This window comes from Choristoneura fumiferana, chromosome 20 (assembly GCF_025370935.1).
Source record: "Choristoneura fumiferana chromosome 20, NRCan_CFum_1, whole genome shotgun sequence".
In the NCBI taxonomy this organism is placed as follows: Eukaryota; Metazoa; Arthropoda; class Insecta; order Lepidoptera; family Tortricidae; genus Choristoneura; species Choristoneura fumiferana.
Window position 1 is genome coordinate 2,387,602 of NC_133491.1, and position 72,089 is coordinate 2,459,690.

The following is a 72,089-nucleotide window of genomic DNA, read 5'->3' on the forward strand; positions in this document are numbered from 1 at the left end:
ATGCCGTCTCATATTATCGCGCGTTGCTCCGAAGACGAAGGGCTACGGATTAGCCCGAACATGTCGAGCTAAACTCGATTTAAGACGTGAGTTATCCGGGTCATTATATTTAATATGAGTGAGTCTCACGGTAGTTTCATGATGCCGTCTCTATTAATATATTTTAAATACTTATTAAAAAGAGTTGGCATCAAAGATCAGACTAATATCATACTTAATTAAAAACGAAAGTGCGTGCGTTTGCGTGTGTACTTCTTCTTAACACATAGGCTATTTTTATCTCGAATAACCTAACCTAACCAACAAAAAGTTGGAAAAGCCCCGACTTAAGTCACTTCAAAGTTCAATATCTCAAAAATGGCTGAACCGATTTTGATGAACATTATGTCTAAGAACCATTCGCTAGAAACCCTTTTTCAAAGAAGAAAACCGCATTTAAATCGGTCTACCCATTTAAAAGCTACGGTGGCACAGACAGATAGACACACACACACATAGCGGTCAAACTTATAACACCCCTCTTTTTTCGTCGTTTAAAAAAGGTTCCCGTAAGGTTGTGTATGTTTAGGCTTTATGTAGTGTTACGGCGGTGGGTTAGGTGGAAACTTTGATCGTGCTTTTCGACACATTGGAGGCGTTTTCAGTAGGCTGGAATACTGTTTCAGGCCGTTTCAGAGGATGCTCTATCACATATTAGTTTATCAAAATTTCACCCAAGTTGCCGTCGTTTTCAGGCGCCTGAAACATGTTTTCAGTCCGTTTCAGGCCACCCTCTATCCGATGACGCCATAACCTGAAAACCCGTTTTCAGGCGTTTTCAGGACCCCTTATGGGCCTCTGAAGTACATTTCAGTATATGGCGAAATTTTCCATAGGAGTGAAAGAGATAGCACGATTAGAAAGAGACAGCTATACTGAGAACATTCGAGAAGGTGTGTGACAAGGATAGCCTATATGTGTGAGAGAAACAGACTGATGATCCTGTTTCCGGAATATTCTAGTAACTGTGTGAGAGAGATAGCACATGAAAGAGACAGACACTCTACTCGTTTCCGGAACATTCGAGATGTAGGTATGACGTCCTAGCTGGACTGTTCTCGAACTTTGTGGACCGATTCACCGGGGTATATAAGCCGGGTGAGGTTGCGGCGGAGGACAGTTTCGAATGCGATACCGAGAGATAAACATCGAAGAGAATCAAAGCGACTTGTAAGTGAGTTTTAGAGTGCGAAATTACTGTGAAGTGTTTTTAAGTGTTTTGTAAAGTTAAGTAACAGTGTGAAAATAAATCCTACTCTTATTCATCGGTGTTAAAAGTGCTTTTCAATCACGAACCCACCCCACGAACGTAACATTTGGTGTCAGAAGTGGGATTGAAAATGCCGCTTACTCCGCGAGAACAAGAGAAGGGGATGGCTGAGGTCCAGGATAAAATTGTGGCAGTTGACATTAAAGTCAAAAATTACGAAACGCGCCTCAATGGGTTTTACGAAAAGGTAGAAGGCCTCGAGAATCGCCTCCAGAAGTTGGAGAATAAAGTGGCCAACGGCGCTACCATTTTTCGGGCACACTAGCCACAGGAGGGGAAAAGTTAAAGTTACCACCATTTGATGGGACCTCTTCATGGGCCGTATACAAGCTCCAATTCGAGATGGTTGCTGAAACGAACGGCTGGACTGACAAACAAGCTCTAGCTGCCCTCGTGTTGGGACTGTGTGGTAAAGCCTTGATTGTATTAGACATCATGGCGATGGCGGGAACTGAGGTGACTTTGGAGCGACTTATGGATTTCCTAGAGTCGCGTTATGGTGACTCCCATCTGGAACCTGTTTATAGAGCTCAGTTGAAAGACAGGGTGCAGCTAGATGGCGAGAGCCTGCAGCAATGGAGCCTGGAAATTGAGAGGCTGGTCAGAAAGGCTTACTTGTCATTACCATCTGTAGTAGAGATTATGCTAGTGCAATCATTCATAGATGGGATTCGAGACTTTGAAGTGAGGGCTGCTGTACGACTGGGTCATCACAGGACCTTAAAGGATGCTCTAGCGCACGCATTGGAAGTAGAGGCCGTACGCAGCGATGCTAGTTCTTACCGCATTCCAACGGCGACGGATAAAGTGAAACTTCGAAGCGGGCCTACGTGTTATGCGTGTGGGGAAATAGGGCACAGGAGGTTGTGGTGTCCTAAGCGAGAGCCTCGGAGTGTTGAAGCTGGGCGCAATGGATCGAGATCAGCAGAGATCCAAGTGGAGACAGATAAAGTGAAACTCCGACGGGGACTTATGTGTTATGCATGTGGAGAGAGAGGGCATATGAGATTTGCGTGCCCTAAGAGAGATGCTCGGAGTAATATGGAAAGTTGGCGCAAAGAATCTAGAGCAGCGGATGTAGTAACGAGCGCCGCGGCAAGACAGCGGCAGGAAAACGCAGATGTTTTATCCAGAAGGCCATGTAATTCTGACATGAGGCACGAGAGAAAAGAACACGCTTATGTGAAGCTGCTAAGAACAGACACCATTAGTCCGAAATGGTGCGGGAAAGCGATTAAAGAAGTACATCACCGTAGCGATATCAAGCCCATTCTGAGTTGGAAGAAATCTAAAACAAAAACTCAATGCGACAGGAAAATGGATCACGTAGAGTTTGAAGAAGGCTCACTCGTCTGGCTTTGTAACCCAGTAAGACGTAAAGGGAAGTCTCCGAAATTATCACCGAGTTGGGCAGGACCGTACAAAGTAGTCACTAGGATCAACGATGTCACATACCGGATACAGCGTAACGCGCGTAGCCCCTGTAAGATTGTTCATGTTGATCGGTTGGCCAAATACCATGGATCTAATGATGCTCGGGACGAGCATGTCTTAGGAGGGGGCAGTGTTACGGCGGTGGGTTAGGTGGAAACTTTGATCGTGCTTTTCGACACATTGGAGGCGTTTTCAGTAGGCTGGAATACTGTTTCAGGCCGTTTCAGAGGATGCTCTATCACATATTAGTTTATCAAAATTTCACCCAAGTTGCCGTCGTTTTCAGGCGCCTGAAACATGTTTTCAGTCCGTTTCAGGCCACCCTCTATCCGATGACGCCATAACCTGAAAACCCGTTTTCAGGCGTTTTCAGGACCCCTTATGGGCCTCTGAAGTACATTTCAGTATATGGCGAAATTTTCCATAGGAGTGAAAGAGATAGCACGATTAGAAAGAGACAGCTATACTGAGAACATTCGAGAAGGTGTGTGACAAGGATAGCCTATATGTGTGAGAGAAACAGACTGATGATCCTGTTTCCGGAATATTCTAGTAACTGTGTGAGAGAGATAGCACATGAAAGAGACAGACACTCTACTCGTTTCCGGAACATTCGAGATGTAGGTATGACGTCCTAGCTGGACTGTTCTCGAACTTTGTGGACCGATTCACCGGGGGTATATAAGCCGGGTGAGGTTGCGGCGGAGGACAGTTTCGAATGCGATACCGAGCGATAAACATCGAAGAGAATCAAAGCGACTTGTAAGTGAGTTTTAGAGTGCGAAATTACTGTGAACTGTTTTTAAGTGTTTTGTAAAGTTAAGTAACAGTGTGAAAATAAATCCTACTCTTATTCATCGGTGTTAAAAGTGCTTTTCAATCACGAACCCACCCCACGAACGTAACAGTATGTTTTGCAGCCGTTATGAAAGTCCAATGTAAGGTTGTCCATTTCTTAAACGTTATGTGAGGCCCGAGACTACTTGACCCTCTTTTTTAAACCCCGTCGCGAAAAGAGGGGTGTTATAAGTTTGATGCCTATGTCCGTCTGTCTCTGTAGGGACCCACCTCTTTTAATTATTTTTAAACAGTGGCACAAACTGTTCTAGATATACAAAGGGCAATACTTGCCAATGCCAATATGGTAGCAATAAGATACTTTTTTATATATAAGAGGGGAAAACGAGCATGCGGGTGACCTGATGGGAAGCAATCACTGCCGCCCATAGACACCTGTCACAACGAGGGGTATCACAGGTGCGTTGCCGGCCCTTATTTAGTTTAGCTTTATGCTCTTAGGCAACAATATTCTATCAAGTCAGGGTTGACCTTCCGCCTTCATAATAAAAACAACGTTCATTAGTTATTTTTCTGTAATAATTAAATAAACAACAAAAATATACATTGTTAGTGAGCTTCATAAATAAATTAAAGTACATTATATGCAGTTTTCTTACTTTAAGTATATAGAAAATTTTAAAAACCTAGACTATTACTTACATAATAAAATCATAACTTATATTAAAAACTTTGCTAAAATAAAATAACGTATGCAATGTGGTCGAAACGTCAAGGTAATTTTATCAAGAAATGGGCCGAAAATGGGTTTCAGTGAATACAAATATTCGGCCGAATGTTCGGTAAAATTTTTACCGAACCGAATATTCGGCATATTGATCCCTAAGTAGAAACTAGAAATATGATTAATTTTTGTTGAAATGTTGGCATTTAATCATGCAAATCTTGATTAAAACAAAAAAACTTGCTTAAATGCTCACAATGGATTACTAATGCATGGGCAAAAAACTTTTCCCAAAGTACCATATCCCAAAATATTATACTCGAATTATCATTTGGCAAATAATCATTTGCTAAAACAACTTATCGCAATTTTACAGTTAGTATTTTTGTTTGGCAAATTATTATTTAGTTAAATGTATCGTTTGGCTGTGCTTTACTCTTCCCAAAGTATTGCATGCCATAATAATCTACTTTTCTGGCAGCAGTTCGTTTCTGTGGAGGACGCAGTTCTTACCTAAACCTGGATTTTTAATCCCACGGAAAAAGGTAAACAAAATTTTGTCATTGTCTGTCAAAGTGATTTTTCAGGGGATTTCAAGGTCCATACCCGCTAGAAATATTTGAGCCAGGGAAGAACTCAAGGCGGTCGAGGAAGCGTTGACGAGTTGGGGAGAGGCGTAGAGGAGGCGACAAAGATTAGAGCGAACACAACCGGAGGGCTCGCAGAGCTGCGCGACGAGGGCATAGCTCTAACCGCCTTCCGGCCGGCCATGCTGAGCCTCCAAGACGAGTTCAATTAGACGGAACAGCTGCAGCGCGATCAGCGCTTAGGGAATGATCAATCTCAGCAGGAGGATGGGGAATGGAGAAAGGTGGAATCCAGGGCCGAGGCCAGAAGGCGGAAACGTTCAATCAAAAATGACCCGGTACCGCAGCCTCCTACCACATCGTGCCCGCTACTCGTGGAGTCGATAGGCCCCCGACACACCAGCGCCACGCTCATCGACTTAGTCAAGAGCAAAATCAACGTGGCAGAGATGGGATTAGGAGTCCGATTCGTGCGGGGCCTACGGAACCAGAAGGCCTCGTTCGGGCTACTAACGGAAGGGGAAACGGACGCCATGAGGGAGGCGATAAGGGATAGATGCCCGAACATTACCGTGACCACTCCAACAATGAGAAGGCCGCACATCCACCTCTCGGGGTGGCTGGAGATCTCACGGATGCGCAGATCCCCGAGGCTATTTTTAAACAAAATAGCAACCTGCTGGAGGGGGCGTCGGTTGCCCCTAACCAGGTTCGAGTTTTGAGAAGGCTGAAGGGTAGAACGAGGGAAGTCCACAACATTGTCCTGGAGGTTCCCCCGGAGATGTGGTCCCGCCTGAAGGACAAGAAAATTAGGCTGGGGTACCAGATGGTGTACGTCACTGACCAGTCACCGGTTAAGTAGTGTTACCGGTGCTTGGGATTTGGGCACTTCGCAAGAGAGTGTTCTGCGGCTTGGGCTTGTAGCCATTGCGCCGGAGAGCACGACACAAAACATCACACAAATCACACAAACATCCCATCATCCCAGCCTATATACGTCCCACTGCTGGGCACAGGCCTCCTTTCAGAATGAGAGGGCTTGGGCCGTAGTTCCCACGCGGGCCCAGTGCGGATTGGAAACTTCACACACACCATTGAATTGCTTCGCAGGTTTGTGCAGGTTCCCTCAAGATGTTTTCGCACATGAATTTCGAAAACTCAGAGGTGAGAGCCGGGGTTTGATTGAACCCACGATCCTCTGCTTGAGTATATATGATACATATGATTTACATCTAAACGCAGCATATTCAACCTGCAAGATTTGACAAGTACCATCAATTTACAACAAGAGTTAGGTTTGTTCTGCCCTTCCGGGGCGGGCGGTGCCCTGGTGATCTGTCTGTGATACAGTACAGGTCTTCCTAGTATGGACAGCAAGCTCTCACACCGGCCAGTTCAATGAGGGCGTTCGCGTATGAATTCGCCACTAGAGGCGCTAGTGTAGCGTGAGGTCTCCGAACCGAAATGTCAAATCTCATAGTTTTTGGGTGAGCTACGCGGGTTTATTTATAATTAGAATAATTTTGTGAATATTTTGCAATATCTGAAATTAATTATGGCAAATATGCGTTCCGGGGCAATGAATGTCTGTATTTTGAGACAGTTTTGTCTTTCGTAAACCTTTGTCCTCCCTTTTTTCCGAACAAAACGGGAACTATGCAACACTGTGGCATGCTCGATATTTTTATGGTACGGTTTTAAGGTGTATTATATATGATTTTAATCTAAACTTTGTATTCACGCCCGTAATAACAGACTTTGAAAGCCATACTTGAAAACCTCACGCAACAGTGCGCCATCTGGTGAGACAAAAAACGATAGCCCTCACTCCACCTAGATTGCCAAACCGTATAAGGGGCCATCTATAAAGTACGTCACTCTAATTTTGACCATTATTAACCCCCCCCCCCCCCCAAATGTAATGTCATTTATGGATGACCCCTAATAGATTATAACTAATTATAAGTCTGTGTGAAAGTAAGTAAAGATTTTTATAGACTGTATCTTTTAATTCCTATATACACAAACGCTTAAGATTATGCAATACAATAACTCTTTATTGAACACCTTATAGTAAGCAGTACAGAAAATAGAGGTACGTACCTACAGTCAAAGACTGGATCGCATCGTGTAAATTTGATCAAAAAAATCTGAACACGACTCTATTGTTGTAAGAATCGGACCGCAATTTAGTTATATTTTTTACCGCGCTGTCAGTGGCGCCTCTGTCCTCCCTTCTCTGTAATCGCTTCGCGCGCAACCAAATGCCTGTTAAGTATTTAATAAAACAAGTGCAAGTCTTTATTTCACGCAATCCAACGCCACTTTCCTTTAATTGTTAACGACGTAGAAGCGTGTTCAGATATTTTTAAACAAATTTTTGCTCAAAAGTTTATGAACTCGACTGTACCAGGGTGGAACCTGTGTGCTACTGATGCCATGTTAACATTCAATACATCTGCCAAAGAAATCATAGCGAAATTGTGCTGAAAAGTTCTCACCCTGGTATGCGATCCAGTTTCCTAGATTGTTTTTTCCCTTAAATGTTTAAATACTAAAAGCGAATATTGTCGCGCACGCCATGTAAATGACCTTCTCTGTAAGAGAATAGAACCGTCTTTTGTGAAGAACACGTTACAATATACTGGTCCCATGAACGAGAAAGGAAAATAAAAAATGCGTTGTTAAAACTTAACAATCGTTTGTATTTGGGGCCATCCATAAGCCGTCACACCAATTAAGACTATTTTTAGAGCCCATTTTGTTTCTGTGTCACAAACTGCCTTACCCATCCCCCCTAAACGTGTGACGTAAATTTATGGAACACCCCTTTGTCACTTTGATATTTGCCTTGGTTAGATAAGACTAAGACAAAACATGCATTTTGTAAACGGGCTTGTCTTTATGAAGAACTCCTTTTGTTATTATTCTTTGGAAAATAAATAGTTTAAGGCAAAAATAATGCCTTTTTTTACGCTTTCGAACAGAAATGTGCGTTCTCATAATGTCTCCTATCATCCAGCAGCAGAGGTGTTAATATACCTTCTAGTTGTCCTCATTCTACCCGCTGCTACGCTGTCAAAAACCCACTTCGAGCTAACTTCACCGTCGCCATTTCCAACGCAAACGTCAAAATCAGCTGTTCGATGTCCGCCATCTCGTGCGTCGCCGCCATTTTGAACAACGCCGCCGCAAAGTGACAGGAGTTGAATGGCTGCGTCCCGCTGTTCGGTTTGGGGTGAGATTTGTACTCGCATGCCGTTGAAAACGTCGTAGGCGTATTCGGAACATGTTCGCCCTAGAGCTGAGCGTTCCACTCGAGCTTTCTGTAAAGAAAAGATTGGTTTCGTTAAAGGTTTCGACCTTCTCCATCGAAGGTTAAAATATGGCACAAGCAATGTAGTAACCTCGCTCTGGTATCCATAAAAATCTGTCAGGCAAGCAGCAACGTAAAGCTAGGTCATTCACATTCGTACGAACACGTGACAAATATTGAAAATGTTTACAAAGACAACTAGTAGAAAAAAAAAATCTTGGTTCGTTTTTTTATAGTCGGGTAATTTTTTTGCTATAAAATTGTTTTATCACGCTTTTTAGTGTTCATATTCTAAGATACAATAGTTAAATGTCATCTGCTCGTCACCTTTTACAAAAGATTGCTTTTTCCGATGCAGAGACCTTCATTATTGAGGAGTCCTGGTGCTTCGCCACCCGTTCCATTTCACCATATTTACGAGCATTAAATTGCTTAGCAACTGTGTTAAGTAATTTTTATTCAACCCGTAAAGTACTTGTTATTGAATAGCTCCGGTGGTCAAATGTAGTCTTCATTATCAGTTCCACTTCACTAAATGATGATTTTCAAGAGCAAATGCATGAGTTACTACTAATCCAAATTAATTACCATAGGTGTCCCTACAATGTTTAAAGAGTACCCGATTTCCTTAGGATCCAATCATCAGATCCTGATTTAGTGCTTATGGGACCTAATTGGAGGTATTCCTATATGAACGAAAAAAAAAATTTTTTCAAGTCGTTTCACAAATGACGGAGTTCTGAGGTAACAAACAAAAAAAAATACAACCGAATTGATAAGAGGAACGAGTTTTTTTGTCTACTCATGAACATGACCACTGTCATGTGGCTGAATCGTCGAAGTAACTCGCTTTGTAAGCGTAATAAATCCCGGGTGCTGTATTATGTATGAGTGAAAATCACGTACGTTTACAACACGATCACTTTGTCAAGTGTAGCAGTGTAGCAACTTAGAGGAAAGAGACAATAACCACTTATTTACCAACTTGACTGACCTGTGAAATCTTTTTCAAATGCGCCACCTCGTACCCATGATGATGCAGCCACTTCTTCACTTCCAAAGAATCCACCACCCATCGCGCATACAAAACCCTGCAGCCTCTAGCCGCCCCTAACAAAGCGTTCAGTGTACGCGCCTTAGGTATCTCACACCTCGGCAACTGTGTCGGTACATTTGTACTTGGTATTTTGGAACAGTGACTTTGTGTGGTTTGATTGAGCGGGTTAATTCCGGTGTTGTCTGGATAGATCTGGTTTAGACTGGATTGGCAAGAGCCGAGTAAGACGTGGGTGGTGTGGTGGTTGACTTGCTTCTGAACGCGACCGTTCAGGATTTTAATGGCATTTTGAACGATTTGACGTTCAGCGCGCGACATTCCAGTTAGAACCTGAAAAGGATATATTTTTTTTTCAGTATGTAGAGTTTTGTGTTTACACTACGCCGGCTTGAAAGAGGGCGAATACTCTAGTGACTTAAGTATATTTTTTATCTACACACATAACAAACACTTTTCAGCTTGGCACATGCCAAGTGCTGAGATATTTTTAGTGCTTCGGTACTTTGCGAAAGAAGCGCCAACTAGCCGATGCACCGCGCGCGCCAAGTCCCTGCGCTCACGCTGCGTCAGCTCGGCAGATGCCAAGTGCTATGATGACTGAGATTTAGCCATAAGGACGTGATTGAGAGTTAGCCATAATAACTTACTATTCTTGGTGCTTCTGTAGTCTGCGACAGTTCCTGCATTTTGAAAGGCGTGGCAGCGCCAAGTCCCTGCGCTCACGCTGCGTCAGCTTGGCAGATGCCAAGTGCTATGATGACTGAGATTTAGCCATAGAAACTTACTATTCTTGGTGCTATTGTAGTCTGCGACAGTACCTGCATTTTGAAAGGCGTGGCAGCGCCAAGTCGCTGCGCTCACGCTGCGTCAGCTTGGCAGATGCCAAGTGCTATGATGACTGAGATTTAGCCATAGAAACTTACTATTCTTGGTGCTTCAGTAGCCTGCGACAGTATCTGCGTCCTGGCGGGCGTGGCGGCGTCAAGCAGCCGCCGCGCCAAACGCTCAGCGCGCGCCAAGTCTCTGCGCTCACGCTGCGTCAGCTTGGCAGATGCCATGCGTTTGGGGGCTGCCGGGGTGTCTGAAAGACATATCAGAATGACATAAGATGATTGAAGAAGATTGTTTTGTTAATGTAAGTACATGTACCGGATCATCATCATCATCCCATCATCCCAGCCTATATACGTCCCACTGCTGGGCACAGGCCTCCTCTCAGAACAAGATACCCAGATAGATGTACCGGATACTTTGTTGTAATGCTGTGGTTGTGGCAGCGCACCTACCGTAGTAAGTATAGTTTAGTTAGTTTTTAGTTTGGTTGGAGACTGAAAACCAGCGACCTCGCTGAGTCTCATGTCCATTTTGCCTCACTTCATAATGTTATCTGTCTTGTATTGTATTTTATGTTTGTGATGGTGAATAAAAATTTCTATTATTATTATTATTTTAAGATACAATACAACACACAGCTTAACAGATTTAGATGATATTTTCTGGTTTGACACGCTGGGCAGGATAAGAGATAGTTATTATTCCGGAAAGATATTTTTCTCCAGATTATCTAACGAAAATGCTGACGCCACGCTATTGGTTAAGTAGTAAAAAGGTATAATAGAAGTTAGAAGATGGCGGCGCCCAATGTTGTCCCCCCTCATCCCGTGGGCGTCGTAGAAAATGGCTGAGGGATAATAACGCGCGCTGTCTCGTGGCACAGATGCACATAAACTGTTTGTTATGCAAAAGAAATGTCTCCGAATCTTAGCAAATATCTGCCAACCAAATAGCTGTAGACCATACCTTAAAAAGTAGCCTTGTTCGTCAGAAATAATATCCACCTTTTTAAATAACATGCGACGCAAACATGACCTAGTTCTCCCTGAACCAAAATTAAGTATTTTTAAAAGCGGTCCATATTACAAAGCGATACAATTATACAATAGAATATCCATGGATTTAAGAAGTGAGCAAAATAACACATCCTTTAATAAAAAGTTAAAAAAAATCCTAATAGATAAATGTTACTACTCGATCTCGGAATTTATGGAGGATGGTTTGTAATAGTGACCTCTCACGTCACGCACGCGCACGACGCATTATTTGCTACAAGTGGCAAAAATGTTTCTGATCTCAAGTGATATTTGATGTTCCTTTATTAAGTTGAGTTATTGTAGGATTAATTCATTAGTATTCAGTATTTATTTATTGCAACACCTTTTACAAAAAAAAATATAAAAAATGATGTCCTGTTGGGGCGTGGCAATTTTAAAATTAATTACATTAATTAACTTATACATAACATATTATGCTATTTTAACTTAATGTAATTTTTAGGAAGAGGGTTAAGGAACACTTATAAATTAACTTTATGTAAGGTATCTAAATAAACTATACATTTATCTAGAAATAACACAAACTTAGAACTATTAATATAGGTACAGAAATTAGATATTGTAAAATAAAAGATTTTAAAATAGTAAATAGATAATAACAAGTGGGTATTACAACAAATGCTATACCCTACCAGTGTTCATGTTAACTTTAAGAGCTTATGTTACATGTATGCAATATATAAATAAATAAATAATATCAGATGATGGGCAGCAGCGTCTTCTCGGCAACTTTTATTATACATCCTATACCCCGCTTGCCAAGCGTGGCGAGCATTGGCACCCCCCCTTAGGCCGCGTGTTCACCAGAGATGTGCGAGGATATGTTGCTAGGAATGTATTGTTCGTGATCATTATGAAGCAATAGAAACGCTTCATTTACCCATCCTCACACAGCACATCTCTGGTGGAAACAGCTGAGCGGAGCGAGGCGAGGTAAATGAGGGCTATCGCGAATGAATTCGCCGCTAGAGGCGCTAGTGTAGCGTGAGGTCTCCGAAATGTCAAATCTCATAGTTTTTGGGTGAGCTACGCGGGTTTATTTATAATTAGAATAATTTTGTAAATATTTGCAATAATATGAAATTAATTATGGCAAATATGCGTTCCGGGGCAATGAATGTCTGTGTTTTGAGACAGTTTTGTCTTTCGGAAACCTTTTTCCTCCCTTTTTTCCGAACAAAACGGGGACTACGCAACACTGTGGCATGCTCGATATTTTTATGTTACGGTTTTAAGGTGTTTTAAATATGATTTTAATCTAAACTTTGTTTTCACGCCCGTAATAACAGACTTTGAAAGCCATACTTAAAAACCTCACGCAACAGTGCGCCATCTAGTGAGACAAAAAACGATAGCCCTAATTAAGTTCCTATTGGTTCATGAAAAACACATTTCTCGCACATCTCTGGTCGAAACGCAGCCTTACGGAGGAAGCCTATATCCAACAGTGGATGACCTACAGCTAATTTTTTTTTTTATTCGACTGGGTGGAAAACGAGCAAGTGGGTCTCCTGATGGTAAGAGATCACCACCGCCCAAAAACCTCTGCAACACCAGGGGTATTGCAGATGCGTTGCCAACCTAGAGGCCTAAGATGGGATACCTCAAGTGCCAGTAATTTCACCGGCTGTCTTAATCTCCACGCCGAAACACAACAGTAGCAAGATGGTGGCAGCAATCCGGGCGGACCTTGCACAAGGTCCTACCACCTGCAAAATGCTGCTTCTATGATGGATAATAGAAGTTTGTAGCACTAACCAGACTCGTCTCCCGAGGTGACAGTCTCAGCCTCCTTCTGCGTGAACAGCTTCCGTCGGGACTTGGGGTGTAGAGGGGGGTCGGCGCACTGCCCTCCCCGAGGTAGCGTGTTCACTCGCAGTTCCGGGTCTACAACGATAAAAAAAAACACACCACTATTGACGTATGCAAGCGATAATGTTTTGCGGGTTGTTGGTCGGATTCCCCGGTAAAGCCAGAGCCAGCGATCCGAAAATCTTTTCGTTTTATATACTACCTCCAATCCTACTATACATACATTCTTTCATTCATTCGGTCTGAGTGGAGAGCTTTGGGGGAGGCCTATGTCCAGCAGTGGACGTCATTCGGCTGACATGATAAATTCTCTACTGTATTTACTTGCGTTCCCATCCACACTACACATGTTATACCAAATTTCAAGTCAATGGACCACTTGAAATAGATCAAACTGAACTTTCAAGATTTGAAGTAAATGAACAAACAATCAACAAACTAGCTTTGGCAGGCCTCCATCGTGAATGTTGTGGGCAACCGGTCAAAGTCCTTGTGCCAAAAAATCTACCACTGGCTCGGAACAACTACTGTTGGGAAACCCTCACCAGAATGCGGCAAGAAACTCAACGAGGTATGCAAGGCGAGTTACTCGTAATAATAGTACATTACTGTAGAGGCCGGGAAGTAGGGGGTTGCCGACCAAGCAGATATAGACGGCCGAGCGTAGCGAGGCTGTATAGGGAAGCGAGGCCGGCAAACCCAGGTTCCGGCCGAGGCTTGTATAGTGCTTTTCTCAAACATTACATGAAATGGAATAAAAAAACAAGAAATGAAGCTGGCTGGCTAAAACAAAAGACGGTCGCATTGCCGGCCGGCGGCCTGCAAGGTTGTATGAAATCTCTTTGCAGGCCGCTAGAGTGACCTCGCGCAGGCAGGCGAGTCACAGCGGCTGCAGCGCGATACTTCTCAGCCTATTATTTGTAGCCCAACGTCAATATTTCATGTCATGTTTGAAAAAACGTAATAAACGTATTATGGCGTTCTAAAGGTCTTGGTTCAGCAGTGTACTTCCAGCTGATGATCATTATCATCATCATCATCGTCATCATCATCAGCCCCAAGACGTCCACTGCTGGACAAAGGCCTCCCCCTTAGAACGCCACAATGAACGACAACTCGCCACTTGCATCCACCGGTTTCCCGCTACTCTCACGATGTCGTCAGTCCACCTGGTGGGAGGCCTGCCAACGCTTCGTCTTCCGGTTCGTGGTCGCCACTCGAGGACTTTTCTCCCCCAACGGTTACCCAGCTGATGATGATGATGACGAAACAAAGAAATATAAAAAAAATATACCAGTGGTGTCTCTCGACTGGTCGTGCGACGTGTCGGTCTGATCCGTCGACTGATCGGTCGACGTCTCGGCCGATGTGTCGTGTTCAGTACCACTGGAGATCCTCAGTCGGGATCTTTCTTTCTTGTTGCTTTTATGCTCGTCCTGTTTGTTTGTGTTGAGAAATAACTGTGATAGAGGAACGTTTTCCGCTTCCGCGCGCTTCTGTAATGTACAAAAAGATATTATGTCAGTAAAACTATGTAGTTGTAAAGTTTCAATAACCGAGTCAAAGTCAATGTCAAAATATCTATATTCAATTTAGGCTATAACAAGCACTTATTGAATGTCAAAAAAAAACTACCACCGATTCGGAAAAACCTCTGTTGAGAAGAATCCGGCAACGAGGTATATTTTTTTAAACAGATTTACAATATTATAAAATGATATCTATACATCACAAGTATTTAACACAACTTTATTTTTAACACACTAGGTTCGCTATTTGAAGGACCGCTAATGCGGATCGGAATTATTTCCAAATATCCCTCCCTGTCCATGATATAATCATTAACTTTATAATACGTCTAGATAGTAATGTCTTCTTGACAATAGATCTGAAGTATGTTTTTCTGAGTATGTTTGGATGTTTGTCACTTTACTGGCGGCTTTAGCACTAAGGCTGCCTGTCCACTGAAGCGGAACGCGGCAGCGGAGCGGAGCGAGGGGGCAATGCGGAGCGGAGCTGCGGATTGTATCTGTCCATAGCACGGAGCTAGATAGCGTAGCCGAGTTGTGGAGGCGTGGAGTTAGATGAGCGAGAAAGTAGGTAATGCTGAGCGGAGTTGCGAACTGTTTATCCATTCGCAGAGTTTCCCCACTTGAGCTCGTTTCTCCGCTCCTTTTCCTCGCTTCGCTTCCTGGTTTTTAATGATTTTTTAAGCTTGTTAACACTTACTAGGAGGGGTCAACTTCGACTGCTAGTCAGAGCTCTAACTGGACATGCCTTGCTAAACAAACACGTACATAATCTAGGTGTTACAGACAGCCCCCTGTGCACAGCATACATGGAGGCAGAAGAGACCGCCACTCACATCCTTCTGGAATGTTCTGGTGTGGCGAACTACAGGGCACTACACCTCGGATCACCGGGGTCACTCCAGGAAGGCGTCGGCAACGTGAAGGGTCTGCTAGGCTTCCTCCAGGATAAGCTGGCATGAATTGTGCCTACAGCCAATCACGCAAAAAAGGCGCACCTACACGTCGAGTTGCGGAAGGCAGCCCGCTACTACTTACCAACTCGCTGCCCACTGAAGAGGAGCAGAGATTTTATACAGTTCTAGGGATGGATTGTTATCTCGCTGACCGCTCCGCTGCCTCATTCCGCCCCAGTGAGCAGGCAGCTTAACAGTGGCGTTAAATAAACATTTTTTCACACCTCTCCTTCAGAAAAGTAACTTTTCCTCCCTGACGAGAGGGAGCAAAGTGCAACTTTTCTGTTCAAGGCTTTTCTAAGTATTTTTATCGCAAATGCCAATTTTTGAAGTTGATAATTGTAAAGACACGCTATTTTCCATGCTGGCTGTTCTTTAATAATATTTAGATATATTTTTTCAACCTTCTTAATGCTTGGTGTGAAAAGTTGTATGAGCGACTCGGGAGCAAAATTATTTTCATCTTGGGCGTTAACACTTGAATCCCTCATTACGCTCAGGATTCTACTTTAGAATCCCTCGCTACGCTCAGGATTCTATTGTATAATCCTTCGCTACATTCTGGATTCAATGTACGCCCTCGCCGTAAATACACCATTTTGCTCCCTTGTGACACAAATAACTATTTCTGCACACTTTATTCTTCTCATCGGTGCCGCTGTCACAAAAGGCGATTAAGGAACGAACTAACCCTAAAGGTGCGGCCACATGTAGCCGCTCGTCGCTCGTTTGCATTTGCAGCGATAAATCTGGTCACGTGACCCCATTTTGAATGTGATTTTCAATTTCTCGCGACTCAAAAAAGTAGCGTCAAGTCGCCGCGTCGAACAGCAGCGACAAGATAGCTGCATGCAGGAATGATCTTGGTATTGAAAGCTGATTTCTTAACCGTTTATAAGGCAGAGGCGATTTAGCGACCACATGCATTGATTTGGAAAGTCTACCTTATTCTTTTAGTAATAAGTTACAATATTCATTGTAATTATTGAAAATACTACTAGCTTTAAAAAGATCCTTTGCTAGGTATGTATTCGATAGCTGCTTTTGATTCTGTGATAGTATGTTCCAATAAATAGGGCCTTATAAAGGGTTAATCTCATTTAGTAGAAGTCGTGGCAGTGATACAAATACTCGTAAAAGAAATCGGAGTGAATAAAAAAATAAAAATAGCAGTGCTTTTGCCGAAATTGAAGGTTTTGTTTTTCCAACGGTAAAGCTCACATTTTCAGCTTTATCGCTATATGTCACGTGACCAGATTTGACGTTGGAAACGAGCGTCGAGCGACTTGCATGTGTCCGCGCCTTAACGCGTTTAAGGCGAGATTGGAAACTGTAGAGATAGATTTTAACAGCAGGTAAACTCACCAACATAATCCTCAGAGCTCGAGGCGAGGGCAGGTCAGAGGGACGCGCAGCAGCAGGGAAAGCGGATTCTGGGACCCGACGTCCGCAAGAAGCGCAGGCCTCCACCCACAGAGGAGATACCACCCGGCAGGCTAGCGCCCGGGCCTTCGCGCGGGTGGAACGACAGCCGCCTGGAAGGGGTCGGTTTTTCTATTAGAGAACCCAAGGTTCTTGAAGACGAAGATCCAAGGCTGTGGTTCCACTTGCACAATGCGAGGTAGATAAAGGGTTATGCATAAAATTTTCAATGCAAAATATAATTTTGATGGCGCCTTTTGAGCGGCGCGGAAGCAATGGAGACAATTTCGCTCTACTTTGATCAAGGGCTTAACAGATATGTAGATCTAAAAGATTTTTTATACCTTATTTTAATCTTTAATTCTTAAATTTTTTAACAACTTTATGACAGCATAAAGATGACAGATAAAAGTTAACCATAACCTAAGAGTTAAGACAATAAGTGCTTTGTGGCCATAACATAATTTTTTAATAGCTGTAAAAGAAGGACTAATTTGCTGCTTTGTTATTTCATAAAGTTTATTGTTTAATTAGCTTTCATAAGTATTTACTTAGCGCTTACAATGTTAAATTGCACAAGTGCATAAAACGCGCCATTTTGCCCGAGCTGTTCATATCCACCCGAGGGGCAGGCGAGGGCTGTTACGTCGAGGGTAAATTTACTCACAATTGAAGTCAAAAGAAGAGCATTATTATAACTTGTTTATAAAACTCGCTTTACGCTCGACTTTAACTATCACCGTCGATAGCGGTGGATCTAAACGTTTTATGCGTTTCTTGTACAATCTACTATTATAGAATTGACAAAGAATTGGGCACAAAAGATATATCCTTAAACAGCACTTTGTCAGCGCTTAAGGAAAGTAATAAATTTTTAGTTCCTGGTTCAATAAGTAATGCTTAGGTACTCTATTCATCTTACCTTGTGTCCAGACAAGATGTGTAACTAATGGGCTCCAAGCAGGCACCACAGTGGCTCCTAAAGCCATCAAAGCAGCCCTAAGGGCCAGGGCCCTCGTCTCCGTCCCAACATCAACTAACGCCACCATTCCTCTTAACACTTCCATGCTTGTGTCCATCTCGTTTTTAGACACAGGATTTTTCCTCTGTGTTGCATTGGTGACATTTTTTAACACACTTTTAGTTTTTTTTGTCGGACTTTTCTGTGTGTTATTCGTGGATTTGACTTTCTGTGCTACAACTTTGCTGGCACTGCGGACTGGTTTCTGTGTTTTTTTAATTATTTCTGGAATTTGCTTCAGTGATTTTTGATTGTGATTCTCTGGACCCTTTAGTTCAGACCATTCTTCTCGGAGACGGATACGGGCGACTATGGCTGATCGCCGCTGAAATAAATAACAGAAAACTTTAATGGTAACAACAAATGAGTTTAATCAAAATAGATTTAAAAGACATGTAACAGTTCTCTTGTCTCTCCAACATTCATAGACGTCATATGAAGTACACACTTGCTAATTTATTTCTAAGTACCTTGTTGAAGTCTTTGATAAGAAAATCGTTTAATGGTATAATAATACCAAATGATTGTTAGAGAAATCTTATCCTGAATAATAATCCTATCGATTCATAATATAATAAAATAGCGAGTGTTTGTTTTTAATTTTAGTTGGTTCGAATCCCGGGCGAGGCAAGCGAGTTTCAGAAAATCTTTGAATGCAGTTTTGCTTCTTTTTAAAAATAAAGGAATGTCTCCTTTAAGTAAAATGAGCCAACTTAAGGATTTAACTTTAAGGTAGTTTACCTCCAGGGCAGGGCCCGACTTACTTTTCCACACTGTATACTACAAGTTTGGGATATTAATAAATTTCACTTAATTATACTGTGACAAGATACATAAGCTGGGTCAAGTAATCAAAAAAAACAATTATGTTTTGTTTCTTCTCTTTTGTACAATAAAGAGTTTACATACATGTTTACAATCAAACCTGGGTCCTCATCAATACTTGCTCCAATAGATACACCAATCCCTTTCCTTTCATGCATGGTGAGATTTGTTCTCTGTTTATTTATTTATTTGTCTCCATCCAATCTTGGAAGCTAAATTTGACCCACTTCCAGTGGTCCGATTGACTTGAAATTTGACATATTACGTAAATCTGGTGACAATACAATAATCTGGTAGTGACATCCTGGTGATCCGGCAAAGGATTGTCTCCGCAGGACAGAACTCCTCAACGGTTTACAGCATTGACTTGAAATTTGTAATGAAAATGTTGCATGGATGACAATGAAATTACAGTCAACAAAAAGTAGTCAGCAAAAAACCATTTATTTAAAATGTAATTTTTAATGTAGCTGTGATATCACAAAAATCAGATGGTATAATTTCTAAGTTTCATATATATCTAAAATACCTAATAATAAATAGTTAGATAAGATGAAACAAAAATATAACCACAAGCAGGAATTTCCAGTGAATTATACAGAAATTATATCTTCTTAAAACAAAATAAGCACCTCTTTGACCTTCTTTTCCTGCAACATGTGTGATGATTTAATATAATGATAGAAAATAGATTAAATAGTGAGTTTGAGTGAGTGAGTGAGAAAATAAAATCACTTATTTTAGTACATTCAAACACTTGGACAGTTGGTTTGTTGGTAGGTATGATTATGAATATAAAGCTACGATTCAACGAGTTTAGAACCCATTTTGTTTCAATTAGGCACAGTTTAGACTTGCAAAAAAAAATTAGATAAGTAATTTTAAAGCGTCATACTTTGAAGTGGGCAATTGAGAGCCGCCATGAAATGTAACTGCACGATTTTTTTTGCAAGTCTCAACTAGGCTTTCGAGATGATGAAATTATATGTTACTAGGCATGCTATGATATTATAAAACAGGGAACTCACCAGACCAGCTGCGCTTCTGTTACTCATTCTGATTTGTAATTAGAAAAACAGTTTTGTAAGAGATTATTTCATTAATTCGTTATACATTAAGTATATTCTTATTTTTACGATAAAATAGGGCATTTTATGAAAAAGTGTCCAAGCATAATTTTGTCGTATAAAGTTACTAGTAAAGAATAAAATAAACAATAACACTTTTATGTTAACTCATTCTCATTACATGTCTCAAAATCCATGGGTATGAAAAATGCGTCAATAAAGCGTCTTAGTTCGCGCAAGAGCTTAATTAAATTAAACTAATGAATAACTTATTCATTATTGTTGTATTCACTGAAATCACAACAAAAGTCGTCAACATTACAAGCCGTACCTGTCGAGACTTGTCGTTGAGTTGACAGCATTGACAGTCGTTGTCAGTATACTAGCTAGCTGTCAATTTTTTCGTTAAAATGGTAAATGTTGCTAGTTGATAAAGTACGTTCATACCAAATGTATCATGTCACTTTGTTTAAAAAATACCTATATTATATCACTTAATCTAAATGCATTTTTCAGTTTCAATCTTCTTTTGTTTCTTATTTCGTAATTTCAATTGTATTGAAATTTATTTTTATTTTCGATAATTGAATTAGTCCAATTTAAGAAAATATTTACCCAACCATCGAATATTTAACACTTGCAATAACTCTTATGTCAATAGCAGCTGATTTGTTTGATAAGTTTTCGAAGTAGGTTAGCGAGAACTGATATTATATAAAAGATCAAATAAAACAAAAAAAAATGTGACGAGATTTTACTAGTAGTTATGTATTACAATTTTACTCTCTGTAAAAATAAAAGTTAAATGAAACTTGTGTAATTTTTCCCCATTATTCTGTTTGCTGAGCAACAAGGTGTTTGAAACCTTTTGAAACCCACTGTAAGGTGGCGCTAAACAAGTTACGTGTATCTTAACCTAGATGGCGTAAAATAAAAACCTTTTTTACGAGCTAGTTTGAACTTCAAACAAGCTTTTCAACGTGAAACCTTCTTTTAGAGGTTCTATAGCTAAGCCTAAATACGCATTATAAACGGGCTGGACTTCGTTATCGGATTTGTACTGCGCCAGTTGCGACGCTAGGTAGAGGTTGGGTCCCATTTCGCCTCGAGGCTCGCCGATTTCTTCTAACTCTTCGATGTCGTCGGTTGGTGGTTTTGAAGGTTGCTGAAAAACATTTTTGCTTGTTACAAGTTGACACATAGCGTAAGTTTAGATTTTAAAAGTCACTGATTTACGTCCAGCTGTTGCGACATGTAAGAAATGCTGCCATTCACGAAAATAGGCGCCGCGCCGGTAGGATTATTTTTCATTTTGTATCAATGAGGTGCATTCATCTTTATAATTATGGGTATTCCATTGTCTTAGTCCAAGCTGCTTCTATTTATTTTCTTTTATAACAGAGAGGCAAGTGTGCCTCGTGCCCCCATTTCAGCGCATGGGCGCTCGGAACATTTAGCCCGAAAGCTTAGCACGTAACTACCCACTCTTTCGATTAACAATAACATGAGTAATTGTTGATTGAAGAGCCACATACTAAAAAAGCAAGGACGTAATGTCTTCGACCCTTAGCTCTTTCGAACCCAGCCGAGTATGAAAGGAGTTAGGACAATGGATTTAATGTACAATCCATGTCAAGTTCAGAATTCGGGTGCGCATTTTTTCACATAACTTTTTAAGTCCTCATTTTACATTACAACGATCACTTCATAATTTTTATAATTTTTGTAATACTAATATAATATAAATAACGATATAAGTAAATCTTATTTTGAATAGGTACTTACCGTTAGAAAATCAATATTATGAGTTCAAATGTTTTCTTATTCATGCCATTATTAAAAAGAAAATTATGATATTTATTCGTCTGTTATGAAAGAAAATTTTCTGAAAAACAACATTATGAGTTGAGATGTGTTCTTAGTAATGACGTTATGAGTAAAAAAATATGAAGACTGTCTGTTATGAGTTCCGATGTCAGTAATAAAAAATTATGAACAAAAAAAGTATGAGGAAAAAAATGATGAAGATTGATTATTATGAATAGGTATAAATCGGTAGTAAAATAAAAAATAGGAATAAGAATTTTATGACAGTCAATATGGACCCTCAAAATTCAAATGTAAGAATTATGAAAGTAGACCTTATGCACAATCCATATCAAATTCAAATTCAAATGTAATTAACCCGCACAATCGTATCGGCTGGGTTCGAAAGGGTTAGGCGACTCAACCCAAAAAAAAGTTTGATACGGGTGCTAGTAGTTGTGTTAATCAACTTTTTAGTGCAGCTTGTTGCCATGATACTTAACGGCTCCAGTTACCGATTAAAAGTATGTTTTTATGAGGTACAGTCGGTGCCCTAACATAAGTATCCACTTTTCTATGCAACTAGATTCAAAAAGTGGATACATAAGTTAGAAAACCGACCGTTCAAATTCCCTAAAAGTTAGGAGTGGTGACAGTTTAAAGGCAATTCCTTAATGGCCCATCTAAGCGTGCTAATGGTATAAATGGCAAACATTTTTCGGGACAGAAAATAATAACGCTAAAAAGTTTATTGACCGAGATTTGAGAGTTTGTCTAATGTGGCTCTTGATCATAAAATTGTGACGACCACTGTATTAGATACTAGATGGCGCTGCCATCTACGCTACACGATACCTCGTTCCACGTCATCTCGACACCAAGCACGGGTCGCTCGCAGTATGCGCGATGCAATTCCTGCAGCTCGTCACGCAAGGAGTGTAGCCTCTCCCGAGGGTCTGCTCGGAAACCGAGCACGTAGCCTCCGCTGCTCGGCCGAGTTGCGATCACCAGTGCCTCGCCGAATTTGGAGTCGCGGGTTGAGATCTGATGAGATTGGAGAAAATTTATCGAGATTCTACCAGAGAGATGGACCTCTTTAAAGCCGTGGGTTTACAGTGGATGCAGGCCGTTTGTAACCGATGAAAGTAGACGTCTATTGAATTATGTCCAACAGTTGACGTCCTACGGCTAATATGATGATGATAATAATGAAGCAGGATTCGGCCTATGCAGCTCTGAGAGTATTACTAATTTAAAAGCCAACAAAAAAAGTTTATAAGTACTTCTTAATATTAGTAAATTAAAAAAAAATCCTTGTATTGTGAGTGGCGTAGCTACCAAGGGGCTAGGCGGGGCAGTGCCCCGGGGCCTCAAGCTCAGGGGGCCCTCGAAATTCTGCTTTATAGCTGATGATAAAGTTGCTTAGCATTTTTAAAGTATTTGTATATATGTATAATAATTTTACTTCAAAAAACCTTACCAGTTTTGATAGCAGTGGGCCCCATTTTTTTATTTACCCCAGGGCCCTAGGTTACCTAGCTACGCCACTGATTGTGACGACTATTTAAGTACCCTATAGGTTGTAAAACCATCACAAGATAGCTATAACAGGCTGCCTCAGAATACAGAAAGCTCTTTACTATTCAAATTTCAATAAAATTACAAAATAATTCGCGATTTTTTTCTTAAAAAAAACAAAAACCACGATGCCTGTACTACGAAGTACCAAATTCTTTATACTCACGCTCTCTATGGTCAAGTAAGGCATAGACACGTTGAAGGAGTCGTTAATGTCTGCGAACCACACGACCCTTACGTTGGTGATCACCATGGTCCCAAGGTTCCCGGACTCGCTAGATAGGTTCCAGATGCTGTGTTCGTTCAAGCAGATCTGAAAGGGACACGATCCGGTTAGAAAGACCAATCCGGTTCGAAGGACCTATCCGGTTCGAAGGACTAATCTTGTTCGAAGGTCCAATCTCATTACAAGGTTCAGAAAGGGTTACATTTTACTGATGAATACCTATCGGGATTAAATTTATTATAACGGTATGATATCGACAGAGGCGACTTTGATTATTTCATACCCCGCTTCCTCCCCTCCCCCACTACAATGCGTAAACTTGAAGTCAATTATTTATTACGAATAATAATCGTAACTCACGTGTGTTTAAAGCTCAACTGTCTTTGAAAAAGTAAGAGTTTGGCCACTATATAGTGTTCTGGAGAACTTAACTTCATTATCTTCATTGCCCTCTCGATTGTTTCCATAAGTGTAATGTACGCTCACTCGAGCAGCAATAAATGTTATTTCTTTATAAGTGGAAACTTCTTTGGCTTATGTATCAGCTAAGTTGCAGGTTATACTCAACTGTGTTATATATGCTGTTTGTTTCCCAAATAAATAAATAAAGTTGTTGGAAATCAAAAATAACACTATATATACGATACACACACACTGTATACACTTATGATAGCTAAGGATAAACAAACCCTCTCCAAGGGCAATATCCTCAGCTGCTTGTTGTGGATGATGGCACTTCGCAGCTTCAGGTCCCGGTACGGTCTGGAGGCAGCGTATGCTCTGGAAACAAGCATATAGGAAATTTATGAAAGACCCAAAGAAAAACACACTAACTAAGAATAACTACCCTCTTAAAATAATTAAAAACAAAACAGACGACATTGTTATTTCAAAGTTCCATAGTTCTGAAACAGCTGAACTATTTTTTATCAAACATAGCTAAGAACTACCGCGAGGAAACAAGCTTTCATGTAAAAAAACCGCATTGAAATCAGTCTATCTAATTAAAAGCTGCCACAGATACAGACATCATTGGCTTGTCATTGGCGTCAAACGTATACCCCTCTTTTTGCGTCCCGGATGAAAAAAGAGTAAAATAATAATAATTTTATAACAAAAATGGAATAAAGCAAAAAAATGAGAATGAGTTTTGAGATGTTAACAGCGGGTCTATATCGGATGGCATAGGTACAATTATTAGTCCTATCGTTTGATGTGGCTAAGATTCAACTGTCGAATGATTGTTGTGCATAATTAGAAGGGATCGTTTAGGGATGACAAAAAAAATAACCTCGAAGGCTATGGCGGGAGCTTCGCTCCCGCCTTCTAACCTATCCGAGTCGGGGTGCCCCGGTCTTGCTTGCTCGCTCGCTTAAACATATGGGTTTTAGGAGGTTTTATGATAGGAATATTATGCTTTAGGTACTTAGATTTTAGAGTTATCAATATTAGGACAAACGAGTAGTATGCCATTCAACAGTATACCAAACATTCTCGGCCAAACATTTTTAGGACAAAAAACGTTATGCGATACGTCAGGCGCCCGTTAACAGAATATAATTGGTACCTAATAAATAATATTAATAATAATATTTTACAATGGTAAGCAAAAATGTCTAGATATTAAGCAACAGAAAACTAAGGATTATCCAAAGAAAAGGTGAAAACTTGTCATTACCTTTACGAATGTCAGAGAAAGAGAAAATTTATATTTTTAGGAAAAAACAGCAACATAAGTAACAAAAAAAAACAGGCAACGGTTACATATATTAATAATAAAATAACTATTATCGTTGTCACCAGCCACGACTAAACGCGGTGCGGTTAGTGATTTTGCAATTCATTACGTGTTTTGTCAGTTAACCATTTGGTGAAGTGCGATTCAAGCGAGCAATGAATTATAGTTTTGATTGGACCTAAACAAGCTTTTATTTCTATCTAATATAACTTACATGCCCGTGCTGTGTTTCAGCCTACGTAAATGCTATGATTTTTTGAGTAGGCGTCGCAGTTTTGTTGTAAAGTATAAATCCAGTAAATGATCTACATTCAATGAGCCAAATTCGCAGTTTCGCACTTTAAGCATAGCACGCTTATGAGTGGAGTTCAAAAAGTTGGTTCAGTTAAATATGAAAAAAGACTGATAGGAAAATGTTTTGTTCGACATGGAAGATGTACATTAATTACAGAAGTGATTTTGGAGATTTAGTAACACCGACTCCCTCTTGATAACATGTCGCGTGAGATTTCATTCAACTCCAATCTCAGCTAAATCGTTCAAAGTAGGTTTTATCTTTAGTGTAAAATGTGGCTATAAAGTCATGCCAGATTTATTTAATTTAGCATAATTTCCCCTCAATTTTAAACAGTTTTTTGGAATGTGTGATTAGATGAGATTCGGCTTGACCCTCCCCCCCTAAACACCTCTCGTAATTTGTAGACGCCGCTTTACCTATACAAATTAAACTTATGTGTCGCACAACAGTTTGAGACTAAATTTTGCCAACTTTTTCAACTCCATCATGGCGTCTATTGTTTTGTTTGTAGATCACATACTGTGTTACACTGCGTCTGTTCCTTGTGTGGGAGCTTACTAAAACTTCTTAAGGCAGTTACAATACTTGTAATAGAGTTTGTGGTGTTGGGATTTATAAAGTTAGAGTAAACCTGCTTATTATTGGCAGCTTCTCGAACGGCCGTAATATATTTACTTACGTAGTTTGGTATTCAAGGTACCTCCTATTGAAGTAAATATTTAAGATATGAAAGAGCTTTAATTTCAATCTCTATCCAATATTTTTTCCAAAGGTTTTTGTAAGAAACTAGAATTCGCGTAAAATTCGTTTATGCAGAAACTGCAATTTTCCGGGATAAAAGCTATCTTGTCCTTCCCCGGGATACAGACTATGTCTATGTCTATACCGAATTTTATATAAATTAGTTCAACGGTTAAGACGTGAAGACGTAACAAACAAACAGACTTACAAGCTTTTGCAATTATTTATAATAGTTCTTCTTCTCTTCTTCTTCTTTTTCAGGCTTTTTCTATCCACTGCTGGATGTAATCCTCTCCTGATCTCGTCCACTCCGTCCTATTCTCCGTCTTCCTGAGCCAGTACGGTCCGTTGTAACTCTTTATGTCATCAGACCATCTCATCTGGGGTCTGCCTACAATAGTCCTACAATAGGTCCGCTTATAATAGTTATTAAAAAAAATCTGTTTGTTTTTAAAGATTTTAACGAATCTAATTAACGTTCTTACATCTAACTCAATAAGGAAATGACATTAATCGTAAGATACACCTACTAATCGGAAAGGCTGTTTATCAGCATTTTTATAAGTTAAACCACTAACTACATTTACTGTAAATTTACTACTCTCTATTTTAATTAGTGGGAAGGCTGGAAATAACTTTTTTTTAAAGTAGGCTATAATATAACCCCAAACAAAAGTAGCAAGAATTCGTTGGATGTGGGCGGCACAGGACCGGTCTTTGTGATGTTCTGTGGGGGAGTTACGTCCAGCAGTGGGCGTCTTTCGGCTGGCGACCTATCTAGACACGAGGTCGAGGTGTGTCCAGTGAAATTAAAAATAAAGAGCTGTACCCTTAGTGTAAGGTTTACAAAATACGTCTCGATCGCGTTCGCGTTAAAATCTCAATTTGTACGGAAACACGAAGGCGAACGGGATCGAGACGTATTTTGTAACCGAAAACTTACACTGGTGATACAGCCGTGTATAATTTACACGGACCATTTCACGGTACTTTTTATCTACTCTACAGACATGTGGCATATTTATTCAAGCCCCTTACCTTGTCTAGAATCCAAAATTTCAGAAATCAATAACTTTAAGGACTTTATATATCTATCATTTACTTGTGAACCCCAGAGACGGAGGTGTAATGCCGCACGCAGCTGGGCGATAGGTTGGTGAAGATGAACTCATAGCGGCTGCTGCGGTACGCGGCGAGCATGTGGAGCGCCTGCGTGCTCCCCCGAAGGCCTGAGTTGACCACCCTGGTGCTGGTTGACTGGATGCAGTTGAGGCCTACCGCTGGAATGAATGAGTGAATAGGAGGGCTCTATTAGGGTTCAGGAGACAAAATGGCAAAAACGGATCCCTTATAGTTTCGCCATGTCTGTCCGTCCGCGGCTTTGCTCAGGGACTATCAATGCTAGAAAGCTGTTATTTTGTACGGATATATATGTAAACTTTGCCGACAAAATGGTACAATTAAAAATTCTAAAATATTTTTTTTAGGGTAACTGCCATAGACGTAAATTAGGGGTGTTTTTTTTTCTCATCCAACCCTATAGTGTGGGGTATCGTTGGATAGGTCGTTTAAAACCATTAGGGGGTTGCTAAAACGATTTTTAGATTTAGTGATTTGTTTGCAAAATATTCAACTTTAAAGTGCAAATTTTCATTAAAATCGTGCGCCCACCTCCCTCTAAAATCTAAACCGGTAGGTGGAAAAATTTGAAGAAATTCAGGATGGTAGTAAGTATATTATCAATCTTTCAAGGAAAACTATAACGGCTGTGTTTGCTTGAGAAGTATTAGTAGTTTAAGAGTAAATAGCAGCCTAAGGTATAAAATATAAACAACATCAAACTTACAAGGAAAACTATAACGGTTAAGTTTTCTTGAGAATTATTAGTAGCTTAAGAGTAAATAGCAGCCTAAGGTATAAAATATACCTAAACTTGGAAGATTCCGTATAAAATACGAAATCCTTAGAAAAATATTACTTAATTTTTTCGTAATGGCTACGGAACCCTATTTTGGGCGTGTCCGACACGCTCTTGGCCGGTTTTTATACTTTTTTGTAGCCACCAATTCTTAATTAAATGACATTATTATTATTATTATCCCGATATTCCCGCGGGATAGGGATAAAATCTCGAAATAACAACCTTTGATCCTAGTCATGAAATTTGGTATGTAGGTAGCTGGTCGTCTGGAATAACACATAGGCTACTGTTTATCCCGATATTCCCACGGGATAGGGATAAAACCTTAAAATTTCAGCCGCTGGGTTTAGTCTTGAAATTGTGGACAGTGTTAACACAACCTCAATGGAGACCACGACATAAATTTTGGGAATCCCCAGGGGAATTTTGTAAAATCCCGGAATTTCAATTGTAACTACCAGATCGTATAGTTTACTAGTTCTTACATAAATTGATCCTGGGCGAGGACATGGAATGCCAGATGATCCTCAGGTTGGTGACGATCATTCGGCCCTTACTGCCAGTGTTGCCCTTCGTGTCTTCTATGGGTTCTATTCTGTCAAATATCTTTTCGCCCGGCCTGAGCTTGAGGTAACTGTAACCAATTAACTAATGTATTAATAACTGAACTATACACAGTTAATTACATTTACTTTGTTCAGCCGACCCGCTATGCAACAAATGTGTGTTCATGCAGCTCCTTCACCTCCACACTACAATCACTCACCACCATCGCACTACACCGACTAGTTTCGAACTCAACTAGAGTTCATCCTCAGAGTAACACAATCGTTCACCATGCTACCAGTTGTTGGACTAGGCGTTAGATACTTAGATGTTATTGCAGGGGTTCACGTTATAACTGTACATTATAAGATCTAAAGAAAAATAATGATGATTATGATCACGATCTCCTAGGTAGGTCTTAATAGGTACAATATATAGGGCTTGATGGAAAGAAAAAAGAAAAAAAAACAATTTCTTATTTATAATAATAACAATAACACTAACCTAACCTAACCTAAACAAACATGTCGTCACTAATTTAAAAAAATCTCGTATCTATCTTAAACTAGCTGTTGCCCGCGGATTCGCTCCCGTTCCAATCTTTTTTTTATTTTAGCTTCTACCTTGTCCTAACAATAAGGAATACAACAAAAAATAGTTATCCAATTCGGTGCCGTCGTTCGGAAGTTATGCGCGTATATATATTTCGGCGATTCATTTATATACCGGGTGTGGCCTGTAATACGAGCAAAAAATTATTACACTTTTAAGTTTATTCGAAGAAGCAATGTAAAGCAAAATGCTTGATGTCACATTGATAGCAGTATTTAATTTGTACGAAAAAGGGAAAATTCAAAGACTCCATTATTTTTAAAAGTTGCTGAACTAATATTGTTTAGCTTGACGAGGACGATCTATGTTTTAATTTTTTGTTCGTATTACAGGCCACACCCGGTATATATGTCGGCGGCCGATCGTAAAATCCGCCAGATCACGAAATTCCTAGGCATATCGTGAAATGTCGCCATTTCATGAATTGGCTAAGGGACATCCGCCATATCGTTCAAAACTCACCGTTTAGCGATTTGCCTAGTGACGTTTAGGCAGATCATGAAATTCCTAGGCATATCATGAAGCGCCGCCATTTCATGATTTGGCCAGTTTAGGCAGATCATAAAATTCCTAGGCATATCATTGATCGATTTGCCGAATTATTTCTCAGGCACATTGTGATATGCCTGGCCAACGTTTAGGCATATCATGAAATGGCGGCGTTTCACGATATGCCTAGTAATTTCGTGATCTGGCGGATTTTACGATCGGCCACCGACATATAGATTGATACGTCATTAAAATTAAATCTCCAAACAATACTCGTAAAGTTCACTTTCAAAAATTATCGATTTTTAGTAAGTTAAGTATGCATTGACGATGTATATTCTCAGTTTAAGTGGCAGTCCTATCCAGTCTCGCTGTTAGATTTCAACTTACATGAAAGGCAGATCGAATAAAACCTCCTTGTCTTCCCACAGCGCTCCTATTTTGGTTTTACTCATGGTTAATTAGTTGTTATTATAATTAATCTCCAGCGTTATCAAGTAACTTTAGCGATGGCAGTTTGTTTGTGTCAAGTTAGTTGTCATGGCAATGACATTTCAAGTTTGATTTTGCGGCGAATTGTGAGGGCGTTCCAAATTATCTGTTTTTAGGATGTTTTTTTAAGGTTTCGTAGTCAGAATGGCAAAAATGGAACCCTTGTAGTTTTGATGTGTCTGTCTGTCTGCCAGCGGGTAAGATCAGAAACTCTTTAGAGTAAATACACGTAAATATAACTATGATTGGTATGAGTATGAGTGTAAGATAAATAATAAATACCATTGGACAATGAGGGCTAAAAGACAGTGTATCGCTTGCAATGAGGGCTATCGTTTTTTGTCTCACTAGATGGCGCACTGTTGCGTGAGGTTTTTAAGTATGGCGTTCAAAGTCTGTTATTACACGGGCGTGAAAACAAAGTTTAGATTAAAACCGTATTTAAGTAATACACCTTAAAACCGTACCTACCATAAAAATATCGAGCATGCCACAGTGTTGCATAGTCACCGTTTTGTTCGGAAAAAAGGGAGGACAAAGATTTTCGAAAGACAAAACTGTCTCAAAACAGACATTCATTGCCCCGGAATGCATATTTGCCATAATTCATTTCAGATATTGCAAAATATTCACAAAATTATTCTAATTATAAATAAACACGCGTAGCTCACCCAAAAACTATAAGATTTGACATTTCAGAGACCTCACGCTACACTAGCGCCTCTAGTGGCTAATTCATACGCGATAGCCCTCATTGGGGCTTTGCTCAGAGACTATCAGTACCTACTAAAAAGCAAGGTACTTCCCTTAGATGTAAAGTGGGGGTGTTTTTTTTTCTCTTCCAACCCTATAGTGTGGGGCATCGTTGGATAGGTCTTTAAAAACCTTTAGGGGTTGCTAAGACGATTTTTTGATTCAGTGATTTCTTTGCAAAATATTCAACTTTAAAGTGTCAATTTTCATTATAATCGAAGTTTTTTTTATCTTGCCATAAAGAAAGAAAGAAAGAAATAATACATTTATTTAATTTACTTGACTTTTTTACACAGCGATTTGAGATTTTCTGCCATACAAAAATATCTAAGGTATAAAAAACTATTCCAAATGATAGATGGCTTATCGTTATTGGTTCCTTAGCCAGAGTCCATACAAATCGGCCCATCTTCCTTTGTTTTCTAGTTTACAAGTTATCTATTTATTTACAATACAATACAATACAAAGACTCTTTATTGTACACCAGACATAAGTAGTAAGCGATACAGAAAACAGATACACAGAGAAAAAAATAAATAAATATCATGGGACACTTGACACCAATTGATACAAGATATTTATATAGTCTTATGTAGTTAATAGTGTGTAGTATGCTTGTAGTATGTCTTTATAACGGTCCGAGGGTCACCGACGGTGCTGGCTGAAAATGAGCGCTGGGGTGTATTTATCGCTTCAGTATTATGCTGAGCCAGTGTCCGATTCACAACCGCAAAGACACATACTTTCATTCGTGTTGTCTATTTGTACCCTAATAATATTGTTGTGTCTTGTGTTGTGAATAAATGTATTTTCTTCTTTTTTCTATTTAGTACATATTTCAACTTTTTTTTTAGTTTAGAGTATAGTTCAGTATTTTTCATTTGACATTAAATCTTATTATTCCCTACTCATTCTTAATTACGTTTAACAGACCCTAAAAAGCAAACTTCAAAATCGAGACAAAATTTTAATCAACAAAGGCTGCACGGCTAAGTAATCTGTAGCCTTTTGACAGGCTCTTAAAGTTTCCCGCCTAAACAGACAAAATGGCGGACTTAACCTCGTTAAGATAGAACATTGCGTTCAGATTAAAAGCTGTAAAGTGCTCGAACGCGGTAATAATTGGTGGAAATGACGAAAACATCTTAAGAGCTCAGTACTACATTATCAGATTTGTCGTCGCGAGCTGTGGGACTGGAGATTTGTGTCGACAACTAATTGACTGAGTCTGTGACGGGTGGGGGATTTAGGCGTTTGAAGTCTTAAAGTTGCAAATTAGTTTTTGATGTGATGTGAAAATGCAAACAGTGTCTAAAGCTGCGTTTCCACCAAAGATGTGCAAGGATGTGTTGCGAGTTGTCGTTTATTGCGTCGTTTTAAGGGTTCCCCTTTGTTTGTTTGTTTATACTCTTTATTGTACAAAAAGGAAAAACAAAAAGGTTACATAAAAAAAAAGTAAATTGTTAAGTACAAAGGCGGACTTATCCATGCAGGGATCTCTGCCAGTCAACCTTTGAGTGGTAGAGGAGCAATCAATAAACAAGCATCGACAAATAGAGCAAAACATTTGATATAAATGCATATGTAAACCTCAAATACCTAACTATATACAATAAATATATAAAACATTAATATACCTATAACTAAATATAAAACAAAATACATAAATACACAAATTTACATACAATACATAAATAACACAAGTATAAAGGATAATTACTTACTAAATAATCAAGGAACTATAGTGTGAGCCACATCTTCTTCAATATCTCCCTGAACGAGTATACGGAGGAGGATTGTCGGACGGTGATCGGCAACCGATTCCACAACTTAGCCGCATGCACAGAAAAGGATTTGGAGTAGATCTTGGATGAGGTAGAAGGAGATGCTAGAAGGAGATTGGCGCTTGACCGCAAACGATGTTGGCTGCCTTCAGCTAAGTAGCTGAATCGCTCAGAAAGATATAAAGGAGCCGAAGGATTAAAAAGAATGTTGAAGAGCAATGACAGAATGTGGACGTTTCTGCGGTCCCTTGTTCAGCGCAGTGGACGTCTTCAATCTGATGACGTTCATCAAGTTATACCAAATATTACAGTTATATCAAATGTTGTTGTCTTTCGAGTCGCACGCCATCTAGAGGTCAATGGAGATTGTCAATGGCAAAACCCAAACCGAAGGTTCAAAGGATCCTTTGCTGTCATGTCCACGTTAAACGGACACTAGGATTAGTAATAGTAATTGCCACTTAATATTAAACATTGCTTATTGGACTGACAATGAATTGTTATGTCCAAGGTCAACGGAATATGGAGTTTCTCAGGCTTTTATTTTTATAAAACGAAAAATAATTATGTTCCTGAAATAGAAAGATTTGCCAACCTCAAATGCTATTTATTTAAAATATTACCGCTAAGTCGATTTAGCCTAATATGTCCTGATTTTAGCTTGTTTTTATGCGTTTGATCTTGTTTCATATGCTATAGAATATAGAAGTATACCGTTCTATTTTTGATTTTTAACCCCCGACGCACAAAGAGGGGTGTTATAAGTTTGATCGCTATGTGCGTCTGCCTACCTGTCTGTCTGTCTGTGACACCGTGGCTCTTAAACGGGTGGACCGATTATAATGATTTTTTTTTTATTTGAAAGCAGGTTTTCCAGCAATGGTTCTTAGACAAATTTATCAAAATCGGTTCAGCCGTCGTTTATTTGTGACGTTATATTAACTTTTTTAAAGATCGCAACTAAAGTGTTTTTGATTCAATTTAATGTTAAAAATATGAATTTTCAATAGCAATTGTCAAGTTATAATTTTAAAATAACTGTGAATTTAATATTTAATTATAAGTAGTACAAAAAAGATTTTCTTGGTTTGCCCAAAACTTCATTACCAGGTAGTTGCTATAAATAAATTAATAAAATACAGTAACAAACTGTGCTTTTGAAATTTCATGTCAAGGTATGCAGTAGTTCTATGAAATCCGGACAAACTACAGAACGAGAGAACAGAAAAGCTAAAACCACAGAGTAAACAAAAGTGGCTTTCAAACCTCGACCTTATATACCACACTCACACATGGAGGTTTCAATATGTCATTTAATCATCGCGGTTGGCAGCACTGGCGCTCGCCGACATCCGGCGGAAGTCCACGACAATTTCCGATCGCTTTGTCCTTCCCGAACGTTTGAAGTCAAAAACTCATCAATTATTTGAGTGTCTATTCCATATTGGGATTTTAAGGTCTTTAATCTTATTGTGTCGATAGAGCTTTGGGGTTTTGTTCTTTTTGATGTTCAAAGTCTGCATGGATATAAAATAGAGGTGATGCCAACTACAGTATACTACAATATACACTATAAAAATATAAAATACTAGCTTTTGCCCGCGGCTTTGCTCGCGTTAAATTTGGGGTAACAGATTTACTTTCTGCGGTCTTAATTTTCGTGTTTTAATTGATTTTTCAGAGGATTATACTTGTAAATTTTCGAATTTAAAAGTCAACCTAGATAATCATAATTCGTACAAACTTTGAACCCCATCTTGAGGTCAGGCAGGGGTGTTATTTTAGAAAACCTACGTGTTACTTTTGCCCGCGACTTTGTATCTATGCGACATAGGATTATTCCCGCAGGATAGAAATAAGCGAATTCAATAGAAAACCACACTGTCCGTGATTGAATTTGCGAATTGAATACAAGTACAGCACATATTGGTTTGTCTGAAAATGTCAAAAGACTGAAAATCTTAATTTTTCATGTCTCATCATCATCATCATCATGTAAGCCGAAAGACGTCCATGCTCTCCACTCAGACCGGTTTGTGCTTTCCGCATCCACCTCGATCCCCCGATCTTAACCTGGTCGTCTCTCCATCTTGTTGGAGGCCTACCGACAGCTCGTCTTCCGGTCCGCGGACACCATTCGAGAACCTTCTGACTCCATCGGCCATCAGTCTTGCGAGCAATGTGCCCCGCCCACTGCCACTTCAGTTTCGGAATTCTTCGGGCTATGTCGGTAACCTTAGTTGCTGCTTGCAGATATCATCATTGACTTTGAGCTTCCTCATTTCATGTCTGCCTGTTTATAAATGCTATAACTATTTAAAGTGACTCCACACAGCACATGTTTTGCTGAGGAGAGGGACAAATCTGAACGAAACCTTCAGTGAAAGAGTCCAACGCCATCTGTCTTTCTGTGGCATCGTGGCTCTCAAATTAGATCGATTTCAATGCGTTTTTTTACGTGAAAGAGTTTCCTTGCAGTTTAGTCCAGCCGTTCTTGAGGTATTGAAATTTGAAATGACATTATCGGGAGTTTTTCAAATCTTTTTTGTTCCTTAGGTTATTTTCACTGTTGTTACAGTTTATCAAACAAAAATAAATCGCATCCGAAAACAAAAATGAAACTAATACTATAAAGCAATAGTTTACCTGTCAGAACTCAGCCCCGGGGATCATCGCGTCGGACTCACGGACAGACGGACTGACGCTAAACCCGTATATAACTTTCAGCAACTAGGTCGAACAATAATGGCTGTGTTTTGGTCTATTTTTGGATTGTGCGTTGGTAGTTGTGTGGCTACTAGCGCTCTTTTTTGTCCACAAAATGTAAACGGCACGAAAGTAGAACCTAAAAGCGAGAGGTAAACATGAGTTTTAGGGTCTTTTTCTGTGCCGTCTAAATCTATGTTGTCATTTGCACAAATACTTTTAAGAGGAAACACAAGGACCGTTTTTCCATACAAACGGTCCCCGCTGTTTTCGCCCTGTATAATGGTAGTAGAGCAATAACTTTTTTTCCAAAAATCTATGGCCACTATTGACATGTCCCTATGTTTTTCTTTTTTCATAAATTAATTATTAAAAGAAATATTAACCTTCAAAAACCTAAAAAAAATGCCAGATTTTCCGCTGTGTACAAACATTCAGAAAACAAATTTGTCTAGATTATATAAAAAAAAGGAAAACATAGGAACACGGTTAAAGCCTTTCTTTAATTTTTAATGAAAAAATTAGTTAAATAGGTCAAGTTTTGTAGAAGAAATCAGGAGACTACGATACTTTGATTTTATGTACTTTTAATAGGTATTTTCGGTCCAAGCTGCAGTAGGTAGAGCTACTACGAAATTTGAAAATCGAAGTGTAAAAAGTCTCATAATGAAATAATATAAACGTCAGCGGGACGATACGATACGAACTTCCATTTTCGAATTTCGTAGTAGTCCTATAGTTGTCTCTATCGCGCTCTGCTCGCTGTTGTTCGGGCACTGCGCGACAGCAATATATTTTACAATAGTACCTTTTTTATGCAACTGTATCACAATACGCTACGAGTGCGAGTTTATGGCATGAGGCGAAGCTGAATGTCACAAAAGATACGCATGAGTGTCTCAATGGCTGATTATGAACACATAAACAATTATTAAATAATGAATACTTACATATCGACACCTCCTACGTATACTGGTACAAGTGCATAATCATAAATTTACAGGAGAGCTGTTCAAAGGTTCAAAAACCTGTAACTTTCTCATTTGATGATATAATTTTTCAAAATTTTGCATTGGTTCCAAAGAAAATATTTGCTTTCTACCTGTATTCATGGAATTTTGAAATTTCTTATAGTTTTTGAGAAAATTGCAGATACACTACTATACGCGTATTTTACATCTTGTAGTTGTGCGGTATACTGAGCTAATTACCACTTGCTCCAGTATACGGCGTAATGCGTAGATTACTAATCTAACGATATTTTTATATTGTATATGAATTTTTAGATGAAATACTTATATGGCTTGCAATGAACAATAAAACAGATGCTCTTTTACCTTCATCTATTGATTTATAAACGTTTTTATCACTTGCATCATTATACGCTAACATTAGCATGCCACTTGTACCAATATACCGCTAGTAATGTTTTAAACGTGCTATACAAAATACAGAAATATACCTTTATAAAAAACCTCACTTGAAATATAAATGGTTTTATTAAGAAAAGTAATTATATTAAGTGCTTTAAATTAATGGAAGCACATTCAATGGATTCGTATTCCTGTTCAAATGTGTACTCATATTTTATTGTGAAAGGTTCCTCATGTGATACATATATCGCATCGCACCCATTTGTATCCACATAACGGTTTAGCTTTTTGTGCCTCTTCAGGGTTCCGTACCCAAAGGGTATAAACGGAAACCCTACTACTTTATACTACTTCGCTGTCCGTCCGTCTGTCACCAGGCTGTATCTCATGAACCATGATAGTTAGACAGTTGAAATTTTCACAGATTATGTATAACTGTAGTCGATATAATATATATATAACAAAAAATAGATCAGAATAAATATTTAAGGGGGCCCCCATACAACAAATGTTTTTTTTTGCCATTTTTTTGCTAATCCTAATGAAGTTGTATAGATGGTACGGAACCCTTCGTGCGCGAGTCTGATTGGCACTTTGCTTAAGACAAGCTTTGACATGAAATATTGAGTCAAAGTCAAAATATCTTTATTCAATTTAGATTGTAACAAGCACTTATGAATGTCAAAAAATTTACCACCGGTTCGTAAAAACCTCTGTTGAGAAGAGTCTGGCAATAAACCTAGGTATATTTTGTAAACAGATTTACAATCATATTTTAGTGATATCTATACATCACAAGTATTTAACACAACTACATATTTAAAACAGTTCTCAATTCGCTATTTGGAGTAAGCACTCGCCAATGCGGATCGGAATTATTTCCAAATTTCCCTATCCATGATATAATCATTAATTTTAATAATACGCCTTATATATTAATGTCTTCTTGACAATAGATTTCTGAGTCTTGGGAAACTTCTATAACTTCATACGGTTTACCCGTTTTCGCCATATACATAGCCAGGTACCATTTCTTAGGTGTGTATAAAAAAATGTGTATAGGGTGTTACTAAAACCCTGTACTATACTTTAAACCACATTAGGGCTACTAATTACTAATATGATCCAAGTAGAAAAATACTGTGATTCGAAAAAAAAAGTTTTGTATGGAAGTGGAGTCGCAAGAAGACTTTCTAATTTCGATGTTTTCCCACTTATATCGTATTAGTAATCAGTAGCCCTAATATGCGTTACAGTATAGTACAGGATTTTTTTTATCAACCTGTAGGTATATTGAAATTTACTGTTCTCATTTTAATTAAAGCATGCATGCCTTCGCCTTCTTTTTGGGGATGCTCAACTACCAAAATGCAATGTAATACTGCAATGTTATATTTCTAGCACGCGTACATGTAGGTATAGCCGAGGAAATTGAATCACGTACTGGTACTGGGGTGGAACCGTTGTACTACCAATGTTATGTTGACATCCCATACATTTGCCAAAGAAATCATAGCGAAATAGATCACGAAAAGGTTTCACATTGGATTTAGTTTCCATGACTGTCTATGAGAAATACGGCTATTGTGGTCTTGCCAAACCAAAACATGTTTTTTTTATATATACTATCAAATTATGTGCTCGTAGAACAGTTTAAACGGTCCGCACGCAGCGACGGCTAGCGCGTACACTGAGGCAACTGCCAGTTACACTCGACTTCCCCGGCCCCGCGACAATATCGGTGCCGCGTATAGTGGTGCATGTCGGTTGCCTCAGTATACGTTGTACCGATTAGCAAAACGGTGTTAGATGCATTCATATACGTCACTTTATTTCCAAAACTAATAGGAATATCCGTCCAAATTTTTTGTGGTAGGTAAATACGGAAATATTAATCACAAAATTGCAAAAAACTAAAAATCAGAAATTTGTCACTTGTACCAGTATACGTAGGAGGTATCGATATCTAACAATAAATGAATTTTTCTATTTTAAAGGTCGGCTCACTTCCATTGCCGCCTGTTTTATTACTGGCGGGGTCAACATTTCTGCGTCACTTAACTCGCCAGTCACACATTCTTACAGCAAAGAACTCTCCTTGCAAAAACAAAACAAATTCCCGCTATTTTGAAGGTTTTTTGAAGGGAACTTTAGGTCATAGAGCCAAATTAAATAATGTTAAATATTAATATTTACTTTAAAATTCATTTATTGTCCATTATGAAGTATTCCATTATTTAATAATTGTTTACGTATAAAATAAATAAAAAAATCTATAAAGTTGATTTAACTATAATTAAGTAAGTAAAATAGAATGGCTGTTGAACTTTTTAATTCCCGCCATTTGCAGTGCGAAAAAGAACATTGTGAAACGTTTCATAATGAAAAAATGACAACATTCATCATCATCATCCCAGCCTATATACGTCCCACTGCTGGGCACAGGCCTCCTCTCAGAACAAGAGGGCTTGGGCTATAGTTCCCACGCGGGCCCAGTGCGGATTGGGAACTTCACACGCACCATTGAATTGCTTCGCAGGTTTGTGCAGGTTTCCTCACGATGTTTTCCTTCACCGCAAAGTTTGTGGTAAATTTCAAATGTAATTCCGCACATGAATTTGGAAAAACTCAGAGGTGCCAGCCGGGGTTTGAACCCACAACCCTCTATTTGAGAGGCGATAGGTCAAACCACTAGGCCACCACGGCTTTTAACTTATTAGATAAATAAATAATAAGTATCCGTTATCTATCTCGTAATCTTAATATTACGCGCTATGCACTTGCATTTATATAAAGTTATTTCCTTTTTGCTCTTCTAAGCGTTTGTATGTTCGTTCGTTTTTTCAATGAAAAATGACAACATTGCGGTCACACAATGCACCTCATTGGATTAATTGCCAATAGCAATATCGTTAGTACCTAGCACAAGTAGAAAAATACCAAAGTACTTACTTTTCAATTCTCTCTCCCTTAGTGTTTCCTCTTAAATTGTACCATTTCCAGTGATATTTGAAAGAAAACCCACGATTTCCGTGAACAGTATAATACAAAGCGTCCATTTTTAAGCAAACAGGCCTAATCTTAAATTATTTTGGTGTAGAAGACAAGAATTCTTACTACACAGCTTCAATTCCAACTCAATTTAACTTACGAAGATCAAAACTCGAATATTTCAATTAACTCGTTTCCTAACAATAAGAGAATCCAGTAAAGGGAAAATTACCTAAATGATTACGAATTACAGCATTTATTATGCCGCAGACGTTACCTTATAATAAGGAAGGCAAGACTCGTATTCTAAAGAGCAGACGTCTTGTTAACTTTGTTAAATTGTTTTTAATCGTTCTATTATTAAGATTGTAGGTGAACTCTGGAACAGATGCGCAAAATAGTCTAATTAAAGATTTTTGGATAATTTAATTTGCATTTATAACTTTTGTAAGGGTCGGGAGGTCGAAGGTCTGATTCTGTATTATTAACTTGTACTTACTTGTCTTAAGGGTGGTAAATAAGGAATTACGAACGAGATTTACGAGATTTATTAGAAGCCCGAAGTCAGAGACTAAGGTCACGTGAAAAAGGAGGATGGGCAAAGTTGTATGGAACTTAGTCTATGAGTCATCATCATCATCATCAGCCGGAAGACGTCCACTGCTAAACAAAGGCCTCCTCCTTAGAACGACAACTCGCCACTTGCATCCACCGGTTTCCCGCAACTCTCACGATGTCGTCAGTCCACCTGGTGGGCCGGCCAACGCTTCGTCTTCCGGTTCGTGGTTGCCACTCGAGGACTATTCTCCCCCAACGGTTATCTGTTGTTCGAGCGATGTGGCCCGCCCATTGCAGTCTATGAGTGTAATTTTAATATCTGACTATGTATTTACAGCTTTATAGGACACCCCTTAGTTCAGTTTAATCCCCAGAAGACACAAGTATGCGCGTTCTCCACTAAAAAGGATCCCTTTGTTGTCTCACCTTGTTTTGAAGGTACTCCCCTTGATGCCAAATCGTCTATTGGGATCCTGGGTGTCGACATTTCGAGTGATGTTCAGTTTCGTGGTCATTTGGAAGGCAAAGCTAAGTTAGCTTAAGAAAAAATTGGGGGTGCTTAATAGAGCGGGACAGTACTTCTCGCCAGCCCATCGCTTGCAACTCTATAAGGCGCAGGTTAGGCCGCACATGGAGTACTGTTCTCATCTCTGGGCTGGGGCACCCAAGTACCAAATTCTACCATTTGACCGCATCCAACGTAGAGATGCTCGATTTGTCGATAGTCAGGCGCTCTCTGGCCTACTCGATCCTTTGACTTTGCGGAGGATGTGGCGTCTCTCTGCATATTATATCGCATCTACCATGGGGAGTGTTCTGACGAACTTTTCGAATTGCTGCCTGCGGCTAAATTCCACTACCGCACTTCGAGGAACCGTCTGTCTTTCCATCCTCACCATCTTGATGATTGGCAGTCTAGTACCGTGCGTTTTAAGCGAAACTTCTTTCCTCGCACGACGAAGATCTGGAATCAGCTTACAGCGGCAACATTCCCGGAGCGTTACAACTTAGGGATCTTTAAAAAACGAGCCTATCAATTCCTTAAAGGGTCGGCAACGCACCTGTGATTCCCCTCGTGTTGCGGGTGTCCATGGGCGACGGTGATAGCTCTCCATCAGGTGACCCGTCTGCTCGTTTGCCACCTCGTTTTATAAAAAAAAAAAAAAACACCCATGGTACGAATTGAGTCTGTCCTATTCTAAATTCGAGCACGGCACGGACTTTACGTCATCATCATCATCATCCCAGCCTATATACGTCCCACTGCAGGGCACAGGCCTCCTCTCGGAATGAGAGGGCTTGGGCAGAAGTTCCCACGCGGGCCCAGTGCGGATTGGGAACTTCACACACACCGTTGAATTGCTTCGCAGGTTTATTGTGCAGGAAAACATCCCTCATCGTAAAGCTCGTGGTAAATTTCAAATGTAATTCCGCACATGAATTTCGAAAACTCAGAGGTGCGAGCCGGGGTTTGAACCCACGATTCTCTGCTTGAGAGGCCGCCACCACGGCTCGGACTTTACGTAGATAATAATATAATATATAATAGAATATCAACAAAAATGAGCGCAAAAATTACAAAAAGAAGCCAAGAAACAACGCCTTTTCTGGGCAAAGTAGGTTTTTTCTAAATCAAACTAGTAAATTATCCCCTTGACCGTCAGAGCCGGAAAAGAACGAGTTATGACTACAATATCCCTCCCTCTCGCTCTCGTTTAAACTGTCATTAGCCGTCCCTTACAATATCTAACAACCTTACAAGGTGTTCATAATTTTTCGGCGTAAAAAAAGGGCGAGTGCGCGCCGCGTGAAACAGAATAGGTTCCGTATATAAATAGAACACGGTAAATAATAAGTATTAGATAAAAAACATATTATTTTCATATCGCTCATTCAGAAAAGTAACTTTTCCTCCCTGACGAGCAGGATTAAAGTGCAATTTTTCGGTTCAAGGCTTTGCTAAGTGTTTGTTTGCAAATTATTTTTTTTGAAGTTGATAGAGCAACCAGAGTAGTAAATGGCGTGGTTGCTCTAAAATTATATTTAGAATTGTTTTATTTAAATTTTCGTCATACTAGGTGTGAAAAGTTGTATGAGTCACTCGGGAGCAAAATTATTTTCAATTTGGGCGTTAACACTTGAATCCCTCATTACGCTCAGGATTCTACTTTAGAATCCCTCACTACGCTCAGGATTATATTGTAGAATACTTCGCTGCATTCTGGATTCAATGCACCGCCGTCGCCGTAAATACACCATTTTGCTCCCTTGAGACACAAATAACTATTTTTAAATCCAGCATATAGCACCACAACGAATGGACAGATTTTAATGAATCACTTTTGTTTTTTTATCCGATTGCCCGAAGGTGGGTTATGTTTTTCGTGCGTATATATTATACATAATATCATGATGATGATGATGATATTATGTATGAGCGTACATATTTTTAAGGGTTCCGTACCTTGAAAGGAAAAAACGGAACCCTTATAACATCACTTTGTTGTCCGTCCGTCCGTCTGTCAAGACCCTTTTTCTCAGGAACACGTGGACTTATCTAGCTGAAATTGATATCGAATGCTCAAATCTGCGGTCCCTTGAAGCCCTGAAAAATGCAAACTTCGAAGTCAACGCAATCAAAAGATACATAGCCGTTTATGCCACAAATTTCCGCAAATTTTCGAAACTCGCAAGGGAATCAAAACCTACAGGGTAGGTACTTCCCGTGAACTCAGAATCTTGAAATTTGGTATGAAGGTTGCTATTATAACACAACCAACTAGAAAAGTCTGAAAATCTAGATTTTTTATGTCTGTCTGTAAATATCACGACCAATATAATCTGACCCCACACTGCGTGCATTTTGCTTTCAGAGTAGGGCTCTGCATACACTTGAAATTTAAATCACTCGAAAAAAGCGAGAAATATCTTCAAGACACGAGTCCTTTACATACCTACCTATAAATGTGTACGGAACCCTCGGGGCGCGAGTCCGACTCGCACTTGCCCGCGCGGTTTTTCTTCACGGACATCAGTTTAAAATATTATATAACATATGTCATTTCGTCGGTTTTGACGGATCATACTTCATTATATAATATGTTGAAAACGATCCAGCCGTTTTGACTACTGAGACGGCCAAAGAAATATACATACACTATATTTTGCCCGCGGCTTCCCCTGCGTGGAATTCAAATTCAATTTAAATTCAAGTCACTCTCTGGCCCATAACCTATCTCTATGCCAAAAATCACGTCGAGCACCGTTTCGACGTGAAAGACGGACAAACATACTTCCTTCTTCCTTTAAACATGGCGACTTCATGTACAGTCAACGTCATAAATAAGTGATCACTTTTGTACCTTGTCGCTTTCAGTCGTTACACAATTTTGTATGGCTTTTCATCGGTTACCTTTACTTGCCCGAATTTCACTTGCCATACCAACGTTTGCCATAAAACATATAGAACCGTGCTGTTTTCAGGATTTTTTTATATGTCATCATATAGAATGCAGTAGGTTAGGTTAGGTTAGTTTAATATCAACACTGAAGAAATTACTATTTCAGAAATAAATTACTTTATGGCAAATGAAAATTCTAGAAAACGATACATTCGGGCATATGAAATTCGGGCAAACGATAGAGAACCGGCTTTTCATACAAGACGAGTGACGAGAGTGGCAAGGTACAAAAGTGATCACTTATTTACGACGTTGACTGTGCACGTGAGTCAATATTATTCTATAACTTCTCTGAGTTAATGTTTCTGCTTTTGTTTATCGACAATGTTGGATTACTGTACTAATATTATTATTTGTTAAGAAAGAACTTGGTAAAAATACAATCTTTTTCTTATCTTGTATTTAAGTTCGTCTATTCGGCAGCTAGCTTCAAAGTTAGACCTATTTTGATTTTGTCACACTTCAAGTGTTCGGATTACTTTGTTTAGTGTTTGTGTAGGGATTCAAATTATCACAAGCTTTTATTTAGTTTCACCTGTCCCGTTGTCTGTCTGTAATCAAATCTCGCAAGTTAAATTCGGCCGGGATTGACTTGAAATTTGTTATACTTATGTAAATTGCGTGACAATACAATAATCTGGTGGTGACATCCTGGTAGTCCGGCCAGGATCGTATCCACAGGACGGAACTCTTTAACGGTTTGGCATCGACTTGTATAAGCTTGTATTAAAAATAATTTTTTTACCAAAAACTCATTTTTACTAGTATGTAATTAATTGAATTCTAATGATATTTTAATCAATCAGGCCTACGCGTCTGTTCCAGACGAATTTTGGCGTATTCCCTGTGCACAACCTCTTTGGTGGCTGACTAGACCGATACGAGAGCGACATGTTCGTCCACAGGCCTGACCTGGCAAGAGAAGTCTGCGGATGTTGGTGCAGAACTGCCGTGGTATCTTCAGTATCTTGGTGTTGGTGTTTTAATCATCATCATCAGCCGGAACACGTCCACTGCTGAACCAAGGCCTCCCCCTTAGAACGCCACAATGAACGACAACTCGCCACTTGCATTTACCGGTTACCCGCAATTCTTACGATGTCGTCAGTCACGTCGTATTTTTATTTTTTTATTTTATTCGACTGGATGGCAAACGAGCAAGTGGGTCTCCTGATGGTAAGAGATCACCACCGCCCGTAAACATCTGCAACACCAGGGGTATTGCAGATGCGTTGCCAACCTAGAGGCCTAAGATGGGATACCTCTAGTGCCAGTAATTTCACCGGCTCTCTACTCTCCACGCCGAAACACAACAGTGCAAGCACTGCTGCTTCACGGCAGGATTAGCAAGCAAGATGGTGGTCGTCGGCGTGTGTGTCACGGTGTTTTGCATAACCTGATACCCCTTCCCCTTTCCGTCACCGAACGACTAGGCGCGGTGAGCAGCTTCACCCTTATGTTGTAGACATTCCACCATTATGCACGAAGCGGTTTGCCTCTTCTCTCATTATGCGGACGGCTAAGGAGTGGAACTCTCTGCTGAGGTCAGTTTTTCCGGAACGCTATAATCTGGACATCTTTAAGGTCAAAGTGAACAGACACCTTCTAGGCAAACGTGTACCTTAGGCCTCATCTTCGCCTTCCATCAAGCGAGATTGAGGCCAAATGTATAAGCCTATTTTATATATATAAAAAAAGGTTGCGCCTGAGGAACCTTGAAAAATCGACACCCTCAAGGGGCCAAAGTTACCGCCAGATGGCGTACGGCTATTCAAATTTTCTTGTTAAAATTTCCGTGTTTTAATAAAAGAAGTTGGCCCTTGACACGGATGCTTGCAGTAAATAGCGAAATCGTTGGCGACTTTTATTTTGTTCTGAGGTAATTAGATTTAGTGTTTCGGACACGGACATTTTGATGATAATAATAAAGATTAAGCCGTGGTGGCCTAGTGGTTTGAAAGCCGTGGTGGCCTAGTGGTTTGACCTATCGCCTCTCAAACAGAGGGTCGTGGGTTCAAACCCCGGCTCGCACCTCTGAGTTTTCGAAATTCATGTGCGGAATTACATTTGAAATTTATCACGAGCTTTGCGGTGAAGGAAAACATCGTGAGGAAACCTGCACAAACCTGCGAAGCAATTCAATGGTGCGTGTGAAGTTCCCAATCCGCACTGGGCCCGCGTGGGAACTATGGCCCAAGCCCTCTTGTTCTGAGAGGAGGCCTGTGCCCAGCAGTGGGACGTATATAGGCTGGGATGATGATGATGAATAAAGATTAAAGACAAGAGGAAAATGTAAAGTTTTCTTAGAAACTGTACTTTCTCTTTGGGACAGTGGGACAGTAGATGTTATCAAAATTTGTTCTAGTTCAGCACTAACTTTACTGCACGCTATTTATTTTATTCGGAAAACCAACAGTTTAAAATTAATTATTACTTTTGGATTGCAAAACGTATAACACAAACAATAAAGCTAATTAAAGGTTTTCACAGATTACGAAAATATGAACAGATTAGCACAAAAAAATGGAAAATGAAAGAAAAAGCGTGTGATGATGTGATGACGTTGTGTTTAGTTCTGATGGGTGCATGTAAGTGACGGTAAGGAAATCCTAGCCTCCAACGTTTAAATATTACAGACGACTAAGCCAAGGAATGAGAAGCAAAGAAATTGGATGCTAATGCTATACTGTTTCTCACTGCAGCAGGTTTTAAGCGGTAGGTACAAATCTAGATCTTCAAATAAGAAGTTTATTTGATTTCTCCACCACCAAGTACAATGAAATAAACTTAAATACTACAATACAATTTAGGTGTAATTGACAATCTTGGGTGGGGGTGACTGGTGCCCGAACTAGGAATGCCCTGTGTGTCAGGTCACCGGGTATCCAACCCTCAGATGTCCGCAACTACTGAATTAAAGATGAGCAAACAAAATGCAGAAGAACAAGTTTGAAATAATATTATACTGCATCCATACATAGATGCCCGTAAAGACATATACAAGTAAGTATCCTTACGATTAAACCCACCTACCACCACGAACACATTACGCTGATGCGTTTCGAACTCAAACCGAGTTCACCATTCTACCGGATGTTAGACTCAGATGAAGATGATGATGTCGGATGTTATTGTGTGTTGTTTGTTTTTATAGTGTGCAAGTAGAGAAGCCGCAGGAACACACATCTGTGGCATACCGTAAACTGCTTCAACTTTGCCCTCTGGGCCCAACATTGCCTGATTCGGTTTAGAGTCGATAACCTAGCACCATTTAGGTTTAAATTTTTTATCCCCCCGTAATAATAATTCCCGTGTAGATAAAAGTGTAGGTACTTAAAACCTATAAGAGTGCAAACTTATCGACTATAAATCAACTCGGGCAATGTTGGGGCCAGAGGGCAAAGTTGAAGCAGTTTACGGTATACGTTAGTTATAATAAGCTCACGTCGTTCTTTATAGTCAAAGTCCGCCTGATTCAATAAATTATTTACGGTTATAAAACTCATTTTGCCTCCGCTTGTCACCGTTTTCTCCATAATTACCGCTATTCATAGTTATATTTAGCCCTCTCCGTCCCAGAAGATGATCAACTTGATTTTTCAAGGGGTTGAATACCTCTTTGTTCGGCAAATGAGGCCCCGCAGACAATTGCCTTGAGCGATCCCTTAATGATAATTTATTGACGTCTTTCGGCTCCATTATGACACCGGAGGATAGATAGAAGAGGAGATGGCCAGTAGGTATCGCATTGTTAGGAACTTGTCTAGTGATCAGAGTGTCCGTGTCCAGGACTCTGCCTGACGAAATACATGAATGAACTAAAACAAATACTTTGCTCACCCGCGACCTTATGATAGATAGCTACGCTTATGCAAGATATGCGTGTTCATTGTGCGTCAGTGTAGTTTGGTGGTGGAGATAGATGGGTTTGTGTGATTTATGTGCCTCAACACGCATATCTTGCACAAGTGTAGCTATCATAAGCTCGCGGGTGAGCAAAGTATAGTTCATCCGCAAAGCAACGCCTGATTCAATAAATTATTTGAAATACATAAATACAGTCAAACCCGTTTGCTTACAGCGACACCAGTTATAATGATATATCGGATGTAACGACCAAGAATAAAGTCCCAGTCCCATCCCAACACAATCTTATATACCAATAAAACTCTATTAAACTTTATTGCGTTTCCGGCGCTCGCGATCGCAATCAAATGACAGTTTTCGCATACAAAAATTGACATTTGATTGTGATTGCGAGTGTTAGAATAGAAAAGCTAGGTAATACGGCCTCTGGTTATAACGACTAAACATGAACAACGACCTATTGCTGTCCCTTCGATGTTGCTATTGAAACGGTTTTGAGTGTACTTTCAATGCACACTAATGTGCATGGGAAATAAAAATTGTATGAGCATTTCTTTATCACCGTCGCTTGAGTAAATATACCATTGGTTTTTGCGTTTTGTTGTAATATGAATGCGAGATTACATTTTTGCGGGTGTAAGTGACAAGCACGTTTATAAAACGTCATTGAACTTAATTGTTGAAGATAGAGACACTGCGCGACTACGCGGAAAGGGCAATGTCGAATTTGTGCCAAAGACAAAAACCAAGAACTGATTTGAAATTACATCAATAAAATGGGTTAACACTTCCCGTAACCTTTGTACTAAATAAAGCGCTTGGGTGTTTTATGCGATAAACCCAATGCGTTTGACGCATATCTAATCTAACCAATCACAATCCACGCGATCTAATTACCAAACATGCGTTTGCCGCTGCGCTCACTGCGTAAGACAATATTTGGTAATTATTGGTAATTATATTATCTGATGCGAATTGATGTGCGCCAAACGCATCGAGTTTAACACAGCGTTTATCGCGTATAAAATAACCGAACACTTAAAACACCTATTCTTATAAAATAGACTCGACTATCTCATACACCACTGAAAAACAGCGTTGCGGCTTACAGTAACATTATGCTGAGTGGGGCCCATTTTATACTATTTAATGTTATTTTTTTATTCTTTCCATTTGATGTATTTTTATGTGTATCGAATATCGATACCTTTAGGTTCAATTGGCGTAAAGGACAAAATGCCACTTTTCAGGAGAAGCAAAAAACGTTTTTTATTTCAAAAAATCTGTTGTATTTTTTTTCTTTGTTGACCAATATTTTCGATGTCTATGAGAAAAGTGCTTAGAATTCTTGTCTTTACAGGATAGTCTGGTGACCATAACGCTAAATAAGATAGTTAAAAAGTTAAGTGTCCTTTACACCGTGGAAAAAACGTCCAGTAGTCCCTTACGTCCACATTATTTGAAAAAAAATATATAGTAATTTAGGCCGTAAAGGTCACTTTCATACAAAGTAAATGCAATTTTGGGGTGTAAAGTTCACTATAACTTACTAAATACTAGTTATTTTCTGTAGATTACTATAACTACAGAAGTCAATTATGTAATAATATTTAGCATTTTGCTATAGTTATACGCTAGTAATTACATAGTAGTGATATTATTTGTTACGTAACGATAAATTATCGTAAAGCACATTATCACACCGAACTTACATTCATGGAAGTAAATTATTGTTGTGTAAATATTTATTAATTAGTTTGGTTCGTTGTTTTATGTTAGTAAATTAATCTAGGTTGTATTGTGAATGAAAACACAATGATGGTAAAGGTAACAATTTATTTTAATCATCTTTAATAATAGATTTTAATAATAGATATTTACTTCATTCTTATAATCAACTAACTAACGCGATTTAATCCAAAATAAAATTAAAAATGAGATCTCTTTAAGTTCAAGTTATGTATCATTAACCCTAATAAAGTATATTTGTACTTTTTGCTGCATATTACAAAATGTACTTGAATAGTAAAACTATTAACGCTTCAGTTGGAATCACAAAACAAAATATTTTGTTAAAATGAACTTATAAATATTACTTATAAATAAATATAATAAATACTTATAAATAAATATTAGTTCGTGACAGTAATAACTTACTATAAAACTTTTGTACTAAGAGCCTTAAATTAGCAAACACTGCAACAAAACAAATGTTTTAGTAAGTTATTACTTTCAGGAACTAATATCATTAAGTTTCTAGAAAAAAACTACTATTTATTAAAACAAAATATTTTGTTTTGTGATTCCAACTGAAGCGTTAAGAGTTTTGCTACTCAGATGTATTTTGTAATATGCAACAAAAAGTACAAATATGACTTGTTAGGGTTAATGTAAGCATAACTTGACTTTAAAGCGATCTCATTATAAAAAATATTTTGGACTAAGTCGAGTTAGTTGATTATGAGAGTGAAGTAAATACCTAATGTATGTTAGCTGCGAGTTTTAAAGATGATTAAAATAATTTGTTACCATTATCATCATCATTGAGTTTTTATTCACAACACAACCTAGATTAATTTACTCACATAAAACAACAAACCAAAATATAACTAATAAGTATTTACACAACAATAATATATATATTCCATGGATGTTAATTCACTGTGAAAATGTGTTTTACGATAATTTATCGTTACGTAATCAATAATATCATTACTATATAATTACTAGCGTATAACTATCATCATCATCATCATCCCAGCCTATATACGCATCCCACTGCTGGGCACAGGCCTCCTCTCAGAACAAGAGGGCTAAAGAGGTATAACTATAGCAAAATACTAAATATTCTTACATAATTTACTCCTATAGCTATAGTAATCTACAGAAAATAAAAAGTATTTAGTAAGTTATAGTGAACTTTACACCCCAAAATTGCATTTACTTTGTATGAAAGTGACCTTTACGGCCCAAATTACTTTATATTTTTTAAAATGGTGTGGACGTAAGGGACTACTGGACGTTTTTTCGACGGTGTAAAGGACACTTAACTTTTTAACTATCTTATTTAGCGTTATGGTCACCAGACTATCCTGTAAAGACAAGAATTCTAAGCACTTTTCTCATAGACATCGAAAATATTGGTCAACAAAGAAAAAAAATACAACAGATTTTTTGAAACAAAAAACATTTTTTTCTTGTAAAAAGTGGCATTTTGTCCTTTACGACGATTGAACCTAAAGTTATCGTTTACCTACCTCTTAAAACGTTTCAATTACAAAGTGACATCATCAAAGACAAGAATAATAAATAAATATTGTTTATAAGTTCACTATTTTTATGATAAATGTAGGTAGTAAAGGACCAACTAACATGAAACGGTTCCAGCTAATCAGGTCGTAAAGGGCAAACATTATAAAGTGAGTCCTATACACCCATATTCATTACATGTCTTGTTATTATAGTCATGCAAATGGCAGGTCTTAAAGGTCAAGATGCGTAAATTTATGACTTTACGTCGTAGTTTATAGTTTATGATTACCTTTACGTTCCATGTTATTTCAGGTTTGATATTTACACCCAATAAATTATTTGTTTCTGGTCTTTAGGCATGTCATATATGGGGCGTAAAGGTCGAATTTTTCAAGATATCAAAATTTTAACAATACAGATCGATAGAGCTTGAAATTCTGAACAAAACTGTATATTTAACTCATTTTCGGTATTTTGTCCTTTACGCCAATTGAACCTAAAGGTATCGATATGTGTAAATAAATGTTTCTCTTTCTCTCTCTCTCTCTCTCTCATTAATCATGCCGTAATCAGTGAAAAAGACATACTTAATAGCTACACACAGAGGCGTCTTTACCAATAGTGCAGGGTGTGCGTTGCACACGGGCGCAGCGGTGTTAGGGGCGCCGGCCGCGGCACCTTGTCACACTTTGTACCTATTCCAATTTGACCGCGCTCTTCCTAGATGGCGGTAAAGTAATAATTGCACACGGCGCTACATGGGCTAAACACGCTGGCTACACAGCTCTCTCAAAACGTTCTTACTCCGTGGCCAAAACATACCAAGTGGAATAGAAAAAATGCGCTAAGTTTCCCACTGCCTTGCCTTATAAGTGAAATTAATTACGTAATTACGTTGTAACAGAAAAATATTGCTACTTAAAGAAAGGGTTAGGGCATTCGTTTAAATTAGGGAGAGAAATATAGAAATGATAATAAATACAACGGGCAAAGGGCGGGTTAAAATACAACTTAAGAATTCAAGTGTTTGGAAACATTTTAGTAAAGAACAGGTTAGATCCGTGGGGCCCGGCGCTCAAGACAAGGAGCCCTCGGTGCACGAGTCCGACTCGCACTTGGTCCTTTTTTTTAAAGTTGTACCCGTGCAAATCCTGGGCGGGTCACTAGGCAGAAGGCATAAAGTAATGTCAAATAAGTACAGTCGTCTCGGAAAGAAGTTTAGTCACCAAATTACCAACAGCACGCGAAACAAAAGAGACTAAGTAAATGTTCATCGAAAACATTTTTTCAATGTAAATTACTGTTTGTTGGAATAATCAATTAGATGAATACATCTGCGTACTAAAGTTGTTTTGCGTGCGTAAAACCCTGTTTTAACTTCGGCCCACTGCTTTATAGGGAGGGATGATACACAATATGTTTTTTTTCGGGATTTTTTTACACAAAAAACATGCTACACTTTTTTAAAAAATAGCAGGTAGGTACATTTTTAACCCCCGACACAAAAAGAGGGGTGTTATAAGTTTGACCGCTATGTGTGTCCGTGTGTGTGGCTGTGTGTCTGTCTGTGGCGCCGCAGCTCCTAAACGGGTAGACCGATTTGAATGCGGTTTATTTTATTTGAAAGCAAGTTTTCTAGCAATGGTTTTTGAGATATTGAACTTTGAAGTGACAAAGTCAGGGGTTTTGCAACCTTTTGTTGGTTAGGTTATGTTTGTGGGGGAGAGACAACAGTCGAGAGATCTCTGTCTAGGCAGACGTTAAACTGGAGGCTGAACTTGTAATATGTGTAAAGCCAAGTTTAGACTTGCAAGTTGCATTACATTGTGGCGCTCGATTGACCACTATAAACTCGTTCGCTTTACGGCCTCGCAATGTAATGCAACTTGCACGATTAAGTCTAAACTTGGCTTATGAGTATGTAGGATTTGGAGTTGCTATATTTGCTCAATAGATGGCGTTAGGCGTCGTTACACGTTCTAAGAGGCATCGATTTATCTTTACTTTCCATTCCTGCGGTACAACAGGGCTACTACAAAATTCGGAAATCGAAGTTCGTGTCGTTCGGCCCTTCTGACACATACTATTTAATACGAGAGCGAGAGGGACGGTACAATACGAACTTCGATTTTATCTCTGCGCGTTTCACGCGTCACAAAACTATCATTATGGCAGCATTAGACTTCAAACCCAGCCACGTTTCAGAAAAAATATACGTTTTTTTACTCAATGTAAATCAGCAATTAATCAATTAACCTATGTCTGTTTTTTTTTGCGTGTAATTTTATTTAATAAATAACACGTAATATATACAATAATTAACAAAAACTAATAAAAATAGAAGCGTGTGTGTGTGTGTGTGTGTGTGTGTGTGTGTGTGTCTGTGTCTATGTCAGCTTTATTAGTTTATATTCTGAACGTAAAACAATATGAAGGGTTTTTTAAACCCCTTTCCGCACTGAATAAAAGCATTTTTTGCACATATTTTAGTGATGATATCCTCTTGTCACCTCTAATGATACAAAGTCACTATGGCAACTGCTGGGACAGTGTCCAGCACTCGGACGTCTACCTTATACCAGCTCATACACAATCGCCCAACACAATTATTCTCCCTTTTTTCCGTGGCAAACACACCGAACTCCCCTATAGATAGAGTTTCATTCACTCCCCGTACAGATGGCGCGCGTGATTGATGAGCGAAAACTTAATTATCATACTTTGGCCGCTTTATTCTTTAAATTACTTATTCGCCCCAGTTTACACACAACTTTAGGTATTGGATTTTGTTCAGGCGTACTTAGGATCGAGTACTGGCGAAGTTTAATACGAAAATTAGAAAGTGAGAATGTTTTAGGAAGTTTTTAGGGTTCAATATCTAAAAAACTGCCAAGTGCGAATCAGACTCGCCATCGAGGGTTCTATGTATGAATATCGGGTTTGCAGAGCCCCTTTCCTAAGCAAAATGTACGCAGTGAGAGGTCATTTTAGATGGTTTTAGACAACGATTTTCATATTTTTCTTACTGGTTGTGCTATAAGAGGTTCATACCAAGCTTCAAGTTTCGAGAACACTGACTAGGTACAGTCAAGTGTAAAAATTTGAACTTATTCAAAGTTTCAAAAATAAGTACCACAGACTCTAATTCCTTATTCTAATTCCGACGCAATAAGGCCGTAGTGGCATATTTTTGAGTGGTTCGATCTCTATGGGTTTTGGTTTCTCGGCAATTTGTATGGCAATACTTTTTTAAATGGCTGTGCCTTTTGGTTGCGTTGATTTAGAAGTATTTTTTCACTGCTGCAAGAGGCAGCAGACTTAAGTATTTGATATACAGTTTAGTTTGATACCTCTATTAACAATTCTTCGGGCTAAAGTCAGACTAAAAAAACAAAGATACTCATCTAAACCCAAACAACTCTCGTGAGGATTTGTTAATATAACTTATTTACATTAAGCCTCGGTTACATTAAAACTTTCTACCTATAGGTTAAGTCAGCGGTAAGGCACTTGTCCTACCGCCGACGATGAACGAGGAGCGAGTCGAGCTACAAATACGATCTGGCTTCCTTCGATAACAGTATTTTTACAGTGATAGATCCAAGTCCAAGTATATTTTGCCCTAGACATAAATTCGAATTCCGCCCGTGGAGAGACAAAAGTATAAAAACGAAAATTAGGTAAATTCAGGTTTACTCCAGTTTTAGCCATATGATTGAAATTGGGCAATATGTGCCCTAAGTAAGTAAGTTAGTAATTTTTCTCAAAAATGACCGTATAAGTTGACATTATTTTTTACATATCAGAAGGTGAAATGCATAGTTTATGGTCAGCGAAAAATTAAAAAGTTAAAAAGATTGCAGGCGCGCTAGCTCGACAATAATGAATTAGCGCGCCTGCAATCAGTCACATTTTTTTTTAAAGTTAAAAAGGCCATGGAAATGTTGGCACAAGTCGTATACAGCCAAGTCTAATGGCCGGTATCAGATATTTTGTTGGAACTCCGGACTTTTTATATTGGGTCTGAAATAGCTTGTGGTGTTTTCGGTGGAAAAATACACCTGCAGTTTATTTTTAATGAAAAAAAGCGGGAAAGCATAAGAAAAATATTGGAATAAAATTAAATTTTAGAATTTATCTTGAGAAAAAGTTTATTCTATTTCAGAATTATTCACCATTTTTGAGAAAAGCTTTATATTAGTCTCGGCTGGAATAGCAATTGCTGGCTTCGTATTAGTTAAACGGACTCGCAAGCTCGTCCGTTTAATACTCATACTCAGCCAGCAATTGCCTACTTCCAGGCCACGACAATAATCTACTATTTTATAAGTACATTAAAATTCGCACTGTAGAGTAAAATGTCTGGTGTTTGTTTACTTGGCGTGTGTTCTGACTAGAGCGTATTTTATTTTTGATAGCTCTTGTCGCTGCAACAAACTAGTGGAGAGAGAGTTCTCGCAAGCAGTGTGAACAGCCAGCAATCAACTATTTATTACTATGCGTACACACACACAAACATCACGCCTGTATTCCCAAATAGGGTAGGCAGTAGGCAGCAGAGCACACGAAACGTTACCGCCTCGGGAGCCACTTTTAGCAATTTCAGGTTTAAAGTTTGACAAAAAAGGTACTATAGTGACAGGTTGCTAGCCTGTCGCCTACGGCATACCTTAAACTATATCCTTTGTCGCCTCTTACGACATCCACGGAAGAAATGGAGAGGTGTAATTCTAATCCGACACCACACAGCACACATATATACACATATATATGCGTACAGTTATAGTGAATAATGTTTTGTCAATGTATTTTGTCGGAAAAGTTCATATTTATCTTGCTTTCTCAACTAGCTTACTGAAATTTTGAGAAGAGTAATAATAATAATATTAAATTACTTTTCACACCTCTCCTTCAGAAAAGTAACTTTTCCTCCCTGACGAGAGGGAGAAAAGTGCAACTTTTCTGTTCAAGGCTTTTCTAAGTGTTTTATTGCAAATGCCATTTTTTGTAAGTTGATAATTGTAAAGCCACGCCATTTTCTATGCTGGTTGTTCTTTAATAATATTTTTTTTTTCAAGTTTCTTAATGCTCGGTGTGACAAGTTGTATGAGCCACTCGGGAGTAAAATTATTTTCGTCTTGGGCGTTAACACTTGAATCCCTCATTACGCTCAGGATTCTACTTTAGAATCCCTCGCTACGCTCAGGATTCTATTGTAGAATCCTTCGCTACATTCTGGATTCAATGTACGCCCTCGCCGGAAATACACCATTTTGCTCCCTTGTGACACAAATAACTATTGTGCAACTTTGTGTTACATATACTTAAGATAAAGTTTATTAATTATACAAAAGTTGCCCTCTTGTATATATATTGCTGTGCCCACAGGGTCCATGATGATCGCATATCTTTTTGTACCATCTTTGTAAACGTACATCGCAGAAGAGCAATAAAGTATATTGAGTACTGAATTTACTGAAACTAATTAAGAAATGTGATAAATACCAACTAAAACCAAAATCCTTCAAATAGGTGTCTTAAATTTGACTATTTTATGAAAAATATATATAAAAATAAACATGGCTTTTTTGAGACCAATGCCAATTGAAATTAAACCCGTGAAGAACTTGTTATTGAGTAGTCGTTCCATTGGTCAAATTTGATCTTCATCATCAGTTCCACTTCACCAAATGATGATTTTCAAGAGCAAATGCACGAGTTACTCCTACATATATCGAAATTACCATAGGCGTTCCTACAATACTTGAAGAGTTCCCTCGATTTCCTTAGGATCCAATCATCAGGTCCTGATTTGGTGCTTATGGGACCTAATTGAAAGCGTTCATAAATGACGGAGTTCAGAGGTAACAAACAAAAACCTTGGTACCTGTTGAGACCTCCTCCTTTTTTTGAGGTCGGTTAAAAATAGACAATCGCTTCCTAGCCGGTGGTGGGACAAGTGCCTAAAGTAGAACTTTTGGTAAAAACCAGCGAATCCGGCGGAAACGGAAGCCGCTCGGAAGTAGTTTTTCAAACCTTTTCAGAACTGGGGCTTAATCCAAACTTGTTTAAAAATAAAACATGCCTTGAAAGAACTTTAGTGTGCCTTAGGGCGTAGACGATTCCAGCTAAGATATTAAAAAACTTAACTTTATTTTATTATGTATACCTGCTGAAGCCGTGGTGGCCTAGTGGTTTGACCTATCGCCTCTCAAGCAGAGGGTCGTGGGTTCAAACTCCGGCTCGCACCTCTGAGTTTTTCGAAATTCATTTGCGGAATTACATTTGAAATGTACCACGAGCTTTGCGGTGAAGGAAAACATCGTGAGGAAACCTGCACAAATCTGCGAAGCAATTCAATGGTTTGTGAGAAGTTCCCAATCCGCACTGGGCCCGCGTGGGAACTATGGCCCAAGCCCTCTTGTTCTGAGAGGAGGCCTGTGCCCAGCAGTGGGACGAATATAGGCTGGGATGATGATGATGAAGTACCAGCTGAATACAGTCAAAGAGTGCAACATTATTTTATATTCCTCCGTATTATTTGGTTTTACTCAAAATAGGAAAAATATTCCCTTATTTGGCAATGTACCCGATGAAGTAAAATAAAGTAGACAATAGCGGATAACAATAATAGATAGTAAGCAAAGAGTACTTACAACTGGATGTGGCAACTTGATCTATCTGGTGCACTTTCATATAAGCAGAGCGGAGAGCAATGTTCAAAACCTGTTGCATCACATTCTTATTTTTATGAAATGGGACGGTATCTAGGACGAAGTTATGAGGGTTTCTTTTTTGTTAGTCTTTGCGGGCGCACTACCGTGCCCCCAGATAACCAAATCCATATATTTTCTGTCAGTGTTAAATCGGTACATGTAATAAAAATGTTGCTGTTTTTCTGTGGTGAACTTACCTACTTCGCCCCTCACCAAGTGGAAATATAATATGTGGCGTAAAGATGCAGCTGGACAAGTTGCGGTTAATTTAAGCCGGAGTGATTATTGCCCCGAAATGTACGAACTAATAATGCACGAGCAGATATTTATATGAATAATACGAATGTTTGCTCTCGGGTCTTGAATGTTTAATATTTGCCGTCGCTTTATGTTTTTGAAATAATCATGTATGTTAGGAAGAACATATGTGATTTTCCACTAACGTCGATAAGCCAAGGCTACTAGAAACACAGGGAAGCTTAAAGTTCCATCTTACAGACTGGCTAAAACCAAAAAGTCTTTTCTGGGAAATTGCATACGTTTTTATAATAAATTTCCTAAAAATATTATAAATGAAACGGATACAAAATTCAGATCTATTGTCAAGAAGACATTAATATCAAAGGCGTATTATAAAGTTAATGATTATATCATGGACAGGGATATTTGGAAATAATTCCAATCCGCATTAGCGATCCCTTCAAATAGCGAACCTACTGTGTTAAAAATAAAGCTGTGTTAAAAATAAAGTTGTGTTAAATACTTGTGATGTATACATGTCATTTAATAATATTGTAAATCCGTTTTAAAAAAAATATATATACCTTGTTGAGTTTCTTGCCGGATTCTTCTCAGCAGAGGTTTTTCCGAACCGGTGGTAGATTTTTTTTGACATTCATAAGTGCTTGTTGTAGCCTAAATTGAATAAAGATATTTTGACTTTGACTTTGATTGTATTTAAGTATGTATTTCTCTATATAATAAACATAAACATACTTTATCCGTTGCCTAGTATCCTAGTACAAGCTTTGCTTAGTTTGGGACTAGGTCAATTGTGTCAAGTGTTCCATGATATTTATTTATTATTCTATTTTTAATTTGCTTCTCTAAATAAATGAATAATAAATATTTAGTGCTAGTTATGAGATTAAATAAATGAAATACCTAAATATAAAATGAAGTTCGAAGTCTTGTGTAATTTGTACGCGTACACGAATCAAAGCGTAGCTATATGTATTTTTGGTATTAAATTGCGGGTTTGTACATTAACCGCGCTACTTGGTAACTCTCGTAATAATTGCTCTGTGGCAGTAGGTATCGGAGATTGTAATCCTCCATACTGAAAACAATATGCAGCAAATGGATTGGTTTCGAATGAATCTGTGGCGCTAGGGATGTGCTGGATGTCGATACATCGATAACCTACGATAGAAATCCATACATAGTGTATAAAAGAAACACAATTAAATATCAGCCAGAAATAAGTGTAAATATTCAGCGATTTTGATTTATTTTTGCCTCATTACAGTTTCGGCAACTTTTTTAAAGGGAAAATGCTTAGGGTTACATTTTTATAAAAATGAAGACAGTACCGATGCTCAATCTAGCGTGGACAAAATTCCTGCCACTTGTCTTTCATTTGTGCTAATAAACGTGAACGTAGGGTTTAACCTAGCAGTCAAGACGCTTAGCACTAGAAATTGCAACGTTAAATTATAAATAATAACAACAATCATTATAATCAGCCGAAAGACGACCAATGCTGAACAAAGCAAGCAAGCAAAGCAAGGTGCAAGGTCCGCCCGGATTGCTACCACCATCTTGCTCGCTAATCCTACCGTGAAGCAGCAGTGCTTGCACTGTTGTGTTTCGGCGTGGAGAGTAAGACAGCCGGTGAAGTTACCTGAGGTATTCCATCTTAGGCCTCTAGGTTGGCAACACATCTGCAATATCCCTGGCGTTGCAGATGTTTATGAGCGGTGGTGATCTCTTACCATCAAGAGACCCACTTGCTCGTTTCCCATCCAGTCGAAAAAAAAACAAAGCCCCCCCCCCTTAGAACGCCACAATGAACGACAACTCGCCACTTGCATCTACCGCAATAACAACAATGATGAGCAGTAAAAATATGGAAAAAGAAATTAAAATTAATATTCCAACGTTAAATTTAGGAAATATGAACTATTTATCAAATAAATAGCTCTATACACTTTAATAGCTTCAAATACGAAGTTTCACTATTCCCATAAGACGCAGACAAAGTTATGGGCAACACTATAACTCTCTCTCTCTTTGTTGGCACCTAACTAAATTCTACTCTCAGAGAACCATAAGCGTGATATTGCCTTTGTATAATAAATACCTCATTATACGAATATTGTTTACATTTACATAACTTAAATAATTTAACGAAGAAGATATTTGTTTGTATGTTTATGCGTAATGAGTAATTTACTTTAAACTCATCTAAATGGTTCCAACGGAAGAACATCGTCGGCCGCAAAGTTGACATCATGCTGAGTTGGGACCATTTCGTGACAAAATTTGTCTCGATTTCATTCCTTCTTTATTTTTATCTGCTTTATAAATGTTTTTCTTTCTTTCTAATTTATGACGCTACTGAGCCGATACCAAAAAATCTAAATCATTTATTTAAAAAATACAGTACATAATTATAATGTTTAGTTATACTACTGCTACACCATTAATTAATCTAGGTTAAATTTTATATCTAAGAACTAAGCTGATGGATCATCTTTATTACTTAGCTATGCGCCTGTATGCCTATTAAATGGTAAGTTCTTAAATATTGCTAGTTTACAATATGCCTAAACCAGGTTAATAACGTAGCCTATAAATACGGAAACCATGCAAAAGCTTTGTAATATTCCACTGCCTCTTTAAGAGCGTTTATACCTGCTGAGCTGGCGACGTTGCATTTTTGTCAGTTTTTCTCGATAATTCCATAACAATTGAATGAATATTAAAAATGTGGTCTGTTAGAACTGTTCTTAATATATTAGTTAATGTGTCTACACCAATAATTATTCGTAATAGACTTTTATATTCTTTAAAAACTAACAAATGTTTATTAACGGTTAATAAAGAAAATAAAACTGGAACGGAATAATCGAGAAAAACTAACAAAAATGCAATGTTGCTAGCTTAACAGATATAAACGCTGTTTTTTTTTTTCGTTAGCCATTTTCTATGTCCCACTGCTGGGCAAAGGCCTCTCCCTCGGACTTCCAACTTCCCCTGTCGGCAGCTACGTTTTGCCAGTCGTTTCTGAATGCGCCCAAGTCGTCCCGCCACCTCCGTCTCGGTCTGCCGCGCCTCCGTTGACCATCTAGGGGCGCCCACTGGGTTGTAACCTGTGCCCATCTCTCCGGGTGCATGCGGCAGATATGGCCAGCCCAGTCCCACTTCAGCCTGGCGGTTTCTCTCCCGACATCTGCTATGCACGTTTTCGCTGTTAAAGATTAAAAAAACTTACAATATCATTACTTAACATACCACTTTATATTATAAATGCAAAAGTTTGTATGTATTTTTGTTACCTCTTCACGTCTAAGCTGCTGAACCGATTTAGCTGAAATTCGGTATACAGATAATTTGAGTCCCGGGCCTCCCCATAGGATAGCAAATTATCCTGGAAAATGGCATAGTTCCCGCGAGATAGCGATAAACGAATTCTACGTGGACGGAGTCGTGGGTAACAGCTAAGCTAAATATTAATATAAGTTCAAATTCGTTGTTTGGATAAATCCTTATTTTGCGAGACTAACGATCCCCATCTCTACTCAATCCCGCCACACGATTTGTCTTTGTTGACAAATATTTAAATGAGACCGTTCCCAGTGTTAAGCTATCGATCAATTGCCTTATTTTATCGATAAAGTGTAGCTCAACACTAAGGATGGGATTGTAATTGAACTATTAAATTAATTTATTTATTAGGTAAACGTAGATTCGGATCTTAGACCATAAATTATAGCTAATTATTCTTTAAGATGAACTTTCAACATAAATACAGTATTTATTTCATTGAACTATTTAAACTTATTGTGTATTATTTCTTTGTAAAATTTCCCAACATCACTTACTTCATTTCTTATTTATTTAACCACGGTGCGTCTGTTTGTAACTCCTTCACTCGAAAACGACTGGACAGATTTGGATAAAATTTTATACGTAGACAGCTGTAATGTCTGGTATGATAGGTTAGTTTTTATTACGATATTCTCAGTTTTTTTTTATTTTACCACTGTCAGCGTGACTGATATGTATATTCATGCCAAATTACAGCTTTCTAGTACTAACGGTCTCTGAGCTTAGCCGCGGACAGACAGACAGACAGATGGGCAGACATGGCGAAACTATAAGGGTTCCTAGTTGACTACGGAACCCTGAAAATATGGCAGAAAGCTTATTAAAAAATAAACTTCAAAAAAAATTCATTGTCTATTTTTCTGTTTCACAAACCCTAAGGTATTATAAAAAGAACCTTAAATAGTCCCTTTACCCAAAGCTCGGGCTGACCGGGAAAAACATTTTCACACAAACTAAAAACTGATGAAATCCCTACAAATCGTTGGTTACATCCTTTCATAAAGCCGACCTAAATAACGGGGCGACCTTCAGGGGTGCCGCTCTGGGAAAGTATTTTTTAACTGACTGTTGGAGCCTGACGGAGGGTTATGTATTTAGTAGAGTACAAAGTCAACTACAAAGATATCGATACAGCTAAAGTAGCAAAAATATGTGTACACGAAAGTCGTGTAGCCCTTTCCACCCCAGCTGATATTTAGGAGGTTGCAACCAACACCGCAGCACGCGGCGGTTCCGGGGCACTATGCCCCAGATGAATGCAACCTCAGGGACGGTGACTCAAAGGATCACGCCGTTTTGTCACCTAATTAATTTTATATATTATTGATTATATGTATGTTAGTCTATAAGGAAGTTATTTATTGTATGGGGCAAGTTGCCCGAAACAAATGGATTTATTCACACTTGCTCGTAAACAGTGTCGTAACATGCAGGCTACCTTGGTTGCAACCCCCGAAATAAAACCCTCGTCCTTAATGTGCTTGTCATGAAACCCGTGGTCGGTAAATGTGTCATTGCCCGTACTAATTTTCATGTCATGAAGCCCAAGGTCGGTAAATGAGTTTGATACTGCATGGCGCAGTGGAGCGCGGCGCGCGCTTGTCGGGCACATGCTGCGTGGGGTGGGCGGCGCGGAGGCTGGCGCTGCCAAGAGCGTAGTCAGCGGTATCGGCAATTTTTGATAAAATATTAGTTTTTCTTTTACAAATATACAATTTTACTCGCAAATGTGATGAAAAACATTGTATGTCGCACGGGCGGTACTAGAATTATGAACATCGACTCATTAAAGCCCTCAGTCTACGACTTCGGGCTTCTAATAGACTCTCGTTCGTAATTCCTTATTTACTGCCCTTAAGACACAATGTACTATAACAACACGGTTACGACACTGCTTACGAGCAACTGTAATGAAAGCATTATTAAATACCACTTTAAAACCACTGACGTTACCAAGGATAGTTTGAATTTATTTATTTATGTAATTGGCCTACTGTTGCAGCTTCTCCCTACCTTACATATAATCGGGAGAAGATAATTATCTAAATTCACAACAGTGGACAACTACAGGATGATTATCAGTCGCAGCCCTAGGTGCCCCGTCCCGTCAAAACCCTGCATATTCCTATCGCCCCATCGTGCCCACAGATGGCGCTAATAAATCCTACCCACAAAGAACATACGGCTAACTCAATAAAATAGGTATCAGAACTTTGGCTCCAGAATATGCTTACAAAGAAAGAAAGAAATAATGGTCCCTGGACATAATCGTAATGCAGGTTTTTGAACGAATGTTTTATTGTTGGGAGTTAAATGCATTACGTGTGTTATGTTTTTTTATACATTGTAAAATATGTTACCTTTTTAGAGTTCCATTTCCAGCTACCGTTGCAGTTGCATGCTTACTAAAACTAATCCCTAAAAGCTATGGTACCCTAGCGATTTCACCTACGGCCTCATTAACAGAAGATCGTGGATTCGAACCCGCATCTTAAACTTCTACGGAATTTATGTGCGAAAACACAAATAATGTCATTTGAAATTATCCTTGAGCTTTTTAGTGAGGGAAAACGTCGCCATGAAAACTGCATGCACTTGCAAAGCAATTGGGCAGTTTCATGGGTAAAAAATAGTAGATTGTACAACAAGGGCATAAAACGAGCCATTTTACCCGAAGCGTTCATATAGCCACCCGAACCGGTACGGCGAGGGTGGATAGACACATCGAGGGGAAAATGGGTTTAATGCTCGAGCTTTACACTCTGCTTTTCACTTCGATTGAGAGGAAATTAAATAGCAACAGTGGAAACCGTTCACACTTAGTACCTTTTATTTTTCATGCATTCCTATATAATTATAAATTTTTAGTTTTATTGATCTATTTTGATTAGTTTGATTCATTTTTAGTTCTACATAAAATAAAAAAATATGTAGAAACTTTTGCTTGTGGCTGTTGACACCTGATTACCTTGGTATTAGACGAAGAAATAACTTTATGCACTACAGCATAAAAAGTAATTTCATGTCCCCTAGATTCAGCATTAATACCAACTTTACGAGCATGGGAAATGAAAAATATCTGTCAGCTGTATTGTCAGAAAACGTATTTTTTCTTTTGTCAATCAAAAAAAATTTTTATAAAGATGAAGCGCGTCATAGTTCGAAAGTGGGGACTCGTGACTATTAAAGGTATTGTTGTACGGAACACTTCATGCGTGATTATGACTCACATTTGACGGCTTTTAGGGTTCCGTAGCCAAATGGTAAAAAACGGAACTCCTATGGATTCGTCATGTCTAGGGTTGCCACCTTTTTTTAGGGCGAATAAAGTATTTTTTCATTTTAGAAGGACAAAAATAAAGTACACAGAATAAAAAAAGAGTATTTATTATTTCTCCTTAAAAGTGGATACCAGTTTATTTAGTCTCATAAGTACTCATAACCAGTAACGAGCCAGTAAGAATAAGTTTTACGTAAATAGAGTATTTTAGCGTACTTTATTGGTGTCGTAGATTATAAAGTACGCCTACATGAAAAAGAGGACAATACTCTATTTTAGAGTACGGGTGGTAACCCTAGTCATGTCTGTCTGTCTGTCTGTCCGTCCGTATGTCACAGCCACTTTTTTATGAAACTATAAGAACTCTCGTACATACATACATAAAATCACGCCTCTTTCCCAACGGGGTAGGCAGAGACTACATCCTTCCACTTGCTACGATTCTGGCATACAACTCTCGCGTCCTCTACATTCATCAATCTTTTCATGCATGCACGTCGGTTTAGAGTACTTTTGACCCGACCTTTCTTCAGAACGTCCCCGATCGTGGTACGTTCGTCAAGGCCTTCCTCTCCCAACGTTCCCATTCACGCTCGTCTTATAGATCTGCTTAGTCAATCTGTTTTCATTCATTCTCTCAACACGCTCAAACCATCCAAGCATCCCTTTCTCAATCCGTGTGACTATACCTTCATATACACCACAGCGTTCCCTTATCGCACTATTTCTAATTCTGTCACTCAATTTTACACCTAACATACTTCTTAACGATCTCATTTCTACCGCATTTACTCTACTTTGATGCCTTTCCTGCCACACCCAACTTTCACTTCCATACATGAGTGTTGGTACCACCACCCGTCTATGCACAGCCAGACGAGCTCTTTTGGAGATTTTCTGGCTATTCATAAAGGTGTGTAACGCTCCATTCACTACGTTACCAGCCTTTACTCTCCTTTCAATATCACTTTCACACTTTCCATCCCTAGTAAACATAGATCCCAGGTACACAAATTCATTCACTTGCTCCAAGTTTTCGTCACCAATCAAAGAACTCTCGTATACTGTTGAAACTTGGTAAGTAGATGTATTCTGTGAACCGCATTAAGATTATCACACAAAATAGAAAAAAAAACAATAAATTTTGTGGGTTCCCCATACTTAGAACTGAAACTCAAAATTTTTTTTTTCATCAAACCCATACGTGTCGGGTATCTATAGATAGTTCTTCGAAAATGATATTGAGGTTTCTAATATCATTTTTTTCTAAACCGAATAGTTTGCGCGAGAGACACTTCCAAAGTGGTAAAATGTGTGTCCCCTCCCTCCCCCTGTAACTTATAAAATAAGGGAATGATAAAACTAAAAAAATATATGATGTACATTACCATGCAAAGTTCCACCAAAAATTGGTTTGAACGAGATCTAGTAAGTAGTTTTTTTTAATACGTCATAAATCGTAAAGTAAAGGAAACTTTATGTTACTTGCTGCTACGGAACCCTTCATGGGCGAGTCCGACTTGCAAATGGCCGCTTTTTTCATGTTTAATGGCAAATGGATGCAGGATTGTAAAAAGTTGTTAAAACTGCGCAGTTTTCTGACTACATTTTGAAACTACCAAAATTTTTATGAAATGAGTAAATATGATTTCAAACTTTACAGCCTGTAGATACATTGTATTTCTTAGTTTCTATTTAGGATGCCACTGTAATGTAAAACTTATTTTACTATATCTAATTAAATTAACCCATTATTATCGGCTGTAAGTGTGTCAGATAGGGCGCAGAAAAGCCAATAGGTCTGTACCGATATCTTTATAACAATAACAATTTGGCCGCCTATTGCTCACCTTGTATTTTTTTCTCTGTGTATCTGTTTTCTGTATCGCTTACTATGTCTGGTGTACAATAAAGAGTCTTTGTATTGTATTGTATTGTAATTGTGCCGTTTTGTAGGTATGCCTTCGTAGTTCATGAATTATCCTACTACAAGTAATATTATAAATGCGCAAAGTTTTGCGAGTGAGTGAGTGAGTTTGTGAGTGGATTCGATTTGTAGCATTCGAATATGGCGGATGTAGAACATATTATTATCTAATTTTGCTATTTGTGTGTTCTTTGGCTAGTTGAAGTATAATTTGATAGTGTTTTATGCGGCGATTAACCTTAACAGTGAACAGTGATCACAAATAGGGTGGTAAGAGGAGTCAAGGTCCCCAATATACATATATAGGTATGTATATGTAGGTCATATACAGGCTGGAATTTTGTAATGCCACCTGGACGGAAAGTACTCTAAATACTGAAAATAAGAAAGTTAATTAAAGGAAACATTTCTATGTTTTTCAGTTAGAGAGATTTCATCCTCATGATTGACCCTATCGATCAATAAAATAAATAATAATAATAATTAAATTCATTTATTCAAGTAACATTACGACTCATTTTGTTAGTAAAAATTACAATAAACAAAATAAAATAAAAAATAAATAAAAAAAATAATAAAAATACAAGATGTCGTTTTTTCATATTTTTAGTCAGTTGCAAAAAAATGGATCTAAGGAGAATATTTTTCTCAGTAGATACATTGCCAATCTCTGGAAAAGATTTTAGGAGAATACTTTCTCAATGGGTCCATTTATTCATTTGTCCATGTATCTAATGAGATTATTATTCTCGCTAGATCCATTTGCTCAGACCCAGTGTGGATCTGTTGAGAATGATAGTGGATCCACTGGAACATATTTCCGCTAGATCCATTCTATCCGCTAGATCAGATAGAATGGATCTAGCGGAAATATGTTCCAGTGGATCCACTATCGCGAGCATCAATGGATCTGGTGAGAATGAAGTCTCACCAGATACAGTATGGATCAGATAGAATGGATCTAGCGGGAATATGTTCTCAGTGGATCCAAGATCGCGAGCATCAATGGATCTGGTGAGAATGAAGTCTCACCAGATACAGTATGGATCAGATAGAATATATCTATCGGGAATATGTTTCAGTGGACCCACTATCGCGGCATCAATGGATCTGGTGAGAATGAAGTCTCACCAGATACAGTATGGATCTGAGCAAATAATAATCTCATTAACAAATTAATAAATGGATCCATTGAGAAAGTATTCTCCCTAGATCTATTCCAGTGATTGACAATGTATCTACTGAGAAAAATATTCTCCGTAGAAACATTTTTTGCAACTGGGTAGAAAGAGTATCAGGTGAGAAAAAAACATCTCGTTAGATCCATACTTCTGCGTAATGGATCTAGTTAGAAAAAAATGTTTAATTAAATACATCATGGATCTTAAGAGATAGAAGGGAACCCAGGTCAGCAATCCATCTATTGGCATTATTGTTTTATGACATGCAAACGATTATCAACTTTAGGGTGGTAGACCACATATGTGGCTGATGGTACACTTCCAATAATTTATAAAATAAATATAGTTAAGATGTTTAGTTTTAATTTTGTAACTAAGGGACTTTTTTAAATTTTATACTGTAGTTTTTACTATTTGACTTGTAATTTAAAAATGACTTTCTGCCAAGTTTCTTGCGGTGCATTCTTCTTGGGAATGATGGTCTTTCCGAAAGCGCTATGGTATTTAAAAAAAATGACGTGTTAAAGTGCCCATTGCGGCCTATTTACAGACTAAACGATTTGAATTTAAATACCAGGCTTGAGTGTCTATTGAGATTCTGAATTACGAGTACAATATTAATATGATCCTATTGCCCGTTTTACACTAATCATCATCATCATCATCATCTCAGCCGTAGGACGTCCGCTGTTGGACATAGGCCTCCCCCACAGACCTCCAGTTGCTTCGGTTGGCAGCGGCCTGCATCCACCGTAAACCTGCGGCTTTAACCAGGTCATCCGTCCATCTTGTTGGTGGACGTCCTACGCTGCGCTTGCCGATCCGCGGCCTCCACTCGAGAACTTTTCGGCCCCAACGGCCATCCGTACACTAATAACTAATAATTAATCTCACAATAGTTAGACCCCTAACACCCGAGTAATAATTACCTCGAGGTTTCGACAACATTACAGTGGCCGTGGTCACGAGTAGACTGAAGTGTAGGGAGTAATTTCCGCTTCGCAGCGCGATTCCTTCGAACTACCCGCAATTGATCACAAATAGTACCGGCTGCTTTACACTATATCTCATAGAAAACGCCACAAATTCTTGGACAAAACCCAGTAGCTTTACAATAACGAAAATACTGCAATTCATTAAAATTGTGTTTGTCGGTCACGTGCCTTGTTTCCTCGCGAAGATTAAAACTTGGCGTAATCTCCAGCGCAAGATTTATGAGACGGATGGCAAACAAACCAACGTACAACTTGGAAAGGAATAAAAAAATGCAATAAATGAAAAAAAAAACTAGCCAAGTAAGACTAACACACGAAGTGGTATCGCTAGGTGTTTATTTCATCATCATCATCCCAGCCTATATACGTCCCACTGCTGGGCACAGGCCTCCTCTCAGATCAAGAGGGCTTGGGCCATAGTTCCCACGCGGGCCCAGTGCGGATTGGGAACTTCGCACGCACCATTGAATCGCTTCGCAGGTTTGTGCAGGTTTCCTCACGATGTTTTCCTCCACCGCAAAGCTCGTGGTAAATTTCAAATGTAATTCCGCACATGAATTTCGAGAAACTCAGAGGTGCGAGCCGGGGTTCGAACCCACGACCCTCTGCTTGAGAGGCGATAAGTCAAACCACCACGGCTTCATTTACTTGTATTTATAAGCTTTTATTTTTATTTAACTCAATTCATCTTTGTCGTTTTTGCTTGATTGAAAAAATAAGTGTGAAAAGAAAAAATACATGTTCTTACAACATTTTATGATTTTGTAACTGTCAAACAATATTTTTTTTTTACTCCATAAACTACAAGGAAATTGAGATGAATCCCATGATTTCAATTCAGTTGCTAGACCTATCTAATGATGCACGCAAGCGAAGCCCCAGGTCATCATTATCATCATCATCTCAGCCGTAGGACGTCCACTGTTGGACGTAGGCCTCCCCCATAGACCTCCAGTTGCTTCGGTTGGCAGCGGCTTGCATCCACCGTGAACTCACGACTTTAACCCGGTCATCTGTCCACCTCGTTACTAGTGGTTACTAGGCCACCACGGCTTCAACGGCTTTCGGGTGTTTATTTATTTAGAATTATTTTGATACCTACAATTATTTAGTGCTCCAACACAATTACAATTGCATACAGCATTGTATTTATTGATTGATGACAGCATTGTACCATCAGCCAAATAAGTGTTCTATCGGATTTCGATTTGTAGCATTCGAAGATGGCGGATGTAGACAATATCTAATTTTGCTATTTCTGTTTCTTTGAAGTATAAATGTTTGTTTGAAGTATAATTTTGATAGTGTTTTATGCGGCGATTAACCTTAACAGTGAACAGTGATCACAAAATTCTATATTGCTCTCGTGTCTAACATTTTTTAAAGCGCAAGTGGTCTCCACGTGGTTTCTGAAATTTTACTATCACGTTGCAAAAACTACAATCACCGTACAACGTCCCTCTCAAAGAGAGTTTACCTTGACACTGGCGAAATTGTCCTATTAATTAGGTCAGAAAAGCCATATTTTAAAAAAGAAGAAGAAGTAGTGTTGTATCAACTTTTACACAAGTTCGTATCAAATGAATAATGTCGTTAAAGTCGAGCTTTCAAGTTGACAGACACGTCTATTGGCATTATTGTTTTATGACATGCAAACGATTATCAACTTTAGGGTGGTAGACCACATATTTGGCTGTAGCAATATTTTTTTTTCCTTTCTTTCAAAAAAACATCGAGCTTTTTGTTTCTCTAGTCCACGATATTGCTCCATACTTCCTCCTTTCTGACAACCAAATTACTTTTCCTCCCGCAAATTAAGGGAGGGCTAATCGTTATTCTTCCTTCCCGTAAACCTCCAGTTACATTCTCGTTGCAATACGCGCATACTCGTAACGCGACCGTACTTGATACTTGGAGCACTAAAAAGATCGTTCGTTACAAAGACATGGATGTTATGACTGGATCGCTCATTTGAAGGAAGGAGAGCAGGTTTTTTACCACGGAATGCTGAGTTTGATTCTCACCGCTGGTCTCTTTCTGGTTTTTCTGTGCATATGGATGCATATGGTCTCAGTTTGTATTTTCGATAGGAGAGTAGGAAACTATTTGTAAATTAGAACTTTTAAATGGCTTCTCTAGAGTGAGTGAGCGAGAGCGAGTCGTATCTGCGCATAAAGTGTTCCGTACAAAATTTTAGGTACTTAAGTATCTATGAATCATCATGTCAGCCAAAAGACGTCCACTGCTGGACATAGGCCTCCCCCAAGCTCTCCACTCAGACCGGTCTTGTGCTTTCCGCATCCACCGCGATCCCGCGATCTTAACCAAGTCGTCGCTCCATCTTGTTGGAGGCCTACCGACAGCTCGTCTCCCGGTCCGCGGAGTTCGAGAACCTTCAAACCCCATCGGCCATCAGTCCTGCGAGCAATGTGCCCCGCCCATCTATGAATATCCAGTGTTAATAGAACCAGTTTCCTTAGCAAAATGTACGCAGTGTGGGATAATTTTAAATGATTACTGAACTGATATTATGTAAGACAGACTAAAATAGATTTTCAGACTATTCTTATTAATTGACTACTACTCTGTCAAGAGTCTAGCGATCACTGCCAATCGTATTATCTATGTATTTATGTTCAGACAATACCAAGTGGGCTGCTTAAATGTATGGGATTTTTATTTCGATTTCTAACTTCTCTTTCTAGTCACAGGCTCGCGACGTCGAAATTCCAAAGACGATCCCATAGAACTTATGGGAACGGAAGCAATACCATGTCCTCGTTACCGCTCTGCTTTCAGAGCATGACATGAGTGCTTGTGAGCTAACTTTGGGGGCGGCAGACGTGAGCTTGCCTTCGGAATCCAAAAGCTTAATGGTTACTGGACCTGAAATGTATATTTCAGAATATTTTTTTTTGTATATTTTTTATATATTTTTATTTTTATTAATGACGGTGGAAGCATACTACACTTCCACTGAACGTAGATATTGTTAGTGTTTAGTTTTGTAACTAAGGGACCCCATACATCCCTGTATTATTATTATTTTGTATTTTTTCTTTAAAATTGTATACTGTAATTTTTAAGTATTTTATTTAAAAAAAAAAAACTGCCAAGTTTCTTGCGGCGCATTCTTGGCAATGATGGTCTTTCCGAAAGCGCTGGTAGTTTAAAAAATGACGTGTAAAAGTGCCCATTGCGGCCTATTTACTGAATAAGTGATTTGAATTTTGAATTTGAATTCAACTTTTATGGTACAACTCAGTTGGTCCAGAAGAAGATTTTAATCGCATTGATATAATTAGATATATTTTTTATAAATAGCACTCAGCCAGCAGCTCAGATTGCCTCAAAAGGTTTTACTATCAGTCCATTTAATAATTATCGTCAATGGCAGCTAATACTAGTCGTATTATTTATTAAAACCTACTAAAAA

General features: G+C 38.8%; 1 protein-coding gene across 3 annotated transcripts; it reads right to left on the reverse strand.

Annotated features, from left to right (window-relative positions):
- Nucleotides 1-7,175: 7,175 nt before the first annotated feature.
- Nucleotides 7,176-30,218, reverse strand: MCPH1 (Microcephalin). 3 transcript variants are annotated; one of them, XM_074103030.1, is made up of 9 exons: nucleotides 20,081-20,692; nucleotides 19,711-19,738; nucleotides 17,759-18,182; nucleotides 16,780-16,949; nucleotides 14,224-14,425; nucleotides 12,876-13,004; nucleotides 10,149-10,306; nucleotides 9,163-9,555; nucleotides 7,176-8,178 (listed from the first exon to the last, which is right to left on the reverse strand). In XM_074103030.1, exons 2-9 carry the CDS (start codon nucleotides 19,735-19,737, stop codon nucleotides 7,867-7,869), a joined length of 1,815 nt encoding a protein of 604 aa, XP_073959131.1. In that variant the 5' UTR covers nucleotide 19,738; nucleotides 20,081-20,692; the 3' UTR covers nucleotides 7,176-7,866. The 3 variants fall into 3 exon arrangements, 2 of the variants coding, with proteins under 2 accessions (XP_073959131.1, XP_073959130.1); XR_012452533.1 differs by lacking the exons at nucleotides 7,176-8,178; nucleotides 9,163-9,555; nucleotides 10,149-10,306; ... (1 more) ...; nucleotides 14,224-14,425; nucleotides 16,780-16,949 and adding exons at nucleotides 18,767-18,953; nucleotides 22,411-22,599; nucleotides 23,300-23,446; ... (2 more) ...; nucleotides 28,543-28,691; nucleotides 30,095-30,218 and having other exon boundaries at nucleotides 18,103-18,182; nucleotides 19,711-20,914; XM_074103029.1 differs by having other exon boundaries at nucleotides 19,711-20,692.
- Nucleotides 30,219-72,089: the final 41,871 nt, after the last annotated feature.

Bases quoted from the DNA above. Each gene is read 5' to 3' on its own strand.
- MCPH1 (XM_074103030.1), bottom strand. From the start codon at position 19,737: ATGAGTAACAGAAGCGCAGCTGGTCTG. The intron at 14,426-16,779 runs GTGAGTTTACCT...TGTACATTACAG, and splicing joins GAGCTCTGAGGATTATGTTG to AAGCGCGCGGAAGCGGAAAA. The intron at 9,556-10,148 runs GTAAGTTTCTAT...TATCCTTTTCAG, and splicing joins CTACTGAAGCACCAAGAATA to GTTCTAACTGGAATGTCGCG.